Source organism: Diospyros lotus, chromosome 2 (assembly GCF_014633365.1).
Source record: "Diospyros lotus cultivar Yz01 chromosome 2, ASM1463336v1, whole genome shotgun sequence".
NCBI classification, from domain to species: Eukaryota; Viridiplantae; Streptophyta; class Magnoliopsida; order Ericales; family Ebenaceae; genus Diospyros; species Diospyros lotus.
Genome location: NC_068339.1, coordinates 42650775 through 42722863, shown reverse-complemented (window position 1 = coordinate 42722863; position 72089 = coordinate 42650775). Strand labels below are relative to the sequence as shown.

Here is a 72089-nt window from a genome sequence, read left to right as displayed (position 1 = left end):
GAATCCCCCATAACATTGGTAAACTTTAAAATCACATACTTGGAAACTCCGATGAGACAATGAGGCGACTCCAGGGACAAATCGCAAGCGACAAAAGGCATCAGGTGTGCACGCGAGAGTTTAATGGGTTGTGGCTGTGGGTTTGTACATGATGGATGTGTGGGCAAGGATAGTTTTGGAATATAAATGATTGCAAAGAGTAATAAAAGTAGGTGAGAATAGCAATTGTCAAATTTTCATTACATGTGGCTACGAAGAGCAAAAAATATAGCTGCAAATAAAATTTCCTATTAGATAATTGTCTCAAATAAGTTACAATATTTTTTTGTATTTTATGAGATATGTGTGTGTGTGTGTTTTATTTCCTTTGGTTATAAAGCTGATGGTTGACAAGTGGCAATGTAATGTTCATTTGATCTGCATCCACTTTACTTATATATATATATATATGCGCTCAAATATAAGGAGAAGGCAGAACACATACTTGTCCTCTCTCTCTCTCGTCTTCTCTCGCTCTCTATTACATAAATCCTAAATCTGATTTGATCCCTTGATCTTTTTATGTATTATGTGAGAAAGAATGATACTTGTGAGAGTGTTATTGATTCTTGCTGAAATTGTAAGTTTGTACTCCTAGGTTGCATCGTATGTCGTTGTAAGTTGGGTATTTTTCAGTTCATAGAGTTTGGTTGATTGTAATCCTATCTTATATCATCTTGTTATTTCGATCTAGTGAATTAACTAGGGTTTAAAGCCCCTGCCATGAGTAAGATTCAATTTCGAATCCGAACATGTAAACTCCTTCATCTATTTGTGTGCTTGTGTAAGCGTTTCTTTATTGTTCTTGCGCATCTAGTTGTTTCGATCTTGTGGATGTTTTGGTTTCTGATAATCAAACAGGTTTTACATTTCCCATTATTTTTTAGGTCACTTGCCAATAAATCCCTTCTTTTTCTTTTCGTTTTTAAGCTCGTTGCCTCTAAACTCCACGATTCGGAGGTGGTGTTTGCCTTCAAAGGCATTGAAATGCCTTTGAATCCCCCACAACATTGGTAAACTTTAAAATTGCATACTTGGAAACTTCGGTGAGACAACGAGGCGACTCTAGGGACAGACGATGGGTGAGAAAAGGCAAAAGGTGTGTGCTCAAGGGTTTGATGGGTAGTGGCTTTGTGTCTGTTGCATGATGGATGTGTGAGCAAAGGTAGTTTTGAAATATAAATGATTGCAAAGAGTAATAAAAGTGGGTACAAATAATAATTGTCAAATTTTCATTACCTGTGGCTATGAAGAGCAAAAAGTATGACTACAAATAGAATTTCCTGTTGTTTTTTTGGTTACTTGCCCATAAATCCTTTCTTTTTATTTTTCTTTTTTTAAGATGGGAAATCAAATGGTCCCCGATACACAATCAGTCTTTGGTTTAGTTGTCTTATTTTCTCTATAAATCCATAATCCATCAACTTTTCAGTCTAAGTAAACAAACAAATTAGTCACAAGTCGAAACCTTGAGCTTGGCCCTTTAAATAGATAAAATTGATGCACAATTTACCATGATGGCAAAATCAAACCCACAATCTCGTGGTATGCCAAGCTCTCGACCATTTGCAACAAACCAATTGAGCTACCCCAAATGGTTAAATGTATTCTATTTTAAAAATAACTTTAGAGATTTATGTGATTTAATTTTTTTGGTAGATACTTTTTTCATTACTAATACTGTTACTTAAGCCCTACTTTAGTTAATTAAGTTAAATGAACTTAAATTAAATTAGAATAAAATAAAAAAACAAAAAAAATTATCATTAGTTATAGCTAATTTTTAAGCAATGGGTTCTAGTTGGCCACTAGTAACCAATAATGTTTCATAAATAACCCATCTTTAAGGGTTGGTGTAGGGAGAAAAAATATGAAGAAAATTAAGTACTTGTCATTGATAGAAATTGGTGAAAAGGTCTTGTTATATCTGTTAGGGATACAGAGAGTATAGATACGTACGGTATATAGAAATAACTTGCTTGATACCAAAAAAAAAAAAAAAAAAAAAGTTCTAACCGGCTACGGTACAAGAAACATATACTATATACTTGACCACTATTATAACAGCTGATATTCACGGTAACAAGAGCTTATAATTAAATGAACAACAACAGAGGTTACCAGACTAAAACAGCAAATCAGAGAAGATGGTTGAACAGCACTGCTCCTAGTTGGAACGACAAGGAATCAAGAACAAACTTCTGGATCGTGGAAGAGGCAGGAACAGAAGTAGGTCGAGTCGCGCTTTGCGCTGTCCTGAAGACAGTTAGCGCCCTGCACTGGCGACAAGCAGACTACGGCGACTGTCTCAGCAGGATGAAACGACCTCTCCGGTGAACGGCAGCCACGAATGACCGGAGCTAGCAGAACTCAAGACGGGCTTGCTTTCAGTGATGAAAAACTCAAGAAAAATAAGCTCTTCCAATGCTCAAAGAAGAAAAACTCTATATGAGAGACAATACTTGAGAAAAGAGAACAATCTTGAAAGCTTGTGTAGAAATGGAGAACTTCACACCAATATATATAGGCACCCACCAAACTTGGAAACCAAGCCAATCAAGAAGTGCTTGGAGACCAAGTATTTCTAGAAGAACTTGGGGGCCAAGTTGTTCTAGAACATCTTGGGGACCAAGCAAGAAAGAAAATAAAATTAAAAATAAAAACCACACACACACACATCCAACAATCCCCCACATGAGTGTGTGTGCACTAAAATCAGACAAAACGACATGGATTCACTGAGAGCAAATAGACAAGTTATGCATCAACAAGGTGTCTTCTGGACTTGAACCTTCCTTAGTGAATGTCTATCGAATTTGCCGAAGAAATAGTGAGACTAGCTCTTGAACTATCCTTTTGAAGGTAAATCGAGACAATAGACATCACACACAACATGTCTTAACCCATTGAGTTCTATACGATTGTGTCCATTTTGGTTCTGGACAGCATCCTGGATTTCATGAGAACTCTAGAGAACCCAAGCCATTGAACAGTTCTCATAGAAGCGACCCCACTTCTACTCTCATATAGGGAAGCATTGACTAAGAGTACCCTGTCACTACTCCTCTTATATCAAGATATCAACATTCCCTTTAACATCGACAGGACACACTCTTCAATTTCTGAGACATGGGGAGAAACTAAAAGTTTAATAGTGTGTCAACTATGACTTATTCCAGCCAATTGGCCAATTTAACCTAGATCTTGGGATCTCCAGTCAACTAGGTTTGGTTACCACCGGAAAAGTCATTTAAAAGGCTTTAACTCCATTCCCTTCGATGTAAATTTGACTTGCTCACAAGTCACTCCTTTCGTCAAAGGATCAGCTAGATTTTCTTTCGATTTTACATAATCAATGGAAATTATTCTATTTGTGAGCAACTCTCTAACAGTGTTATGCCTGCGCCTAATGTGTCTTGACTTTCCATTGTAGACACTGTTCTTAGCCCTCATTGAGGCAGCTAAGTTGTCACAATATATGCAAATGGCGTTAACAGGCTTTGGCCATAATGGAACGTCTTCGAGGAAATGGCAAAGCCACTCAGCTTCTTCGCCTGCTTTGTCCAGAGCTATAAACTCTAACTCCATGGTCGACCGTGCTATACACGTCTGCTTTGAAGACTTCCACGACACAGTAGCACCACCTAGGGTGAACACATACCCACTGGTTGATTTAGTCTCTAAGCTATCGGAGATCCAATTAGCATCACTAAATCCTTCCAGTACATGTGGATATTTTGTATATTGCAATCCATAGTCCAGGGTGTACTTCAAGTACCTAAGTACCCTGACCAATGCACCCCAATGGTCATGCCCAGGATTGCTCGTGTATCTCGCTAGCCTGCCTACGGAGTAGGCGATGTCAGGTCTAGTATAATTCATGATATACATCAGACTCCCAATAATTCTGGCATATTCCAGAGAAGATACACCTTCATCATGATTTTTCTTCAACTTTGAATTTGGGTCAAACGGAGTAACTGCTGGCTTACTCTCGAAGTGACCAAATCTTCTCAACACTTTCTCTATGTAATGTGACTGAGAAAGAGCATACCCTTCGGAATTCCTTATTATTCGAATTCCAAGAATAACATTAACAAGATCGAGGTCTTTCATGTCAAAGTGTGAGTTCAACATTTGCTTTGTGGATTGTATGACACTTCTATTCGTACCCATTATCAACATGTCATCCACATACAGGCACACAATGACACATTCTTGGTTTATGTTTTTCACATAAACACATTTATCACACTCATTTATCTTAAATCCATTTGATAACATTGTGTGATCAAACTTCTCATGCCATTGTTTAGGCACCTGTTTCAACCCATACAAAGACTTTACTAGTTTACAAACTTTCATTTCATGTCCCTTTACGATAAACCCTTCAGGTTGTTCCATGTAGACTTCTTCTTCTAAATCTCCATTCAGGAATGCTGTTTTTACATCCATTTGATGTATCTCCAAATTATATAACGCTGCAATAGTAATCAGCATCCTGATAGACGTGATTCTCGTCACTGGAGAATACGTGTCAAAGAAGTCTTGTCCTTCTTTTTGACGATAGCCTTTAGCTACCAACCGAGCTTTGTACTTATCAATAGTACCATTAGCTTTTAATTTCTTTTCTGAAAATCCATCTGCACCCAACTGGTTTACACCCAAGTGGCAAATTGACCAATACCCAAGTATTGTTTTGCAAGATGGAATCCATTTCACTATTAATAGCCTCTTTCCAATAAGGAGCATCAGGAGATGACATTGCATCACCATATGTTTGCGGCTCATCTTCTAACACAAAGGTTAGGAAATCTGAGCCAAAGGAAGAGGCCTTCCTTGTCCTTTTGCTTCTTCGAGGCTCGATGTCAATTTTCTGCCCATCTTGGCCTTTTGAAGAATTTGCTTCATAAGTTCTCTTGGAACCACTTGCACAGGGTTTATCTCCCTTAAAAGGGAAGATATTCTCAAAGAACTCCACTTCTATAGATTCCAGAACAGTATTAACATTAATGTCAGGAATTTCTGACTTTGTTACCAGGAACTTATAGGCAGCACTATGCGAGGCATAGCCTATAAAGACACAATCAATAGTTTTTGGACCAAGTTTAGTTCTCTTAGGTAAAGGAACCTGCACCTTGGCCAAACACCTCCACACTTTTAGGATTTTGTAGGAGGGTTGTCTATTATTCCACACTTCATAAGGCGACTTGCCAGACTTCTTATGTGGAATTCTATTTAATATAAAGTTTGCAGTAAGCAACACTTCCCCCCACAAATTATGGGGTAAACCTGAACTATTTAACATGCAATTTATCATGTCCTTCAAAGTTCGGTTCTTCCTTTCAGCTACACCATTTTGTTGTGGTGTATAAGGTGCTGTCGTCTGATGGATTATACCATGAGATTCACAAAACTCAGATAGAGCCGATGATTCATACTCACCACCCCTATCTGATCTGAGCACCTTAATTTTCTTTCCCAGTTGATTTTCAACTTCTGCCTTAAATGTTTTAAAAACATCAAAAGTCTCATCTTTACTGCGTAGTAAATATACATAGCAATATTTACTACAGTCGTCAATAAATGTGACAAAATAATTCTTTTCACCTCTAGTGGGAGTACTTTTCATGTCACAAACATCACTGTGAATTAAGTCGAGTAATTCACTATTCCTTTCCACATATGGAAATGGCTTTCTTGTAAATTTTGATTCAACACAAACTTCACATTTATGTCCATTATCAATGTTAAAACTAGGTAATAACCCTAGATTAACCATTCTTTGGAGGGAACGATAATTGACATGTCCTAATCTTGAATGCCAAACATCACACGACTCAACAATATAAGTAGAAGAGTCATTCTTATTAATCTTCTTAGGCACTTGGGCCTGTACATTCAACTTGAACATGCCATCATCTAGATATCCTCGACCCACATACATTCCCCCCTTGGTAAGAGTAAATTTATCAGATTCAAAAACGAGTTTAAACCCATTTTTGTTCAGCAGGGTTCCAGACACCAGATTCTTGCGAATCTCAGGCACATGCCATATATCTGTGAGGGTCAAGATCTTCCCAGATGTCTACTTTAGCAGTACCTTGCCCTTGCCTTCCATAGTCGAGGTTGCGGCATTTCCCATGTACATTTTTTCGGTGCCATCCATTTTCTCATAAGTTGAGAACAAGGATTTATCCTTGCAAATGTGCCTTGAAGCACCTGTATAGATCCACCAGCCTTTGGCGTTATCAACCATGCAAACTTCAGTGATGACTGCAACGAACTCATCATCTTCCACTATATTGGCATAAGAAGGCTTAGACTTGCGCTGGTTGCTACCAGAGCTTTGACCCTTCTTGTGTCTGCAATCCATAGCCCTATGGCCTGTCTTACCGCACACCCAACAGGTGCCTTGAATGCGTTTGTTGGTAGTAGACTTCTTCGGACCCAACGATCCGCTTACTCTCTTACTTTGCTGCTTCTTAGGCTGAGATTTGAGAGCCTCAGCTAAGTGAGCCTTAGCTTCAAATCTGTCTGAGACTTTATCTCCTTTGCGATTGTCTTCTTCAATACGAAGACGAAGAGCCAGATCTTCCATAGACAGCTCTTTGCGCTTGTGCTTGAGATAGTTTTTGAAATCCTTCCATGAAGATGGCAGCTTCTCAATCACAGCAGCAACTTGGAATGGCTCATTGATGACCAATCCCTCGCTATGCAAATCACTAATGATGATTTGCAGTTCCTCCATCTGGTTGACCACCAATTTGGTATCAACCATCTTGTAATCCAGGAACTTACCTACTAGAAATTTCTTGGTGCCAGCATCCTCAAGCTTATATTTCTTCTCCAAGGTCTCCCACAATTGCTTGGAAGTAGCATATGCCGTGCAATACACATTGTACAGCGGGTCGGCCAAGCCACTCAGAATATAATTTTTACAAAGAAAATCTGAGTGCATCTGTAATACCCCGAGAGCCCAGAAAAGTTAGTATATATCGAGGATAGTGTAAGAAAGGAAACAACACCAGCTGGATACCTTTTGGGCTGAATGTTGGCAAAGAACTCCCGAGTTAAGCGTGTTTGAAATGGGGCAATCCAATGATGGGTGACTCCCCTGGGAAGTTCGTGTAGGCCCATCAGGGTAAGTTGTTCCGGTCCTTCCTATCGCTCGATGCGGGATGTTACAGGTGGTATCAGGGCCGACCCTTGGTGAAGGCGGTCCGATGAGGGCGGGGAGTGGCGCCGGGGCTTGAGGGCCTGTACAAGGAGCGGCTTCTGGCAGGCTTCTAGGATGGCAGCCCCCAAGGGGAGAAGGTCTGGGACCAGTTGTAAAGTCATATGACGAGAACGTCAAGTGCTTAAGGGGGGGAGAATGTAATACCCCGAGAGTCCAGAAAAGTTAGTATATATCGAGGATAGTGTAAGAAAGGAAACAACACCAGCTGGATACCTTTTGGGCTGAATGTTGGCAAAGAACTCCCGAGTTAAGCGTGTTTGAAATGGGGCAATCCAAGGATGGGTGACCCCCTTGGGAAGTTCGTGTAGGCCCATCAGGGTAGGTTGTTCCGGTCCTTCCTATCGCTCGATGCGGGATGTTACAGCATCCATGCCTCCCTCGCAGCCACAGTCTCTGTTGTCATATTCTCCTCCGAGACAACGAGGCAATCCTCGTTGAGGATGTGGGCTAGATTCAATATGGTCAGATAGAATAACATCTTCTGTTGCCACCGTTTAAAATCTTCACCATTAAATGGTGGTGCCTTCTCAATATGTGGGGTTGGCTTGGCCACGGCTGAACCGATCCCTTGCATAGAAGCTGTTGCAGAAACAACGGTAATGGGTGGGCGAAGACCCGAGGCAACAACAGGGGGCGGGTTTGAACCCGAGGCAACACCAGCAGCAGCAGCACCGGAACCATCAACAGGAATAGGGGCATCCATATTTTCTAGATTCTCTTACTAACTGTCTTCAGATTGTTAGGGATACAGAGAGTATAGATACGTACGGTATATAGAAATAACTTGCTTGATACAAAAAAAAAAAACTGTTCTAACCGGCTACGGTACAAGAAACATATACTATATACTTGACCACTATTATAACAGCTGATATTCACGGTAACAAGAGCTTATAATTAAATGAACAACAATAGAGGTTACCAGACTAAAACAGCAAATCAGAGAAGATAGTTGAACAGCACTGATCCCAGCTGGAATGACAAGGAATCAGGAACAAACTTCTGGATCGTGGAAGAGGCAGGAACAGAAGTAGGTCGAGTCGCGCTTTGCACTGTCCTGAAGACAGTTAGCGCCCTGCACTGGCGACAAGCAGACTACGGCGACTGTCTCAGCAGGATGAAACGACCGCTCCGGTGAACGGCAGCCACGAACAACCGGAGCTAGCAGAACTCAAGACGGGCTTGCTTTCAGTGATGAAAAACTCAAGAAAAATAAGCTCTTCCAATGCTCAAAGAAGAAAAACTCTATATGAGAGACAATACTTGAGAAAAGAGAACAATCTTGAAAGCTTGTGTAGAAATGGAGAACTTCACACCAATATATATAGGCACCCACCAAACTTGGAGACCAATCCAATCAAAAAGTGCTTGGAGACCAAGTATTTCTAGAAGAACTTGGGGGCCAAGTTGTTCTAAAACATCTTGGGGACCAAGCAAGAAAGAAAATAAAATTAAAAATAAAAACCACACACACATCCAACAATATCACCACTTGATCATCTGTGCTCATCACCACTAAAGGTCGCCTCTATTTATTGATCGGATGCTCAGTTTCTAAAATTCTTCACCAATTTTTCTTTTGTTGTAATCAATTTTTGCCATTTTCTTTATCAATTTATTTTTTTATTAATTTATTTCTTCTCATTTTTCTATGTGTGTATGTTCTGATCACCGATGAAACCACCTACAACAAACTCAAGACAAATATGGCCCATCACCAATAAGTACATTAATGACCACAACCATGACCAGTGGTTCTAACCTATCAATGATTCGTTTTCTTGGTTTGTGTATTTTTTGGGGTTTTTTATTTTTTATTTTTAGTTGAATTAAGATTTATCTAATAATATTAGTAACAGAAAAGATGTTTGGGCAAAAAAATAAACCGCCAAGATTTATCTATAAAGTCATCTTTAAAGCAAATAGGTTTTCCATGCAAATTACCCCAAATCATAAGGATTTAGGTGCAATTTACCTTGATTTGTGTTTTATGGAATTAGTAAATTGACAATTAAATAAATACCTTTGACCAATTATAATTAAGGTAAATCTTACTTTGTCCTTTTGAGATTTAGTTAAAACTCATTGATTACCTTTGTGTTTTTAAAAATAACATGAACCCTAATCATTAAAAAATAAAAATTATTTTCCTTACTTAGCTTTCTTTTACCTCAAATTTTTCTCTCAATCATCTCATCACTTGTGCACACCAAAAAAACATCATTGGGTTCAACCTTAGGTCGACCTAGTAGTGGTTCAAGGCATGAGAAAAAATAATATATTTTGTCATTATTATGGCAAGTGTTATTGTCATTATTTTATTTTATTTACAGATATTTAATTTATAACACCTCATTTTTCAAGGCATTTTATTTTGCTTAAAAAAATTAATTTTTTAAAAAATTACATTTACATCCACAAATTTTCATGAAATCCTCTTTTAGCCATTTAACAATAATTAAGGTGATTAATAATTGAGATAAATATTGAAAATTAAAGCATCAAATTTAAAAAAAAAAAAAAAAACCAAGTCATTACATCTTGTATATGGAGGTTCAAACAAGTAAGGAAACTAAACATTACCATGAAAAAATATTCCAAAAGTACGGAAACATAAATAGAAAAAAAGTTTTCTACCCAATCATCTTATCATTTCTTTTGAAAGTATCTAAATCACATAGCATGTTAGAATATACTTAATAAATCAGTTAGTGGCATTTTCAAAATAATTTTTCATACAAATGATAAGAGACATGTATACATAGGTTCCTTACGTTTGTTATGAAAAATGAAGTAATAATCATTTATTATTATTTATCAATTGAACTCACACTATTTAATTTAAGGTGAAATGTTAATCACCCACTGATAACAATATATCTGTTCGTTTATTTACCGATTAATAAAAGACAATGATATGGCTATATATGCATAAATGACATTAATATAGAGTTTTAATGTAATAATCATATATTTTACATTCATACTTCAAAATGCATAAATGTTAGGACTATGGTACAATTTATCCAAAATTAAACAGTATCGCAAATGTCAAAATGTAAATGCAGGGTACTCGTGTAATTTGAATGAAATCAAAGAACATATACATAATGAAAATAAAATATGGGGTCTAAGTGCCATAATCCAAAAGATTTGGACAAAAGAGTCACCTCCAAGAAATTACAAAATTTAAAATATTATGTGGAACACCCATTTTTCTCTGTTCAGAGTTTGATTGCTGACCAATCTTCCGAGCTAGCACTAGTTTATCTCTCTCACCACTGGGAGCCTTCTGGTCAGTGACTTTATTGTTCCTTAAAAGTTATAATTTTTAGGTTCTAATTTTTAAAAAATGAGAATTTAGTGTTTGTTCGAGCTTGTAAAATTCTGGCTTATAATTTTATTAACTTTTAGAAGTGGTAGAAGTTAGTTTTTTCAAAGTTGGAGTATCCTAACTTTTACAACTTCTAATTAAACAGTCACATTTTAATGACATTTTTGTGACAAATTTATCTTTATTTTTAATAAATAATTATCTTCTTGTCCACGCAATCAAGCGTCTCTCTTCTCCACCGCCATCTTAATTTTCAGATCTCTTCCTCTTTTCACCATTTTCTTCTCTCTCGCAATCAAGTGTCTCTTTTCTCATAATTCATTAGTTATAACATTTGAAACTTATACATATACACTAATTAATTTTTAAATTATTATTTTATAACTACTAAAGATATTATGAGTAATTATATAAAAATAAGCTATTTTACAGCTTATGATATCAAACACCACAATTGCTTAACTACAATTTCTGAGAAGTTGCAACAAATAGGTTCACAACTTATTCTAAGTTTTAGAAGCTATAATCTGAGAAGTTGAAAACTATAATTTCTCTAATTAAGCTGCAATAAACGGGGCATAATTGGCCCTCCCCCAACTTTGTAAAAAATACAGTAACCTTTCAAAGTTTTAAAAAATGCACTAAAAGTCATAATGTTTAATTATTTTTTAAAATTATCCCGCTAAAAAAATGTAGATCAGTTTGAAAATGGTCCCGTATCTTTTATTTTTCTTGAATTAATAATTTTTATGCTATAATCAAACTTATACCTTTGAGATAAATAACTTTTGACTTATTATAATTATAATATTAGATGTGTAAAATGTAAAGCGTATTAATATCTAATTAATTGAGTAATTTCTATTAGTGTGTTATATTTTTAAAAGATTATAGTTAAATCAGCTTTAAAATAAGTTTTCATATATTTTTTTAATTATAGATTAATATTTTAGATTATCATTCAACAATCAAACGAACAAAATAATACACATGAAATTTACTTTAAAAAAAATTGTCCACTTTGTCACTATAACAATTTTAGACAAATTTTAAAAAATTATTAAACATTTTGTACATATTTTTAATTTGATGAAGTTGAGAATTGGTTGGAAGTAAATAATAAATAATTATTTAACTATTTTTTGTACTTAACTTTACGCAGTAAATATTATTTTGTTTCTTAATTTATTTACTTTTAGTACTTAATTAAATATATGATATAATATTACATTACAAAATTGCTCCTAATGGCTTTAGATCCTAGCTCTATCATTGCTCACCATCTTTGTCTATCTTATCTCATCTTTGTCTATCTTATCTTCGACCACCCTTGCCAGTCTTGCACCATTGGAAGCCATGACCCAACTTCAAAACCATCATGGAATAGCCATCACTACAAGTCTAGTTTGTCAAAACTAGTTCATCGACCAATTACTTTTCCAAAATCTCTCCCTTTTTATTGCTTTTCCTATTTCTCTTGTTTTGGTGCGTTTATAATTAAATTAGGGACTTGTTTATATAGGTGGAGCATTTCCAAATTTGTTGGGATTGTTGTAACATGATTGTTTGATTACTTGCCAAAAATCCACTGTATCTTAACCCAGGTAGAGTCAGAAATTTTAGGTAAGATAGGCAAAAATTAACTCTTAAACTCTGAACTCAGTCTAAAACTAAATAATATAATATTAAAAATTATATATATCAATGAATTATACAATGGACTCATTTTCATATTTTAATAACGTCGCATAATAACATCATTATCAATTTTATTAAATATCTATTTTTCAATATACACAATTAAATTACCGTTCAATAATTAATCTCCAATTCAATTGCACAGCTGAGTCATGATAAGATTCAGGACAAACTGTTGTTCAATTATTAATCTCTTTAATTATAACACAGTTAAAGAAATGGTGAAAGGAGGTTAACATACACAAAAGAAAAGTGAGTTAGATTTTCATATATCTTATTTTTAATTTTCGACCAATACTGAAAAAAGCACTGGCAGTTGCCACCAACCACCATGGTCGGTGGTTTTCGACGATCAGAGACAACCACTCGACACCCTTATTCCTATCGACTAACATACCCAAAAATTAGTAAAATCTAATTGTCAAATTTCATAAATCTAAGGTTAAACTTCTGACCAAATCCAACGCGCATAAACGCACTGGCAGTTGCCACCGGCCACAGTGGTTGGTGGTTTTTGACAATCAAAAGCAATCACCCGACACCCTTATCCCCATCGACCAATATATCTAAAATTTAAATTTTTTTAAAAATTCATTATGGACATTTAGAAAAAAATAAAAAATATTAAATTATTATATATAATATTTTTTTTAAAAATCCAAGGTGGACAACTTCCCATGGCTGTACGTGGCCACTGATCTCAACCATTCATGTAGGCAAGGCTATAAATCTTATAGCAACAATTTGGAAAATTATAGAGAATTGGAAAGTTTCTTGAGAGGGGGTGACATTTTTTGATTCAAATTTTTGTTTGTTTTTGCTATTTTTGACCTTTCCTATCTTCGCCATAGATGATCAAAAATTAGTATTGAAAATATCTTCGCCATAGATGATCAAAAATTAGTATTGAAAATGTTGAATTAGTCTTATCCATGTCATACGTAAGACCTATAGCAATCCGTAAATTACGATTTAATTTAATTACTTATTATCAAGTAAATTAATTTATATTAAAATAACTTGTTATTATTAAATAAAAATAAATTATGTGATTTTAAGGAAATAAGAAGTTAGGATAATTAATTATGTTATTTTAAAAAAAAATTGGAATAAGAAAAAAATTGAAATAAATTAAATTGTGGAAATTTTGAGAGTTTTGGGCGTTAGTGTAATTAAAATAGGGGGGTGTGTGATTAATGGAATTTGGAGGGGGGCTGGTGCGATTTCGGAAAAGGGACCAAGGGGACCCTTATATATTAATTCGCGCATTATATGTATGAAGGTCGAGTGTGGCGCGGGTGGATGCGGGCGTGCGTGTGAGGCGGCCGATCGCGGGTTCCAAACGCGGGGGCGCGCGCGCGAGGCCGAGGTTTTGGGTTGATTTTTAATCAGCCAGACGTCCGAAACGACGTCGTTTCAGTTAGAGGTGGTGGCCTCTAGCGCTGGCCCGCGCGCTGCCACGTGGTCGTGCCTCCTCCCCCCATTTTTGCCTCTATTTAAAGCCCGATTCGGGCGTTACTTTTTGCAAATGAAACATCAAACATTTTGGGAGAACAACAGCATGCGCGCGGGAGAAATTTGAGAGATTTTGGAGTTGAAATTTGGATTAAATCAAGTTTAATTCAAGAGTTAATTTTCCAAGTATGTAGCTAAGCTAGTAATTAATATTCTGTACGATCAGAATTTCATTTAGAGCCTAATTTTGTTAATTTTGGCAAATAATTTGGGGTATTGCAGTGTGTATAATTTTTACCGTGTTGAGTTGAAACAAGCCTAAGGATATCTTCATAAAGTCAAGTTCTTTATACCCTCCTCGTCGATTCTTTCGTTGCCAATTTGTTTGACCTCCCTTCGTTTGTTTCGGCTATTAATTAATTATGAAATTTTTAATGGTTTGTTTTAAAATTTGATTTATTAAACTGATCTTGATGATTTTATTCGTTGGTTGCCTACGGGGGTTCGTGCCACCCCAAACCTATGGGAATGATGTCGTACTCTCTCGAGACTAGGTTCTTAGCTGATCAGGTATTAATATGGATTTTGATTATTTATAGGCTAGAGCAGTTGAGCAGTGGAGGCAAGGATCGGCGGTTCGGTGACGGTGTGACTGTTGTACGGTCTATCTTAGGTCGTCGGCTGGTCTCTCTTATCCATTGACCGTTGACAGGTGCCATGCACTGTTGACTGGATTTGCCGTTACGTGATCATAGCATAACTGGTATCATTTATTCCTTGTTGCATGTTTTGATGTGCACATGGGTACGGGCTGCATGTTGGGGTTTTCATGATCTGGTTATGCTTGGTCACAGACATCTTAGCTTGGTTATGATGCATCCAGTACGGGCATATATATCGCGTGTGGTTTACTATATGGGCGGAGCATGGCCTGATGACTGGATGTATGGGCGTCATGTATCACGTTGATGCTCATTACGCCATTGCATTTTATGTGCATTGCATGGCTACTGGTAGTTATTAGTTCTCAGACGGGAGTACCGTTCTGAGGGAGCTTATGGCTCGGGTGTCAGGAGTACCGACATGGATACGGGTGACAGGAGTATCGACCCGGGACAGTACGCACAGGTTTGTTGGAGATCTATGTTACCTTTCAGGGCAGCGGCAGGTTGGTATGGGACTTGGGTGCCAGGTGTCTTATGTGGGCCCCAATGACCGGTATGTGCTTTTATTATACTGCACTATTGTATTGTTGCGTCACATGGCTTGTGTGTACGTGCGGGACTGTGTTGGGGTGATCTCTTCTCTATTTACTGTACAATCTTCATTTTCTTATAACTTGCCGAGTCTTGCGACTCACCTTACTTTTCATCATTCCAGGTAAGGGTAAAGCAAAGGCCAAGGGCAAGGATCGTTCCACCTAGTAGCCAGTCTTGTCGGTAGGGTGTACATTTAGCTTGCCCCCGTTATCTCTGATATTTTGATAGGATTTTTGTTTCTTATTTTGACTGTGCCAGGTTGCTCCTTGTATCTTTTATTTGTTAGTACATGTGTCTGTATATTTTTATATACTCCTTGACTATTGTTCCAGCGGGGTACTTGTGGGCGTGCATGTATATCGTTTTGCTTCCGCTGTTGTATTTTATATGTATGTATGTCAGGGTATTTTTGTCTTGTGTTTATTTCTCTTCCCTTATGTAAGCGCTTTCGTTCGGATAGATCGGGTGGTTGGGATATCCGAGCGGGGGTGCGTACATAACCTGTGAAATGTTTAGGTCCAATTTGAAATTGATTGAATAAAATTTGAATACAAAATGACTAATCTGAATGTTTGTTTGTCATGTTGCATGACCAAAATTTTTATACACTGTTAGGCTCAAATACTTTTTACTTGAGAACCAAAATTGCAAACTAGAAATACCTTCACATTGTCGGTCATGCTCTATTCGACATTCATTTTTCAGGTTTACCTTATCTTAAGCATATTCAAATTCTATTCGAGTTCAAATAAATTTACATGACCAACTAGTTATGTATTACATGCAATTTTGAACTCGAATGGCTTTCAAATCACCTTTTAAGTACTTTCAGCTATGTTGGGTATCATAGATTCATCTTGATATCATCTACAAAACCCAGTATTGGGTTACGCCGAATTTAATTTGATTTGGTTGAATTCCATGCTCAAATTTAGCTCCCTAACCAGGCAAATTTTGCCTATTTGTGCAACATTAACTAATTACACTTAGTCCACCTTCTTTATAAATTCATGTTTTTGTTCTCCTAGACCTAATAATTTGCCAAATTATAACACTAAGTCTGTTTCTTTCCAATTTTAATTAATTTAAAAAAAAATTAATATTCAAATTTGTTTTCTAAAATTTTCAAATACTACATAATTAGTTGACTTCTAATAATGGTTAGAGTTGAAAATTTAGATTTAGAGCTTTACAAAAGAATGAATCATTACTTTGTAACAATTTATTATATGTGATCATCAATTAATCTGTAATATATATATATATATATATAATCCAATTTGCTTACACTTAGATATTTTTTAAGGATAAATTATAATCAAACTCTATCATTTTGGTCATTTGTGCAGAGATTATCTACAGTTTAAAAATGATTTTAGAGGCTTATTTGATTTATTTTTTCTTTATAAAAACTCACTTAATTACTAAAATAATCAGTTAAACCTTAATTAAAAAGCCAATTAAATTAAATAAAGGCCAAATTTAAATAAAATAAAAATATAAAGTAGTCACCTTTCACCAGTTACTCATGTCGTCATTGTCATTCTTAATAACAACAAGAGTTGTCAAAATCGAAAAAAATTAACTGTTATACAAAATCGAATGGAATCGACCGAGCAAACCCAAAAAACCAAAGTTATTGAAAATCTAAAAAATCAAACAAAATTCATAAAAAAATAATAATAACCAAACATATTGAACTAATTTTTGGCCTTACTATTGTCTTCGGCCACCCATCTAGTTGTTGATTCCAATGATTAGAACCAGCAATCGGATTCCCCAACTGCAAAGGTTCATATATCCAAAAATGAGTTTGATCAAACGATTGATTTTTTTTGTAAATTTATAAATTAATTTTATTATCAAAAAATGCAAAACTTGTTTTTAGAAAAATATTGTCAACCACCATCCACGGTAAATTCTGATGATTGGAATTGACCATCAGATTAGCCTCAGCTCAGTGACCCACGTATCCAAAAATAAAAAAGATCTAATGATTGTATTTTAGTAGATATAAATTTTAATATAAAATACACATCCATGAGAAGGTAGCCGAAAAACTTATCGAAGGGGTTAAAGCCCATATGTTGTGTATCATTGAAGGAAACAAAGACGATCGATGGGAACAAAGTTGTTGGGTGAGATAGATGTTGGTAGTAATGGCTGATATGAACAAAGTTGGCTGATGTTAGCGTTGGAGGTAGAGAAGAAAGTCGGTGTCAACGTCGACATCGACATCGAACAGAATAATGGGATCGATCGAAGTCTTAGAGACGATAATGGGAGATAAAAAAGAAGAGAAATGGTCAAGAAAATGGGAGGCATGAATTCCACCATTCTATGAGAATGTGACTTATGTTTGTCCATCTTCTTTTATGCTGGGCCCAAAATGACATCTTTTTATAATTTCGATCGATTCAGTTTGTTCTAACCCAAAAACAAAATCAAAAAATCAAAATTTCTATAAAGAAACAAACAAATTTGATTTTTCATAAAAAATTAAACCAAACTAAGAATTTCGATAAGTTTGGTTCGATTATTCGGTTAGACCAAAGCTTTGCATACCTCTATTGTCAACTAGTGTTGATGATCACCAACAACCACCATTGCTGCCGCCACCTCTCACCAAGCACACACGATCATCACCTTCATCTTAATTCTCACCTCAATTTGTCTTTTTCTTTCTTGATTTTTCTCCCTTGTTTTTCTTTTATTTCTCTAAGCCATGAAGATTCTCTCGTTTGCCACCACGACACTATTGTCAATTGCCATTACCATCACCACTATTATACTTTATTTTACTTTTTTTTTTTTAAGATACAACATAAATGATTAACTTCAAAACATTAAGGGCCTGTTCTCTTTGGCGTTTTCAGCCCATTTTTCATTTTCAGTTTTTCAAAACACTCAAAACAAGTTTACTTATTCATTTTTAAAAACGCATTTTGGAAAACACACACAAAAATTTACACAAGAAACTCAAAACGCGAAAAACACGTTTTTGCTATTTTTAGCCAAAACCAACCCTCAATCCAAAACACGGAAAACAACCATCGTTTTCACCTTTTCTCTTCCACCTATATTCTCTTTCTCTTCTTTTCTCTTCAAACTCGGTTGCCACCACCATCCACACCACCGCTATCATTGTCATCACCGCAACTGCCCCGCCACGACCATCACAGCCACCACCACCGCACGCCATGCCCAAATTCGCTCACCACCGCCCTCGCCTGCCATTGCCCTCCAAGCCCAGATCCGCCACTGCCACCGCCTGCCACTGTTTTCCACGCCAAGATCCGCCCCGCCACCACCATTGCCCTCGCCCGCCACTGTCTTCCAAGCCCAGATCAGCCACAGCCACCGCCTTCCAAGCCAAGATCCGCCATTGCCATCGCTCTCGCCCGCCACTACCTTCCACGCCCAGATCAGCCATTGCCACTGCCTGCCATGCCCAAATCTAACCGCCTGCCACTGCCCTCTGCCATTTCTTCCTTCCGTGCCTCCACGCCCAATGTAATAGTTTTTGTTATTTTATGATTTATAATTTTTTTAAATATTTATGTTGTGAATCGTTGAAAGAAACAAAGACAATCGATGGGAACGAAGTTGTTGGGTGAGATAGATGTTGGTAGTAATGGCTAATATGAACAAAGTTGGTTGATGTTGGCGTCAGAGGTAGAGAAGAAGGTCGGTGTCGACGTCGACATTGACATCGAACAGAATAATGGGATCGATCAAAGTCTTAGAGACGACGATGAGAGATAAAAGGAAAGGGAAATGGTTGAGAAAATGGGAGGCATGAATTCCACCATTCTATGAGAATATGACTTATGTTTGTCCATTTTCTTTTATACTGGGCCCAAAATGACATCTTTTTATAACTTCGGTCGATTCTGTTTGTTCTAACCCAAAAACAAAATCAAAAAATCAAAATTTCTATAAAAAAACAACAAATTTGATTTTTCATAAAAAATTTAACCAAACTAAGAATTTCAATAGGTTCGGTTCGATTATTCAGTTAGATCGAAGCTTTGCACACCTTTATTGTCAACTGGTGTTGATGATCACCAGCAACCACCATTGCTGCCACCACCTCTCACCAAGCACAGACGGTCATCACCTTTATCTTAATTCTCACCTCAATCTGTCTTTTTCTTTCTTGATTTTTCTCATTTGTTTTTCTTTTATTTCTCTAAGCCATGAAGACTCTCTCGTTTGCCACCACAACACTATCATCAATTGCCATTACCATCACCACTATTATATTCTATTTTACTTTATTTTTTTAAGATACAACATAAATGATTAACTTCAAAACATTAAGAGCCTGTTCTCTTTAGCATTTTCAGCCTGTTTTTCATTTTCAATTTTTCAAAACACTCAAAACACGTTTACTTACTCATTTTCAAAAACGCAATTTGCAAAACACACAAAAAATTTACACAAGAAACTCAAAACGCCAAAAACACGTTTTGGTTATTTTCAGGCAAAACCAGCCTCCATCCAAAACATGGAAAACAACCACTGTTTTCACCTATTCTCTTCCACCTCTATTCTCTTTCTCTTCTTTTCTCTTCAAGCTTAGTCGCCACCACCATCCACGCCACTGGTCATCACTGCAACCGCCCGCCATGATCATCACCACTGCTGCCACCGCACGCCATGCCCAAATCCACTCGCCACCGCCATCACCCTCGGCTGCCATTACCCTCAAAGCCCAAATCCGCCACCGCCTACCACTGCCTTCCACGCTAAGGTCCGCCGCGCCACCGCCATTGCTCTCACCCGCCACTGCCCTCCAAGCCTAGATCCTCCACAACCACCACCTGCCACTACCTTCCACACCAAGATCCGCCACCGCCATTGCCATCGCTCTTGCTAGCCATTGCCCTCCACGCTCAGATCAACCATCGCCATCGCCTGCCACGCCCAAATCTAGTCGTTCGCCACCGCCTTCTGCCATTTTTTCTCTGCCATTTTTTCCTTCTGCACCTCCAGGCCCAATGTAATATAGTTTTTGTTATTTTATGATTTATAATTTTTTTAAATATTTATGTTGTGGATAATTTAAATCTCAAAAATAATATCAGATTTTAATTTATAGGTAAAAATAAATTTATTATGAAATTAATAGTTGAGTGAAATTAAAAATGACTTAGAATGTAATTTGTAATTTTAATATATTATATATGATTAAATTATATAACTTGTATTATATTTGAAATTCTTTAAATTAAATTTATAATTTATTAATAAATATTTATAATTTATTTTGAATCAAATTTCTTACATAAATTATCATAAAATAATATTTTATAAAATTTCAAAATAAACGAGTTTTCCAGTTTTCTGTTTTGAGAAACAATTTTTCAGAATAACAAAAAGAACGCATTTTTAAAAATCTTAAAATAGACACTCAAAACACAAAACTCAAAATGAATTCAAAACTAAAAATTGAAACACAAAAAGAACACCACCTAATAAGTTCTTATTCTTATCCCTATTCCTCGCTTCTCTCCTGCTTCCTTAATCTCTTTCTCTTTCTCATTTCTTGTTATAGAATTCATTTACCTTTGTCTGATAAGAGTTTCAATCGTCAAAACCATCCCTAACCGATGAGGTTTAATTGGTTAGCAACTAAAACCTTTATCGGGCATCACTCCATTTGTGAGATAAGGAAGGAACCCTAAACCCACTAATTGGTGGGGTTCTACCAATTTTAATTTATATTTGTTCTATTCTAAGTTTGTCATTAGTTAATTTCAATTTTGTTAATTAATTTAATTTAACTTAATTAGAGTTTAAGTGATAGTATTAATAATGAGTGGGGTGTTTACTTAAAAAAGTTAAACCACAAAGACTTCAAAAACATTTCTAAGCCGTAAGAGTTTTATGTGCAAATGATTGGAACTACATGACAAATACCCAAACTTAGTCAAGTAAAAAAAAATCAAAATTCAACAATTTTAACCTTAAAAAATAAAAATGGTTAAAATATTAGTCAATACAGCACTTTGAATATAACTTATATTAGTTGTTTTCTATTTTCTAAATAAATTAAAAAATAGGTCATGAAATTTTTAATAATTTTTAGTAAGCAAAAATAGTTAGAATTTTCTAATAGAAGTATATCCCCCGAAATTCATTTTTTTATTATTATTATTGCCGTCAAAAAGACTGCAAAGCAATTGATTGCTCTCTGCGATCCATTTCGGCTTCGAATTCGGACCGGGCTGGGCTTTTTCTGCTCAAATCTCAGCCAAATCTCATTCTGTCACAAGAATTAATGGCTCTCCACGTGTCACCCCTACTAACCCCCTCCCCCCCCCCCCCCCGACGCCGCTCTCTAAAACGCGCTACTTGTGCTCACGTTAAGGCGTCGACCTACGCGCCCGTTGAATTTTAATTATTGCGTAAATTTCCCACCACGTCCTTAAAACTTCAGTTAAAAGGTCATCAGTTATTCTTATATTTTTTAGATTAATTATTATGTAATGTATATTTTGTTATTAAAAAATAGTTATTAATTTTTGAAATTACCTAAATTCTCCCCCATCTTTACTCTCTTTCTCGCTCACCAAATTTAAAAAATTTAAAATTTATACAATTCTCGCTGAATTCAGCTTAATTTATTAATAAAACATATGTTATTTGCCAAAAAGACAAGAAAAAAACCGGTTTTTCCAACAAAACTAGAAATGTTACGTGAAATTTACTTTTTTTAACCATTTGATATCACACCATGTCATCGACCAGTCAGCAGAGGCTCCGTTGTCAAAATTTTTGATGGTCATGGGCCCCACAGGTCTTGTTGCCTGGTCTTGCCCGTTGCCCACTCGCACTTCCCACTGCCCAAAAATTAGCGCATCGCATGATCAAATCCCTGGCCGTCCGTCCCGTGCGCATGCATGCATCTTCCATGTGCCGTAGTTACATGATATCATGCTGTTGGACGCTTTGTCCCGTGAGGCAATTGCTTAATTTTGTGTACAAAAGTTATTTTTTCAATCCAATAAAATCAAATAAATTCTTATTAGTGACTGTACCCATAAACTACCTAAGTAACTGAATTATATCATCAACCATATAATAATATATTACATATGAAGCAATGGACCTCGTTGAATTGTTGCATAAAATAATAATAAAAGGCGAGGAATTAGCATCCATAGTCCACTGGACTTTTTGACCATCCAAGCAGGCGTTTTCTTTTGCCCTTTATTTTTAGCAGGAAGTGTAGCAACGTTCGTATCCAGTGGCTATTATAAGAGTAATTTTTTTAGATAAATATATTCATTAATTTTTTTAATTTGATAAAAAAATACAAATGACGGAGATTTTTTAAATTTTATAATTCTAACAATATTTTTATTATTATTATTCTACATACGTTAAACATTTTAATTTTATGAAAATACTTTTATGTTCACTCTCCCATTCATTCTTTTCTCTTTATATACAAAATTAATTATAATTTAATTATTTGTCAATCTCTCTATTTCTGATTCAATTATGGTTTAACTATCGTTCATGGGCATATCCCTTGATTGAAGAGAAAATAAAGAGAAATGAGAAAAACTATAAGATTATTTTTGTTAGATATGTGTTGACTTCATTTATTATGTGGATATAAACTTAATTAAATATCCAATGTCTCTATCTTTTTATCAAATTTCTAAAGTTGTTAGGTGTGTATGCACTATTGGGGAGACTTGTTTGAATTTCAATTTAAATCTACATTAAATTAAGTTCATTCTCAAATATAGAAAAATAAAATATTTGGTAATTTCAATCCAATTTAACTCCAACTCACATTAAATATTTTAAATTATTAAAACTTAACTCGAGTATATGTATGAAACTAGAGATTGATTAAAAAATTTATATAGAGGAAGGTTAATTTTTTTTTTTGGAGATACAAATCACAAATTTTGGGTGAATTGGAATTTTTTTTACTGTAGAATTTATTAATTTTTGAATATTAAAAATTTAATTTTTTAATATTAAAAAATAATTTTTAATATTAAAAAAATATTTTTAATTGTCAGCTGTGGATCCGCCCCTGTACGAAACAATTATAATTAAAAGTAAGGGTTTACTTGAGGTGGGTAATTTATAAAATAATTTGACATAATAAAACTCATCATTGTGTGACCCCACTTAAATTCCAAATGGCAGAGTACGCGAGGAAAAGTTAAAAATAATAAAAACAAGTTTTAAATTATATATAGTAAGCTTGCAAATTCTAGGCTAGCCGTGCCACAGAGCCTAGAGAATAATTGTATTGTACCGCGTATCCTCCAAGCCTATAATAACACTTCGGCAGATTTGCAGCTGAGCGTATCGCCAGTCCGTTTGAGGGACGGCTGGCTGGCAGTGGCAGGCGGTTACGCGCTCTGCAATTGCGCCAATTTTGTAAACCAAAAAAACAGGCATTCGCTTAAGTTGTTACACTTGCCCATTCGAGGAGGTGAATTAATTGGTTAACGAGGAGCCATTGAAGTCGCCCTCACACAAGACATATTTCAACCAAGCTTATCGATTATGTTGGCGGACACATAGTCCAAACGACAAGCCCCGCCTAACCATCCCGCTGCCCCACCCCTCCTACATCGCACCCACCGTCCCTTTTCCCAATATTTTATTCCCTCTTCATTAAACAAGCCCCAAAACTATTATTTTCACATAATCACCTCATCAAACACTCTCATAAACTCACACATCACCTTCATGACCAGACACATATTATATTCTAAGTTCAACTCCTCCCATTTATATAAATTATAAATTACGAATTATAATAGATGATTATTATCTTTTTTTTTTTTTTACAAACAAATCAAATAAAACAGATCAATTACATTTTTAAATTATATACTTTTGATTTAATTATATAATTTGATAAATAATTTAAGAGTATAATTGAAATAATAAAATATTTAAAAGTATAATTAATTTGAAAGTATAGATTTAGGAATATTTATAAAAAAATATAAATATATAAAGAGTTAAAATTGTATATTTTGTCAATGAGACACGAAAGCAAGGGCACGACAGGGCCTCATCCTATTTCTTATGCTATAATAATTGCTTTTGTTTTTTGAATATAAAAAAGGGGGTGAAAATGAGAATATGAAAGGGCGAATAAACAAATGGGGAGCTGGTAATAGAATCGAGACGCATGCGATGGGCTCATGATGCTGTCCTCTATCCCCCACGCAAGCCTCTCCCATGCCCCCCTCTCCTCTCCTCTCCTCCTCTCCCCCTCCTCTACTTTTCTGAAACCCTCTGATTCGCGCATTTTCTTCCCACTTTGCTCCTCTTCTCCCCTCTATTTACGCCTCCTGCCACTCTCCCCTCAATCAGTCCCTTTAATTTCCTTGCCTGTAATCATTATCGTTCCTTTCACCATCTTAATCTGTCTCTTGCTTAATAAAGAAAAAGTCCCCCCACTAATCTCCCCCCCTAAATCCTCTATGCTAATAAATAATAATGTTTCCACCCAGTAAACATTATTATTTCGTATTTTTTATAATAATTTATTTTAGATCAATCAAATGGAATATTAACGTTATTCATTAATTTAATATTTTTTTAAAAATAAATTAGGATGAAACAGTAAAATTGTTTTATTATACGGTAGAGATCTCATATTAAGATCCGTTTGTTGCAGCTTAATTAAATAAATTATAGCTTCTAATTTCTTAGATTATAGTTTCTAAAACTTATAATAAGTCGTGAACTTGTTTGTTACAACTTATCAGAAATTATAGTTAAACAGTTGTGGTGTTTGATACATAAGCTGTAAAATAACTTATTTTTGTATAATTGTCCATAATACTCTTAATAGTTATAGAATGATAATTTAAAAATTAATTAGTGTATATGTATAAGTTTCAAGTGTTATAAAAAAATTAATTAGTGTATAGAGAGAAAGGGAGATGACGAGAGAAAATAAGATATTTGAAAATGGAGATGACGGTAGAGAAGAGAGACCCTTGATTGCGTGAATAGAAGAATAATTATTTATTAAAAATAGGGGCAAAATTATCAAAAAAATGTAACTGTTTAATCAGAAGTTGGGGTACCCCAACTTTAAAAAAGTCAGTTTCTACCCCTTCTAAAAATTAATAGAAGTTATAAGATAGAATTCTAAAAGTTAAAACAAACACTACATATTTACTTTTTTGAAGTTAGAAGATAAAAATTATAACTTTTAAGCTATAACAAACATGTCGTAAGTCAAAGAACAATCACTCACTCTCTTAAATAAAAATAGGACCTTCTATAAGTGACCTCTTTCACAACCTCTTAATATGAGATATTGAATATTTTTTAAGGATTTTTTTAAACAACATTTAATTTAATATATTTATTTATTATTATTATTATTAATTAATAAAAATATTAAAAAATTAAAAATAAAATATAATAAATATGTATTACGCGCAGATTGCGCTTCAACATTATTTGATAATGTTTTTTATTTTTGGATATATATAAGAATGTGGATTGGGGGTGTTAGGAGGGGCATTTTCGTCCGGACGAAGCTGGATTCAAAAAAATATATTCCACTCTCACTTTAGCTCTGTACGCAGTGGAGAGAAGACCGCTGAGCCGAAAGTGACGAACCAATGAAAAACACAGCAACAAACAGCAGACGCGTATGAGGAGAGAAGCCAAAGCCAAAGCTAAAAACCAAAGCCGAAAGAAGGGCAAACGAGTCGAGAGAGAAAAAGCACTCACTTTCCTGTGCTCTCTGAATTAGGGTTCTTCTGTTGCTTTTTTCTTCTGTTTCCGCTCGGATTCAATGCATTTTCCTCGCGATTCGCACAAGCACAGCACGAGATCCACTGCCTCGGATGAGCGACGTGTTTGAGATCTCCGTTTTGAGCTCTCATTTGCGCTGTGTTATGTTCGGCTGTTCATGTGAAGCCGTGGATGATATTTCGGTCACTGCCAAGGGAGTAGCAGAGGAATCTTCGGGACGATGACGATCGGAGTTTGTTTTCTTGTTTCGATTTGGTTTCAGAGTGTGAGATTCAAAGCTCCTCCGATCTTACGGTAAATCTTCCTTCATCGTGCTTTTTCAGACCTTCACGAGTTGGTGGTCTTTGCTCTTGTGAACGCCGTGCGGAAGCTTTCGTGTCTCTGCCGAGGATTCGAATCACCGAATTGTCTGCTTCTCTGAGGGCGAGAAACTCTCGAAAAAACGCCGAGATAGCGAGCAGAATTTGGAGATGAGAATGCTTTTTGTGCATTTGTGATTGTTGTTTTGTGGAACTGTGGTATTTCGAGTGTATTTGGTTAAGTTCGGTTTCCAGTGATATCGGTTGGTTGAAGAAGCCCTAATATCGAAGGATTTATATTTCCTCGTGTTCGGCGCTATTCGTATTGGGAAGAAACGAAGGATAACAACGTTTCAGTCGGGTAATCAGTTGTCCATTGTCGGTTTCTCTGATATTCTTGTATATCGTGAATAGTTTATTATACAATATTAAAGACCTCAAGATACTAACCGGAGGTTCAGGGACATTCTCATCTAATACTTCTGGACACGTATTTCTTTATTCTTCCGGAAAAGGAAAGCAGAAAATTCGTTTAGAGCCCAGTGGTTTGGTTTTAATGGAGACTGTGACGGATTTGTGTAGTTGAGGGTGTGGATTTCTGCCGAGGGAAGAGAAGCTACTCCTGCTACATTTCTGATTTGGGTTTGTGATCAGAAGTGTTTGAACGGTTTGAAGTGATGATGGCAATGTCCTGCAAGGATGGTAAGGGAGCGTCAGTGATGGACAACGGTAAATATGTCCGCTACACACCTGAGCAGGTTGAAGCCCTCGAGAGGCTCTATCACGAGTGCCCCAAACCCAGTTCCATCCGACGGCAACAGCTCATCCGGGAGTGCCCTATTCTCTCCAATATCGAACCCAAGCAAATCAAAGTTTGGTTCCAGAACAGAAGGTATGTGCTCTTTTTCACGGCTGTTTTATTTTTGCTTTCCGACAAAGGTGTTATGCTTTATAACATTTACTTTGCTTTTTCCCGGCGTTATGCTTTTGGGTTACTTGGAAAAGAAAATGATGTAGTTCTTTCTGGGGCCTTCTACGATTCTTCTGCCACCCGAGGAAGGCCAAATAGTTGTATTGTTGTGGATAGTAGAGAATATTTTCTAATGTCCGTGTTTCTACAGATGCAGAGAGAAGCAGAGGAAAGAGGCCTCACGGCTTCAAGCCGTGAACAGGAAGCTGACCGCCATGAACAAACTTCTGATGGAAGAGAATGATAGGTTGCAAAAACAGGTGTCACAACTTGTGTATGAAAATGGCTACTTTCGCCAACATACCCAGAACGTGAGTGTGTCTTTCTGTGAATCATAAACTTTACTTAGTTGAGCTATTTACGTTTAGTAAGAGGGAGTTCTGTTTATTGCAGACGACCCTTGCCACTAAAGACACAAGTTGCGAGTCAGTGGTGACAAGTGGTCAACAGCACTTGACGCCTCAGCATCCCCCAAGGGATGCTAGTCCTGCAGGGTGAGTGGGAATACGGTTGTTGGGTCATTTTCTTTTCATTGTGTTCCGTGACTACCCTGTTGTTTGCGTTTGTGCGTGGCAAATTGAGTTGTATGCTTTCTGGGGGTTTTTCAGGCTTTTGTCCATTGCAGAAGAGACTTTAACAGAGTTTCTTTCAAAGGCCACTGGAACTGCTGTTGAGTGGGTCCAAATGCCTGGAATGAAGGTATTGTTGCAGCTTTAAAGTAATAAATTATACATGTTATATTCGACACGAGCATTCGTTTTTTAACTTTCTACCCTTTTGTCGAATCATGTAATGGAGGGTTGAAAAATAATATAATTGTTTTTCTGGAACGTAGCTAATGACGCAAAACCTATTGGATTGTCCGGTTAAAAATAATAAAATTGGTATTATGCATTGAATGCCCAAAGGGACGGGTTTTGAACTTGGAGGTACTCTATCACATGATATGATACTATTTTCACAGCTTCCAATGTTTACATAGTCAAGAAAACCCGGTCCATCCGTTCTGATTTTGTATGACACCAATAATTTACAACCTTCTTTAACAAATAAGTTAAGAGCTTCCTGACTTGATTTCTTTCTCATACTTGTAGCCTGGTCCGGATTCCATTGGAATCGTTGCTATTTCTCATGGTTGCACAGGTGTGGCAGCACGAGCCTGCGGCCTGGTGGGTTTAGAGCCTACAAGGGTAAGGCAAACTGGCCATTCCTCTGTTCTCTTTCTTGGTGTCTTTTATATGGGATTTTATTGACTGGCTGTGTTTATTCAGGTTGCAGAAATCCTAAAAGATCGGCCTTCGTGGTTTCGCGACTGCCGAGCAGTGGATGTTCTGAATGTGCTGCCTACTGCTAATGGTGGAACCATTGAGCTGCTTTACATGCAGGTAATTTTAGTTGGCCTGTTATTTTTATGTTGTGGAGATTTTATTGTATATTTTCTCAATGTGTTTTGACATTCTTCTTGATATGGTAGCTCTATGCGCCAACCACATTGGCGCCTGCTCGTGACTTCTGGTTGTTACGATATACCTCTGTCTTGGAGGATGGCAGTCTTGTGGTAAGGCTCTTCAAGTTAATTGATTCGATATTTCAAGTGCAGTCGGCATAGTGTTTTAACAGTCTGCTGCTTGTGGCTTTGATGAATTTCTGTTTGTTGTTAATGGTCTCATTGGAATGCTCAGGTATGTGAAAGATCACTTAGTAACACTCAAAATGGTCCAAGCATGCCACCAGTTACTAATTTTGTGAGAGCAGAGATGCTGCCTAGTGGATATTTGATTCGACCTTGTGAAGGGGGTGGCTCAATTATCCACATTGTTGATCATATCAATCTGGAGGTAAAGAAGTCACCATTTTTTTATATCCATTTACTTCATTCTTTAATTCTTTGAAATTGTCTATTATGTCTTCTACGAACTACTTATATTGTCATGTGAATTCTTACCAGGCATGGAGTGTTCCCGAAGTCTTGCGCCCACTCTATGAGTCTTCAACTGTGCTTGCTCAGAAAACTACAATGGCAGTAAGACTCTTATTCTACTTACACATACATAATTAATAATTTTAGTGGGGATTTTAATACTTGGGAACCTTGATGAGACTGCTCTTTTCGATTCAGGCTCTACGCCACCTGAGGCAGATAGCTCAGGAGATTTCTCAGTCTAATGTCACCAACTGGGGTAGAAGACCCGCAGCTCTACGTGCACTTAGCCAGAGGTTGAGCAGGTTCAGATATTCTACTCCTATAACATTGTATATTCAGTATATGATTGTTCTGTTCTGTTGCCTAGTATCTGATCTATCTTTTCTGGCAGGGGTTTTAATGAGGCTCTCAATGGATTTACTGATGAGGGGTGGTCCATGATGGGAAATGATGGCATGGATGATGTCACCATTCTTGTGAACTCTTCACCCGATAAACTAATGGGTTTAAATCTATCCTTTGCTAATGGATTTCCAGCTGTTAGCAATGCTGTCTTGTGTGCAAAAGCATCAATGCTTTTGCAGGTAAGCATATGCTAAGTAGTTTATTGTCTTAATATTCACAAGAAACAATTAATAGAAAACTGTTTAATAGGCTGAATAGTAATATTGCACATGTATAAAATGTTAAATTAGGTACACAAAGGTGGCCAGTGCTCTCTACTTGTTGAGGAGAGGGTTTGTCATGAGATTCTGTGTTGAATAAGCTGTCTTTTTTATTGATGATGCTTGTCTTTTATGAAGTTCATTATACCTCTTTATCACTTTAGGTTTCAGTCACTAATTTATGTAATCAAAGTAGGACAATGTTCTCTGGAAATAAATGAACATAATACTGGATTAATGAACTTGCTTGGTTAGATGAACTGAAGCTTCTAATTCACCAGTTCTATATGAAATAACCAGACAGCTGTTGCAGCTGGAAAATGGTAATCATTTTTATATATGGGCAAGTGGGCTTGGTCCCATCAAAAACCACAAAGTTTCCTTTTTCTTGCCTTCGACACTTGGATTATACATCTGATTATGCAACTACTTTAGTGTCTGTGAAGAATAGGAATTTAACTTTGTATGTTGCTCCTTGTTACCTAGAAGATGATAATGCTATTTGATGGTGGAATGCTATCAGTCTATCCCTGAGTCTTGGAAGTGCTTAATCTTCAATTCCATTGCCAATGTTCATGTTAGGATCTGTTATGGCTTTCGTCAGATTTGTAGAGTGGTGTGCATTGATTAGTCAAGATTTCCCCCCACTCCCTCATGATGCTAAAGTTATCTTTTCTTAGCCAGTGAAGTAAACTTGATGATTTTCTTTATATGGTTTATTAATGAACGTTACTCAAAAGTCCCTTTTTTCTGGTGTTTTTCAATTGAACTTTTCATTCCAAGCCCAACATGTCTGCTTGCTGTTGCTTTCTTCTCAACTTTCCTGTCTTGCAGAATGTGCCCCCTGCAATACTTCTGAGGTTCTTGCGAGAGCACAGGTCAGAATGGGCAGACAACAGTATTGATGCTTACTCTGCTGCGGCAGTTAAAGTTGGTGCCTGTAGCTTACCAGCCGCACGAGTTGGAAATTTTGGGGGCCAAGTTATACTTCCTCTTGCGCACACCATTGAACATGAAGAGGCAAGTGTTTAGTCTTAAAATCTGTTTCCAAGTTGTACTTTCTCTAATCCTAATTTGCTTTCTTATTTTCAACATTTTAACATAAATATACATTTTCTTTTTGTGCATTTAGTTGTTGGAGGTCATTAAACTGGAAGGTGTTGGCCATTGCCCTGAAGATGCAATAATACCTAGGGACATGTTTCTCTTACAAGTAAGTTTGTTGTCCAAATCTTTTGTCCTTTTTGTAATGTAAGAACAATGATAATCCTATATAAAATGTATAAATTATCTGTTTTCTAGTGATAGCCTGCTTTCAAAAAACATTGCCTTGGCCTTGTGTGGTGCACCAATGAATCAAGTGTGTATTGGTGAATCAGCTTTTATGCTGAGAACTTTTCGATTTCACTGCTTTGGCTGGCCTTTCAAATTGTCATGTTGCTTATACGGTTCACCTACATACTCACTGGGCTTCTATGTGTGAATTCTATATATGAATGTAGGTGTGTACATCCAATTGCCCATTCAAGCAGATAATTCTATACATGGATGTTATTTGATAAACCCGTGTACATTAGTCTCATTTGACTATATTGGTCATCTATCAAATTTTATTGGCAGGGTACATGTTTAATCACTTGTAGGGTCTTGATAGTGCTGTATAGTTTCCAAGTTCATAAAATCTTGCCAAGGGGCTGCCTTTGGTCTGAATCAAGCTTTGTATGCCACTGTAGTATTCTCTTGGCTGTTTTTCTTCTATTTAAGCAATTGGAATGGTGGCAAGGTACTTGGTCTGGAGAATGTAAGGGTAAGTTTGACCTTGTGTTTGTCAACTGGCGGATCAGATGTGTTGATTAGCTGTTTGAATTTATGGTGGAGATGGTCTTTTGGTCAGTATTATTGTCTCTTCTGAGCTGCTCTAGGATAGTTCTGCAAAGTCTTTCCATGCTGGGGAGGGAGAAAATTTTCTTGATTGATGAAATTTTTGATAAATTCTGTAGAGTAAGACACTTCCATTATGGAGGAAAGTTATCCAAACAGAAATGGCTTGTCTCATGACAAAAATCCACTGATGAAAATGCTTTTACTTTTGCGTTAATAATAGTTCATCTCAGTAAATTGATTTGTCTTTATTTTGCCCATTGGTTAATATCTCCAAAGTTCTTGCCTGTTGCCTAATGCCCATGTTTGCACTTCTTTGCAGCTATGCAGTGGAATGGATGAGAATGCTGTTGGTACCTGTGCTGAACTTATATTTGCTCCTATTGATGCATCTTTTGCTGATGATGCACCACTTTTGCCTTCTGGTTTTCGCATCATTCCTCTTGATTCTGGAAAGGTATACTTATTATTGCCAGATTGAGTTTGCATTCTGTTTCCTTTTCTCCCCCCTTGAATCTGCTTTTGCTTTTATTTATAGGATGAACTGTTTTGCAGGAAGCATCGAGTCCAAATCGCACCCTTGATCTTGCTTCTGCTCTTGAGATTGGACCAGGTGGAAATAAAGCATCAACTGACTATACTGTTAATAGTGGCAGTACAAGATCAGTAATGACAATAGCATTTGAATTTGCATTTGAAAGCCACATGCAAGAAAATGTAGCATCAATGGCCCGGCAGTATGTCCGCAGCATTATATCTTCAGTTCAGAGGGTGGCTTTGGCACTTTCTCCATCTCATCTAAGTGCCCATGGTGGGCTTCGGACTCCATTGGGTACTCCTGAAGCAAATACACTTGCCCGGTGGATCTGCCATAGTTACAGGTGTGATGCACGAATCCTTTTCTCTAAATCTGTATTGTCATCACATAAAAGTTTGTTGTTTTTGTCTTGCACTTGTGATGGGCTCCATATCTACTCTGACAGCTAGATATATTCTTAGACCATACAACCAAGCACCCTGAACGCATGTCCTACCACCCTGGTCCTTGTAATCCAGCCGCACATTACCAATTTCTATGCCCCCACTCTCTACTGACTTCAGTGTCTAGTTGCCGACATGTTCCTTCACCTGTATGGGTTCCTAGTCTACTCAATAGTGTATGCATGCGTTTAAATTGTGATGTATATACAATAGTGCATGCATGTACGGAAATTGTGATGTATATATGCATATGTGCAGTCCTTAATTTATGTACTATTAACATATTGATATATTGAGGTAAACACAAAATGTAACATATTGCAACTTTAGAAGCTGAGTTTGTTTTATTTGTTACATTGCTGTGGTATAACGAAATATGTTATTTACTGGCACATCTACTGTTATTTTATGACCTCAATGATGTATAGTTATGACCCAGGTAAAACCCAGTGATATATATATATATTTCATTTAGATAACCGAAACATGTGCACGTGTATATGTGTGTGTGTGTAGAGAGAGATAAGGTTCGGTTTCTGGAGGGTGGTGGGGTTGTGTTGAGACACTGCATTTTTTTTTTTGGGGGTGGGGGTGGGGGGGAGGGAGGGGGTAGGTTGTAGGTTGTGGGGATGAGGTTCACTGTGTTTGTGGAGTGGCAGGAAGTTGTTGAGTTGGATTCTGAGTGTGGGTGCCAGGTGTAGAGGTGGGATTGCAGTGGTGGTGGATTGGTGTTTGCTTGGGGAGAAAGCTGAGTTTGAGATTAGTTGTAGAAGTTAACTCAGTATCTGGTATGAATTCGTACAGAATTTGAGTTACTCAAGACTGAGTTTAATCAAGTTTGGGGAGATTATGTGGTACCTTTACTATTGGTGTCATCAAAAGCTTGATGGATAACTATTTTATGTCCAATGTATGATGATTTTCTGTTTGACAAATTTTACATATTTCATTATTTTAGAGAATAAAAGTGATGGAATTGGAATGAGTGGGTGAAATTGAAATTGAGGACAAATTACAAGGACTATTAATATAATCATCCTTTCCAAAAATTGGAAAAGATCTATAATATTTACTAGTCTGGTTCAATATTGTATTGTTTTCTTGGTTGCAATGCGCAATTAGAAAAAGATTTCTGCATTAATCATGCTGTTCAGTGGCAGGAAAATAATTTTTGAATTCCCTTATCTTGGAAGTGTAGCAGGCAGTCTTGTTTGGTACTTAAAAAGTTTTTGGTCACTGGTGACATATATTTGTTCTATGTTTTCTTACAGGTGCTATTTGGGAGTAGAGCTACTCAAATCTGGCAGTGAAGGAAGTGAATCCACCCTTAAAACACTTTGGCATCATTCAGATGCTATCATGTGCTGCTCTTTAAAGGTATGCTACATGACCCTTTCAGCTCTGTTGCACCTCTTTCTTGGTTCCTGAGTTTTTTTTCCTTTGTTATATTCTTTTAATATGTATTAGCTACAGTTCATGCATTTTTCTGTTGCTAAAGCCTGTGGTTCTTTTGGAAAGCTGAAAGATTGGTAATTTGACATGGTACAATGTGACCAAATTATAGAAAGTTTTAGTTTATTCATGATACGATTAAGTTCTCAAGTTGTCAACATACCATTATAATGCATAACCGTCCTTGAATGAGGCATTTGAAAAGTTTGACCTGTTTTTCTCCGATTTGAGTCTTTGATTTACTGGCCATTTTACTCTTCTGAGGCTTGACTCTTATGATTAATGTATTGTGCTTGGGTTGCTGATGGTCGTGAAAAGTTCGATGAGGTTTCTTCATTTTATATAATTTTGTATGTTCAGGCAATGTTTATGTGTGTTCATCCATTGTGGGAGCTGTCACACACTAATGGCTTGTAAGAAAATAACAGTTCATCATATCAGGGCATAAGAAGTCAATTCAGGTTCTTCTGGCTATTATTTGGTTTATTAAGTGGTTGGGTTGCATGGCTTTGTTAGAGTAGGTTTGTTTCTAGTGCATTACTGTCAACGAGTACCTGCAATAAGAATAATGTTGTGTTGGCCACTTAAAATATAACTTTTGCTTGTTAAATAAGACTTTGAAATATTTTTCTTCCATTAAGAATAATGTTGTGTTGGCCACTTAAAATATAACTTTTGCTTGTTAAATAAGACTTTAAAATATTTTTCTTCCATCCTTGATGTGCCTTTTGCATTTATATGTGTGGCCAACTTGTACTTGTTTTTGTTATCTTCAAAGTCTTCTTTCTTCTGTATTCAATTTCCTTTCCTTTTTTATTATTGTTGTAATTATTATCTTAAATTAGTTGGTGTTGGAGAATTTGTATATTTATTCTGCTGTAAAGTAGAGAAGAATAAATTGGCACACTAGATTGTTATCTCTAACTGGCATGTGAACCTCCAGATAAAGTTTGAATAAAAAGCCTCCTAAATCAGCATTGGGGGGTGGCCCCTGATCTGCAAAAAATGTTAAATATCTCCTTAAATCAGTATAGCTAGCTCAAAATGTTGAGCTCAAGCATTATCTCTTCCAATCAGCATACAGTTGGCTTGGTCTCCACATTATTTTCTTAAAGATAAGTTTAGGGCAGGACCCGAGTCTTCTTCTTACCCCCCCCTTCATGTTTTTTGGGATTTCAAGGGCTCTGTTGCTTGATGCTAGTATTTGAGGTTGTGTGGAGGTGAGGTTTCCCTTTGGATTCCACCTTAGAAAGCCTTGAGAAGAGTCTGGTCACTAGGTAACCGACACCCTTGCCATTTTGAATGTGATATAGTTCCCACACGGACAAAGGGCACTGTCCGATCGGATATTCCTTCAGATTGGTAGCATGGCAGCAGAATTGGCGGCCTATGATTTTTCTTTCCCTTAATCCACCAGACCCCATATGTACACCACAAGGCGTAAGCAAAGAGAAGGGTAAGTACTGAGCGCATGCTGGGTGCTTACATCCATCTCCCTGTTACCTCTGAGCTTCATGCGAAGTCTTTGCTGTATCCCAGATCTTTGTTTGGACACACAACATTTAATTAGTTTATTTCCATTCTATGACTTGACAATTGACAATAGGAAATGTAGATCATTATGACAGCATTAATGATTACCCAGACAACTGTGCACAACTTTTTGTGATGCTACCAACATACCAGTATTTTCTCATTCAAATTCAACTTTGCATGCAGGCATTGCCAGTTTTCACATTTGCTAACCAGGCTGGTCTTGACATGCTTGAGACAACCCTGGTTGCCCTTCAAGACATTACTCTTGAGAAGATATTCGATGATCATGGAAGAAAAACGCTCTGCTCCGAGTTTCCACAAATAATGCAACAGGTTAGCAAATTTTCTCATAAAATGATAAAATAGGAAAAATCCATGACCGAGCAAGGTTGGGTGATTTGCTAGATGAAGTTGAAATTCTGTTAGTATGGCATGAAAATGGAAGGGAAGTAATCTGAAGGAATGTCATCTTATTTTGTCTGGATAGAGGATGAAAAGAGAGTATGGCAGAGTAATAAAAATAAAATAACAATTGTACCTTGGTTTGTGAAATAAGTACAGCTATAAATTTAGTAAGGCACAAAAAGTTATTGATTTAATTAAAATATATTGTGGTTTATTCCAAAGTTATAAAATAATTAACAAAATTTAATTTAATGCTCTGATCACTTAAATATGTTAGAAATTTGAAAGAAAAAATATAGCATGCATGAATATGGTGTGCAAGTTTGATTTTCACATTCCATACATAGATAAGTCTATGAGAGACCATGACACATAGTGTTTGGAAAGCTATTATCCCATATATACAGATGGTTGTTTTATTTGCTGTCCATTGAAACGTAGGGTTACTTTCTTTTTGGGCTGGTATTTCTTCCAGAGCCCATCCTAGTTTGCATGAGTAGCTGGTCTGTTCCTTTTTATTTGTGTTTTCTGGGGACTCTTGCAAGGTGTACTTGTTTGGTTTCCTGGATCTTCATTCTTCTACTGGCTAACGTATTTTCTTATAGATTTCCGTAATTGTAAATGCATAATAATCGCATTGAGCACTGTCTCTCGGACCCGTGCGGTAATTCAATTGAATAATAATATCCTTTCTCTGGTTCATGTATCTTTTGCCGATGCCCATGCCATTATTGTCTTGGTTGATTTGAGAAAACATCGGGGGTTTTATTATGCCGTTGAAGTGGTTTTGGCATATTTTGTATCATTGCAGGGTTTTTCTTGCCTTCAAAGTGGCATATGTTTATCAAGCATGGGGCGGCCAGTTTCTTACGAGAGAGCCGTGGCTTGGAAAGTGTTGAATGAAGAAGAAAACCCACATTGCATCTGCTTCATGTTCATGAACTGGTCATTTGTGTAAGGGGGCCAGTCAGATGAACCCACAGTCGTGCTAGAACTCCTTAAAAAATGCTGCTGTGCTGTATGTTTTATTTTTGAAGTACACTATTGCGGGTGGCAAAACTCTTTTTTAAGTACTGTTAACTGTTGACTGTCTTTGGTATTTGTTGCCTCCAGCTTGCTCTAGAACTTTCCACTTGGCCGAGAACTCAGTACGTACTTTGTGGGCCAAGCTTTCTTCAACTTTCTTAGTGGAAACTAATGTGTTGTAGTGGTACCCACAGTTACACATGGTAGCTAGCTAGCTAGTTTTGCTCTTCCTTCGGTATTAGTTAAGCTACAAGAATTTTCCGACCTCTTCAAATTTTCCAATTAAGTGCTATTTTCACCCGAGGATTCTTGGAGAACAGGACGATGTTATGATTATGATATGCATCCAGATCCTCCATATATTACAATGTGGCTTCATATTTTTAATTTTTTATCATTAATTTCATATATATATATATTTAAAAGTTCTTTCAGTTTTTTAATTTGAATTTCAATATTTATTCAATAATTGGTTTAGAAATTTCACTATTGTGGCGAAGCAATATAGTTTTCAAATTTTTATGAACAGATTTTATAACCAAACTTTGACAGAAATCAATGTTGTGAAAGTTTGTACTTTAATAAATATAGGGGGGTAAGATTTATATACATTTTCTGTGATTAAGTTCTTTTTTAAATTATTTCAAAATTAACTTCGAGAATTCTTGTGATTTTAAATGTGTTTGCTCGCACCCTTGTTTTAACTACTAACATTGTTTGGTTAGGGTTTTGCTTTAAATATATTTAATTAAATTTAACAGGAAATAAAATCAAAAATAATAAAAAGGTAAAGATGAATCCTTCCTCCTCGGTGGAGTTGCATCGCTGGCGAGTGATGCAATATATTCCCACTCTTGCCAGTTTGAAAGGAGAACCCATTGGCAATGCACAATGGCCATCTAAAATGACTGAAGATGGAAGAACCTGGATGGATTCAACCAAACTCTTTGGAATGAACAAAAGATAGATAACGAACCTAAATGGGATCGTTGTAGCTTCTCATTTGATTCATCTTCTTCTCTCTTTTTGCTTCGGTTCCATAGAGAGTTGCTGGAAATAATGGCTCTGGCACTACCGTTTTTGGCAATGGTGAACTTGTTCTTCTCCTTAAGTTTTTATGTTATTTATTTTTTATTTTAGCTATTTTTTTTTTGTAATTTCTTATTATAAAAATTATTTTCTAACTTAAAATTATATATATATATTTATTAACGCACCAAGCGCCTCCAACTGTTCGGCCCAGGATTTTAGCAAGAGAAGTAAATCAGGGAATCTAGCAGGTAAGTTTCGACCCTTAGTACAATCGCAAATGTGAGGGCGGTAAATATTTTTTATTTTTCAGAGTCGCTCTTTACCTGTTGAACTATCTCCTGATCAAGACTCGAACACAGAACTTGAGGGCCTAAAGTGCAATATCCCAGCACATTCTTCTTTACAACCTGAACTTAAAATTATGTTGTTTTGACACAAGGTGACGGATATTAGCCTTAAAGTTGATTGGGGGTATTAGTGAAAAAAAATTGAAACTATAAGATCCTCTAGAGTCAATTTTGAAGAATTGACTTCTGTTGGGTCAAATTATAAAAAAGAGTTAATAGTCTAATTTATCTTAATTTTTTATTTTTAATTTAATTATATTTCAAAAATTATTTTAATTTATATTTAATATTTTAAAATTAATTACAATTGTATTCTAATTTGCTTTAACACCTGCCCTTTAATGTGATGAGATGAGGTGACACACTAATGTGTCAATTTGTTAAAAGCGTCAATGAAATGGCATCGTTTCAAACCTCTTAATTGAGATTTATGGTTTCTACTCAACGGATTGGAAGCGACGGAAGAAGCTGCTGCTTCGGGTCAACGGAAGCGAAGAGAGGCAGCAAGACAAGCTGCATGGCAGCGGAGCACGTAGGGGAAGCTGGAGCAGAAGGCAGGAGTTGCAAGCAGTGGGCCAGGCACGGCTTGGTAGGAAGCAGCAGCAACCGCACGGCGCAAGAAGGGCGAACAGCAGGCCGGCAGAGGCGGGAGCAGATTCGGTTCACCCAGATCTGATTCCAGATCTGGGCAGGAAGATTCTTGTTCTTTATATAAATTTTTATTTTTATTTCATTATGTAGAGAGTTAATTAGGATTTAGATGGATTTTAATATTTAGATTATGTTTTCCGTCGTCACTTGGCTTCTGCCGCAGTGCAGCAGCAGCTTCAGCTTCTTCCATTGCCCAACAGAGAGCAGTTTCTTCTATTGTTTTCAATATGTTGAGGAGAAACCCTAAATCTCGATTGAGTGATTTGAAATGGAGTCGTTTCATTGAAATTTAACACACTAGCATGTCGTATCATTTCGTCACATCAATAGAGATATATGTCGGAGTAAATTGGAATACAATTGTAATTAATTTTAAAATATTAAATATAAATTAAATTAAAAATTGACTAAAAATTAAGGATAAATCAGACTACTAATTCTATAAAAGATGTGTATGAAATTTACTCAAATTTATATAACTTTGACTGCGGTAAGATTGATGACTTGACATTTATTATTTGGTAAAAAGTATTGTATTGGACTAATCTATTGCTTGTAAATGAATTTTGTTAAAAGATTATTCGAAGTAGTCTCTCTTAATCAGATGCGTCTTTTGATATTTAACTTAGTGATCAAAAAAGAGCTAAGGGCATTGGAGAGGTTGACGGCTCACAATGAATAGGATGGATGGAGAGCTAAATCTTTAATTTGCTTTAGTAATAATCAAAATTCTGATTCTTTGCAAGTCCGTACGTCTTGCATGATATTTGTAAGTACTGTTGATACATGGCCTCCTTGTACCATGCATTGTAAGGGGGGCGTCATCATGGTGTTAGGGATGGAATGGTCTGGATCTGTTAGAGACCTCTCTATCATTAATGAACCTAGTTGGTTGGCATGTGTGAACTCGACCCCCCGCCGGGGGGCGAACTGACCAAGAATTCAACTCATGGAGCCAAGGGGAGGCTCATTGTTATGGCCGAAAGTGTACCTCTCTCAAGCAATCGGCAAAATCAATGGCTTTTGAACCTCACTCACGGCTTTTAATTATGTGATGTGGATCTTCTTAATTATAATCACATTATTTCACATTAGCTATATAAATACTTTTACACAAAGGTATACTAAAATTTTTATTTAGTTTTCTAAAGTTAATTGCTTCTATAATTTTATTTTTATTAATTTAATAAAACATTTTTACCTGTACAATTTGCTCAAACAATATGATATCATTGAATTTCACAGTCTATTAATTAAAGTCTAGTCCGTTGGTAAGACCTTTAAAGTTGACTTGAACCTCCACTCGACTGAGAAATTAATAAATTTTATTGTTGACGAGAACAAGAACAATAGCACTTATATATGTATATATAATTACATGTAGATTTAGGAATTTTATTTAGTGTAGGGACATAATGTATAATTTAACGTGCCTTACCAGTTTGGTTAATTGAATTGTTGGGCTTTTTTTTTTTCTTTTTTTTTTTCAGAAAGGTTAATTGCATATTCTACCTCATAATATTAACTTTTTAGGGGTTTTTTTCAAACTAAAGCTCTAGGTTTTTTCATAGAGAAAATTTTTGTAAAAATGATCAATCGTTTTCCTAATCTAAACAATTTTTATAATTGACTTTTTAATACCTAAAACTCTTTTAAGTTAATGATTTCTATTACACTGGTAACTTTGCCAACACTTTTCTCTACTTTTGAAAAATACATTAATTATTTTGCAAAATTTTTCTTCATGAAGATCTAGACTTTAAATAGATCCTTGTTAAATTAAAATTAATTCATTAGGATAAAGTTTATTCATTAACCAACAACGTCAATAGAAAGTACATAGATATTATGCCAAATTTAGGTGTCATGTTTGAGGTTAGTCTTGGTTATATCTTGTGCTGGTCTTGTACTGGTTATTTGTTGTCGTAATTAGCCCATTCTCTTGGCTCTAGCTAGTGAGCTTATCACCCAAGTATTTGGTAATATATATATATATATATATTGTATTTTTAGTGTGTGTATATATATATGTTATATAGTAGTATATATATAAGTTATACATAGTTGTTAATGACGTATATATATAATTAATGAAACTTATCATCTATTATAAAAATTCTCAACAATAATTTTATTATGCATATATCAAGATGATTAATGAATAACACAACGACAACATACTCCCAATAATAAATAAATATTACAAACAATTAAAGACCTTACGGATATATGGGCTTAGGAGAGTACATGTCTAAGAATGTCTAATTGCATGCGGGTACAACACTGATCTGCGCAAGCTTAGCCACCAGTAGTCAGGATTAAGAATACCAACGCCATGCATGTTTTTGAAGACGATTAAGTGCCGTTATAATGAATTCAAAAACCCTAGCCTAGTTATCAATTGGTCTCTGGTTCTGCAAGCCGAGGAATATGGCCCAAAAAAATGGCGACTTGCATATACAACCCAAAAAAACCCTGAAAGGGTGCAAGCTAAAGGTTGCCCAAAAAATCCGAAAAAAGAAAAAGAGAAGAAAAAAAGGGTGCAAGCTAGGGTTTTGAACAGTGAAGCCAAAGAATTAATTATTAGGACTAGCAGCCATGGGTACTGATATAAATCAATTGGACCGCGACTTTTAGGTTGACTTAGTTTGTTGATTGAGTCGTCCCAAAAATCATTTTTCTATTCAGTTTGCTATTGTGAAGTCATTCATCCCCCTAGTAATGGCCGGAATGCAGCTGGAGCTCCGGGCAATGCCACCGGGCTTAAGCCCGGCTTTTTGGTCTCTGGGGCTGACGGATTTAGCCCTGGCGGTGCTCTTCTTGAGGATCTCTCTCATGGCCTGAGCCTGGAAGAGCACCGGATAAGCCCTACCGAACTTGTTGAACCTAACACAGGCGCTCATATGGCTGCTCAGAGCCTCTTCGCGGGATCTCCCGCCGCCGTTCTTCTCCACCTCTTCCTTCACGGCCTCGGAACAGAGGCCGCAGATCCACTTGCCGGAGAACTTGGCCTTCACCCGCTCTATGTACCCCGGCGTACACTCCTCACTCATGCCGCAGCACTCGCACTTGGCCTCCTCCACCTCCGATATCGGAGGCAGCGCCTTCATCTCGGCAGCGGCAGCCGCCTCCTTGCTGAGCTCGAAGGAGAGGTCGGAGACGGCTCGTTGAAGGCCCTCTTTTGAGAGCCGTTGAGGCTGCTTGCTCGTGAAGTTGGGTTTGCTGCTGCCTTTGACTAATCTCGGAGGCTGCTGCATGTTGGGAATGGCTTCTCCGTGAGGCGCCATATGTGATGATGGGATATAATAATAATAGTATTAATAATGAGAAATCTCAATTGGAAGTTGAAGTGAGCTTGACGAAGATTAATCTTTCTTAATTTCGTGGGGGAGAATTGGTGAGAACTGTGGTGTGCTTTATAGTGGATGGTTGTCTCGATCGGCTTTGGAAGCGAAGCCATGGAAATTAAAGTTGTGGACCAAGGAAGATCGCTTGTCACTGTACGTACGATCATCGTGAACTTGCTAGATTTTTCATGAGCATCTGTAAAAGGAAAGCCATCCAATGGATTTAATTTCGAATCTCTTTCAACTTTTAATGGGTTCGTAAAATTAAGCTGCCCTGTCACTATACTATGAATTTTGAACAAAGTTGTCACCATCATTATATATACCTAAACTCACGAACATTATTAGCTTAGTTAGAATTAGTTAGTAGAATTAATGCATGGGAGTGTCTTTTGGCATATCCTAATTAATCTTCTTAATTACTCATTTAGTAATTAATAGATGACGTACAAAAAAATAAATAAAAAGATAAAATTCATGTAACCAATATCATCAAATAGTACTGAAATAATGATATTAGGTTTAGGACTTTAGTGAAATAATAAATCCAAAAATTTCCGTTTAACAATTATTATAATATATGCTGCAGAATTAGGTTTAGGACTTTAGTACGTCGACCAAGTTGCATGCTTTTATTCACAAGTTCTTTTGTTATTTCTTTTAACAATAATAATATTCATGGTAAAGATCGAATATAATATATTAGGTTTAAAACCAAGTTGCATGCCGGCCTGCCTGCCTTCACAGGTAGCTCTACTGTTGCCACATAATTAATCTTTGGCTACCATTTTTTTCTGCGGGGAAGAGGGTACGTAGAGGGATCGAGGAACAATTAAGTGATGAGCAACCACTGCCATCATATCATATCATGTGAACATAATGACAAATATTGTTACTCACATACATAAAAGTAGTGCGTTAATTATATATTTTCTAAAAACATTATTACAATTAAACATATATATATATCATTATTATTATTATTATTATTATTTCTTCTCATTCATTTAAATTTAATATTAATTAATTAATCTTTCTAAAAATACTTTGATCATATTGTTGTGACAAAATCAACTGCCACACCACATAAGGAGATATATAGATCTAAGAAATATTGAAATATTAATTAAATAAATAAAAAAACTAACCCCTCCCTCCAATATTTGTGCTTGTAACAGGTTTTATATCAGTAGTGGAGAGAGATCACGAGCATCCTGAAATAAAAAGGGGAAAGGAGAGGGCTTTAAATGACATTTAACTGCTTTCTTTTTCTTATAATTAATTAACCATCCGATCCGCCCGCTCGATTCTCAGGGTCAGGGATACGGCTACAGATTAGATTAGATTGGATTGGATTCAGTTTCAGTGGCCGTCGTGCCTTGTCACGTGACTTATCATAATGCACATGATATATCTCTACTACAAGTATCTCAATCCCTATACTGATGGGCCGGACCATTTTGGGATGGGCTTGGCGGTGAAGCAGACGGGCCGCGCGGAAACGAACAACCTGCCCAGAAACAACTGGAGGTCGTCGTCTTTATTTTCGCAGCTTTTGACTGCAGTGAAAAAGTAAAAAGTGTATCCTCTTGGGGGTAATTAATTAGTTTTAACTTCCTGGATTTCAGATGAAACTTCAATGTTTGTTGATGGATTTAGTAAAAGATGAAAGGCCTTGACCCTTGATATGTTTTAAAATGTCACCCAGGATTCTAAAGCTATAAATAGGTTTTTTCTATATTTTTTCATAGAATATGATCCATGTTTTATTCGTGTTTGGAGTCCTTCTTGCACGGTTATTAACGACCCTTTATTTGGTGTGTGTTGTTTAATGGTTGAGTTTTATCAAAAATTTTATTACAACATTGGTTTAATGATGGGTTTTGTCACTTCATTATTTATCATATTGTTTCCTCGTGGGTATGTTATTGGTTTTTTTTCTTTCTTTTTTTCATGCTTTGGGTTGAATCTAAACGATCTTTAGTTTATAACTACTTTTTTGCTTGAACATTCTTTTATTTTTATTAAAAAAGACATTTTTATTATATAAAGCTTCATGGACTATATTCTTTTTTAGTCTATGAGGCTAGCTCTATGGACCACATTCTTTTAGAGTCATAAACGACGTCTCAAATGTACAAAATTCCACACTTTACATTAATAGCTAAGAGACGTCATTTTTGTACACAATCTTATTATTATTTTATAAAAAAATATTTTTATTACTCAAACTTATAATATTTTAGCCACAAAGGTTGAGTACGTACGTGCATATTTCGTTTTATTAGAATATTTAATAAAAACATTAGAGTGTGTGTATATATATTTATTTATATACGTTACGACTAACCTATATATAATAGAGATTTTGACCCAAAATAGAAAACCTAGACAGAAAATTCGGAATTAATAACTATAAAATTAAAAAGAATAAAATAGAGTAATTGTGGAGGGACAATTTAGTCTTTTCAGGTGGTATTTTCTTCATGCATGGGATGGGATCATGGGAAGATAATTAAAATTGGGAAGAAAAGTATATGCCTAGCTAGCAATCTTAGCCCTTCACCCTCTGCGCCAAAGAGTTAGAACGAATCGAATCCTAATTAGCTTTGTGAAATTAAGAAGGCATGCACATATGCAAATTCAAATTGAGGTGCAAAGGGTTGAACACAGTCTTAAAACTCCACTTTAGATTCGATTCGATTCGATTATCTAGAGAATCAATTAAGTGTAAGACTCATCTCATCTATGAAATTTAATTAAAATAAAAAGTACCAATTATTCATTATATGTCATTGCATGCATAATCTATAATAATACGTAAAGGCTCGAGCAAGTCTTACTTAAGAATTAAACTTTATGCATAAAATATATCACCCCACCAGGCCAGCCATGAAATATACTTATATATATATATAATTGGTGACTGTTGGTCGGGGGCTGGTTGTGGGCGCCGATGGTTAGTGGAGAGAGAGGTGCGACATCGATCGCAAAGGCAATGGCACTGATGTCGGGGCGGAATGTGAGGCAGTGGCTGGCTGGTGGCCACTCTGCGTGTCGATAACAACGAAGGACAGCGATGTGAGAGATCTTTTCGTTCCTTGCCATCAATCAAACAAATACAATCAAAGGCGAAAGTCAGTGAACAGCAACCCAACAGCGAGAAGACATGACCTCAACCAAATCAATCAAGAGCAAAACCGTTGTTGTTTCTATGAGAAGAATGATGAGTTGCCCCAGCACTGATTGATGAAGAAAGAACCCGTCACCCTCATTGTGTAGCCGACGATGGCTTGGCCACCCATCATCCGGGTGCTGCCCATTTTTCAATATATTTAATTTTATCTATACACAATATTTAGTATATATTGGGTGGCTGGTTGCTCACTTACTTGTTGAGGTAGCACTCACATCAATATTTCTCAGTTTAAAAAAATTAACTATGGTCTAAAAATGAAATAAAAATTAAAATTAAGGTTTTTTTTTAGTAATTTGACTTTTATATAATAGACAACATAACCTAAAATACATTATATAATAATATATAATATTAATCAAATTTAGCTTCAGATGAGTAAATAAAATTATATCTAATATCAAATTCAATTAAATAGATTGGATCGAGTTGAGTTTGAGTTTAGATCTGATATGTTTAATTTACAGGCTTGCATTGAACCGAGCAACAAGGAAAAGTTTTTGTTGGTGTTTGTTCTAAGAATCTATTTGATATTGATTATGTTGTGATTATTGTGTTTTTAGATAAAATAATTGTATTTTGAAATACAACAATATAGGCTACAAGCTCTTAGTAGCAATTCAAATATATATGACGTGTATAATAACTAAAAAATAAAATAAAATAAAAAAAGGAGGAAAATGAAAATAAACAAAGATATAGGCAAAAGGGTAGACAAAGGAACACGAAATAGTCTCTCGAATATTCCCTTGTGTTAGAGAGCGATTTTGTTCACCCCCTTCGACGGGGGTGACCATCACCCTCACTATTCATGTGAGGGTGAAAAGCAACGGAACAGCAATCAAAAACTATTCCAAGCCGTTCCGTTGCTTTTCACCCTCACATGAATAGTGAGGGTGATGGTCACCCCCGAAGGGGGTGAACAAAATCGCACTCCTTGTGTTAGTTCTCCAATAAGCCTCCCAACAAATTCTCTCGGGAGGGTCACAAACATCTCCCTTGATTGAGTCTCTAGCTAGGGAGACTAGTCCCGCCAAAAAAATGTATAATTTATTTCTGATGTTCATTTTAAAAATCTCTCAACAAATAAGATTTATTTGTTAATAGTCCTTATTACACAGTAAAAAAAATCATATCTCTTTTGAGAAACTATTTTTGTAAATAGAGGAAGATTTATATCTTCAAATAAGTTATTCTTATTGATATCAAGTGCTTAGTAAATTTTTTAATAATCTGTCATCTATTAACTTAAGTATTAGAGTGTATGTATGGGGATCGTCTTTTAACCCTCTAACGATATTCTTTCTTACAAAATTTTATATGTTTGAGGATGAATTTCTTATTATTATATTCACACAATTACAAAATACAACACATTACTTATGGAGTACGTATCAATCAAGTAAACGTACATCAATTACACACGTAAACCTAAAAGGTTTATTATTAATTATATAATGGTTAAATATATTAGATGAGTGGAAACGGAAGAGCTGGGAATGGATTGACATATATGGGACGAATGTTTTGCTAAAGTGGGGCTGGCAGCCCCGCTCGTGATAGAAAACCCTACAAATTGGGCTCTCAAAGTCTGCCATATAAGAGAAAGTATGTATGTACATACACGTACAGGACCGCCTTAAGAATATTTATATCCTAAATAAGAGTTAATTTATTCATTTTTTAATAATATAAATAAATATTAAAAAATATTTAATTCTTTCTTTGTTTGCTTTTTGAGATGTAAAATTATTAATTAAAATTTTATATTTAAGTCTAAAAAATATATATTTTTTAATTACCAATATAAACAAGAGAAAAAAAATCTGAATATGTGAAAATTAAATAAACAAAAAATGTGAAGAATTTATCTCTTGCAAATTAAAAATTCATTGATTTATTTTTTTTTTTAATGCCGAGGTCAGTGTAGATTTTTTAGATGAAATTTTCATTGTCCAAAAAATCATTTTATCAAATTGTTCTCCTAAAATAATGTTGCTTCTTGTCTTTTTTTTTTTTCCGTTTTGTTATTAGTTTACATTTTATTATTCATTGTCTAATATTAAAAAATGATCTGTAGATTTAGGATGTTGAGCACTTGCTCGTCAAAATAAAATTTCACTATACATTATCTAATATTGAAAAAATGATTCGTAGGCTTACGAAGTTGTGGTGTCTCATCATTCAAATGAAATAACAAAATAAACAGAATATGAATTTAAAGAAAATCATTGTAAAATGAAATAAATAGTTTTGTATCTTAAAACATAAAAAAAATAAATTTTAATTACTTATTAATTTTAGGGCTTCTTGGGATGATCGCTCTTGCACGGTCCCCGGTGTTCATACTCTTAATTACGTCAAAAGAAGTAAATCATAAATTGAGCCTTTAACCCTTATACATGGTGAGGAGAAACGAACTCATAATTCATCGAATTAATAGTAACATATTAATCATATGATCGTTAAACCTATTAGGGATATTTTTGGGCCTTCTTTATTGGGCCCTACGCATAAGCCGCCGGACATGCACATGTGATAGATATTTGTCACGTGATTTAAAGATTGAATGAATCATTAAAATTATATAAAATATATATATATATCACTGTGACCTCACTCAAAATGCAGTACATAAAAGGGGTTTATATTTAGTTATTTTCATATAATTTTTGTCTTAGTAAATTACATTTAAACTTTTTGTGATTTAGGTCATTTGTAGAGAGATCACTTGTGTTTTAAACATATTTCTAGAAATCTTTGTAGTTTAGTTGTTTTGTTCAAACACCCATTTCATTACTAAAACAGTTAATTAAATTAAATTTGACTAAAAATAAAAAATTTAAAAATAATAAAACAATAAAAGTCATCGTTGATAGGTTGCATTGAAACAGAGAGAAAGAGAAAAAAAAAAAATAGTGAAGAAAAAGAAGAAATGGATGAACAAAATTGGAGCCAAAACTAACTAGAAATTAAAATGAAGAAATCAAAGATAAAATTAATATGTTAGATATTAATATAAATCTTAAAATTTTATTATTGTATAATCAATATTATAAAATATAAAATTCAATTCGGTACCAATAATATTCCTAAACCAACCTCCAACTCCAAGGTTTTGTTTCCACTTTGCAGGGCCTCTTTGGAATTTGAGCGAATAAAATATAAAATTGGCAACTTTTACTTTCCGTTTTTGGAAGCCCAATGAGAATATAACACCAACGGATTTCCTTAACGTCGAAGTCATTTCAAGAGTCGCATGGTGGTTTCGTGCTACATTGACATACACGTGTCGAAAGGTGGGGGTCTGTAACTTTCATGGTCCGGTCCTTGTGCTCGGAAGTGACAGCTGGGAGACAAAGTGGAGTTGGTTGGGCCGACCCTCTCCTTTTTCTACCCTTGACTTGATTAATTCAATTCAAATAAACACGAAAATTTAACATAAAAATTTCACTCTAATATCAAATTTATCCTAATTTCGATACGTAATTACTAAATAAGTGCAATTTAAGTATTGTATTTTCCCTTAAAAGTATCATCTACATAATATTTTATAGAAGAATTTGGTTTATATAATATTAATTGTTCTAATAATTATAAAACAAATTTATTAAAAATTTTAATTATATTTATTACAAAAATTCAAAAGTCAATGTTTTTGGCAACTAAAAGGTCCCATTGGAGGAGTTATCATTATGTCCTCCGTGGTTCAGCTTTAGAAAAAGTAAAGCCAATGGGCTACACATTAAAATAGTTAAATCCTTAATTAATTATATATGTGTCCGATGACATGCTTTCATATTTTTAAGAGGTCTTTTAACACATAGGTTTTACGAAATCAAGCGTTGTATTTTATAATTATTAAAAGAGGGTTGTATATATTAAGCTTTTTAATAATAATATATATAAATGTAGAGAGAGAGAGGTGTCTCATGTATATTAATTAGAAGAAAATGAGGACTTTGTATATGTATTATATATATTAATATTTGATATATAATTTCACACAAAATCAAAAGAGAGTTATCAATGATGATGATAGAATTGCTTGTTTGAATTGATATATGATATATGGGTTAGAGGACTTTGTGTATAATTAAGGATTTTCTGGTAAAATTAAGAAAAGAGCAATATCTCTCTTATAATTTGCTAATTATTAAAATGAAAGGTACGTACAACCAACTCTTAACTCCAAAAATAATAGGAAATGAAATATTAATGAAGCCATTATATAGTAGTGTGAGTGTGATGAAATTTTAATAGAGGACGCCACCTAATTAAACTAAAACTTTTCAAATTAAATATGATTATGTTTTGTAATGAGTGACATATATCATCTTTATGGATATGTGAAGTATATATTATGTCACAAATTAATTAATGTAACTACGTACGTACATTGCAAATCACATAAATGGAAAGGAATTTTCAAAAGGGCGATGAAGTACGTACGTACTCTCTACACTGTCCAGGAAAAATTGAAAAGAGAAGAAAAGCATATACTCCCACCCACACACGCTTTTATCATGTAGTATTCGTATATCTATCTATATATATATATATATAATTAAAACATTGACATGATATTAATGTGATGATTATATGTATTTTCCATTTTCATATTAAGAAGATATAATCAATTTTGGGGAGGGGCAAAGTGGGGATGAGAACTTGGGTTTCGATCGCCTAATCACTACTCCACCCATTAATAAATATTAAATAATACAATAATCAATAAAATCACACGAAATATCCATTCACTTTTCTACAGTTTGATTAAATATATATATTAATTAATATTATAAAGTAGAAAGTACCCTTGGGTTGCTTCGTCCGGTTCGCCATGCCTGCCTTTATATAGAGCTCCTCTCCCTTGCTTGCTTTCCGTTCAACTCAGAATATAATTCCTCTCTCTCTCATTCCTCTCTCTCTCTCTCTCTCTCTCTCTCTCTCCCTCTCTCTCTCATTGTAAAAAACACAGAATTCAATATAGCAGATAAATAAAGATATAGAGAGATCGATGGAGGACGGGAATATACCAGTGTTAGCGAAGAAGGTAAGGCAGATGGTGAAGGTGATATTGCTCATGGTCAGGAAGGGAATTTCCAAGTGGCCCAAGCTCATGCTTGATCTCAACATGATGATGAAGGGCCGAAAGATCGCCGGAAAAGCCATCCTCCACAACCTCATGTTCCACCACCACCCCCACTCCGCCACCCGTTCCCACGACGGTGGCCGCCTCTCCTTCTACGGCGGCCCACAAGAGTACGAGTTCAGCTGCAGCAGCAGCCCCGCCAAGCGCCCACGCCACCACAACTCCCAGCTGTACTTCTTCCCCTGCGCGCAAGCGCCGCCAACCCACGACGATTTAGTCCTCCCCGCCGACGCCAATGCCGTCAGGAGGGAACTGGAGATGCTGGCCCGAAAGGGCGGGGCGTCGCCGGCGATCTCGGCCTTCCTGCAGAGCCCGGCGGTGAGCGAACTGATTTACAGCGAGCTTTCGTCGCCGGCGCTGCCGGGGTTCGGGCGGACGCCACTGGTGCGGCAGCTGAGGGTGACGGACTCGCCGTTTCCGCTGCGCGACGTCGACAAAGGAGATCACCGCGTGGATGAGAAGGCGGCTGACTTCATAATGAAGTTCTATAATGAATTGAGGAAGCAAAACACAAGGGCTCCGCATTGAAGACAAGATTGGATTGTGAGAAGCTTGATTGATAAAGAAGCTAATTTCGTATTCAATATTGAACGGGTGTAGAGTTCTCTATTGGACTGGGCCAGAGGTCCAATGGTCCACTATATTGTTGGGCCAACATAAAGCCTGCCAAACACAATTGTGGGACCATTCATCTCACAGCTTTTGACTATATGTTTGATGGGATAATTGCTTTTTACTTGTGTATTTTAGATGAAAATAGCAAGCTCTCATCACCTCCGTAAAAAAGTTTTCAATAATATGGTCTGTTAAATCAACAATTAACAATAGCAGCAACCTGTAATTTAGAAATGAAACTAAACAAAAATGTTGAATTCATAAAATTAAAAATTAAGTTTAAAATTGAAAAAAAAAAAGAGTTGAAACTTGATATATATATATTTTTTTATAATTTAGTAGACTACTAAAGAAATTTAAAAAAATATTATAAGATTGGAATTAAATACAGGACTCAGTATATCATTTGAACATCAAGGCTAATTCACAAAAATTTAGTATTATTAAAAATGGTAAAAGTTTATTAAAGGAGAGGATATTTTCCAACTTCTGGTGGGGGAATGGGATTGGATTGGAAGTGAAGGGGGCATGGCCCCTGGTTTTGATGTGTGGTAATTTGGAAAGTTGCTAATAATTGAGTCTGCGGTGTCTCTCTCTCTCTCAGAATCACTTTAGTCTTTTACCTTGTTTTCTTTATTATTGCGTCTGCTGTGGGATTTAGAGTGCGATTTTGTTCAACCCTTTAACAGGGTGAACTTAACCATTAATTTTGTAGGACCCAGTCAATTTTCTTTTCCATTCTCTTTCTCCACGGTCTCTCTTTTATCGCGTCTCTTTTTCTATCATCATCTCACCTCTGCGGGATGAGGGAGAATGTAGCGATGGTCATGCACTAGGGATGAGAAGTAAGATAGTGGCGACGAGAAACAATTGTTGGAACGAGGAAAAAGAAGAAAGAGAAAATAGAGTGATGCTAAAGTAAGAAAAAAAGAGAAATTCTATTAGTAGCTCAAAGAATTACTCTTTCTAGTGTGTGTATATATATATTTATATAGGTGTGTGACATATGTGTGTGCTGGGGTCGTGGCCGACTCTCTCTCTCTACGACAATTGCGAGATGGGTCGGCAACCCACCACCATTGTCAAGGTGGGTCAGCAATGGCCGACCCACTAGGAAGACCCCGCATTGCGGGGTTTGGGGGCTTCTCGAACCCCCGCATCGTGAGATTTGGGAATCCCTCGAACCCCTTAATAGCGAGATTCGGGGGTTCAAGAAACCCCTGAACCCCGCGATGCAAGGGTCCCACGATGGGTCAACAAGTGGTGTCAACTCCCCTCGCGGCCATTGCATAGAAAAAGAGAGAGATCGAGAGTGTGTATGTGTGTGTGTGGGGGGGGGGGGGTCGACTAATGGCCGTGGGTCAACAGCCATGGCTGCAGCCCGTGTGTATATATATATATGTGTATGTGTGTATATGGTGTGAGAGAGAAAGAGAGAGGTGAGGTGTTGGTCAAGGGTGGTCGGAGGAAATAGTGGGATATGGGGGTAAAATAGGAATTTTAAAATTGATGAAAAATTTGGCAAAGTGCGGGCTATGAAGAGCAATTTTATGGGATACTGATAGAATTTTTTAGAAAAAAAAGAAGAGAGAAACGGGATGAGTGAATTTCTTGAGGAGAAAGCCCCACCCCCACCTCGTTAGTAAAAATTAATTGGGGTTATATTAGTGAACATAATCTGTCGCACTCTAACATTTATGTTCATAATTTATTTTTCAATATTTTTAGGTAAAATAGTAAAATTATTTTTAGAACTCAAGGTTAGGTTAATTTAAGTCCAACTCTTGTCATGATAGAGATTAAGTTGGGTCGAGACACATTTGAATTATGACATGATGTGCTGCTAACTTACAATGATATAAAATTTGCCTTTTCGCTAATAACTTATCTGACCAAATCAATTACTATTTCAGTATTATAAGTTCAAATTTTATTAATATGATTAATTTTTATTTTTAAATCAACATAAAAGAAGAATATTTTTAAAAATACTTTATTATTAGAATTTCATAATATTCAAAGAGGATGTTCCTTATATAATGTAACGGCCCGTCTCCCGGAGCCCCTACCGCAAATAGATGATCCGTGAGGAGGTCATTATTTGAGTGATATAGAATAATAATACAACTAAGAGCTCAGGCACCACCCTTACTAAAATCATAACTTTTAAATCCCATAACATCTTATAATCATTTTTACATAACTATTCACAACTTGGGCCTACATAACATACCTCCATTTCACAAACATAAAACATTACTCTGATCCAGACACACGACACCCAGGATCTAGATTCGAGAGAGCTCTGCATTTACTATCATGACTCGACTATCTGGACCCAACTTTGCGCGTATACACCTGCGGTCTTAGGATACTCTTACCTGGAATGATGTAAAACAAACATGAGTCGCGAGACTCAGCAAGCTCATGAAAGAAAGGCTGAAGGGTACAGACAAGACTCTTCCCATAACACCCCATACAATTCATGCTAATGCAACGTCATGTCATGCCATGCCCAATACCTGCTTTACTTCTAGATGGATAAACATATAATAAACTTCACATAAACGGTCATTGGGGCCCACATAAAACACGCACTGGCGCCCAAGTCCGAAATACATACATGTTGGCAGCCTTCTATAGGCTACCATTCCATTTCCCTTATACGTCCATTTTCCTGTCACTATCGTCTTATCCTTTCGTTGCCGTGGAACTCTAACCCCCGGTCTTGTTGTTGCCTTGGGACTCTAACCCCCGGTCTTGTTGTTGCCGTGAGACTCTAACCCCTAGTCTTATTGTTGCCGTGGGACTCTAACCCCCACTCTTATTGTTGCCGTGGGACTCTAACCCCTGGTCTTATCGTGAACCACGCCGCCGTGGGTCTCACCCCAAGGTCTTACTGTGACCACGTTCATCACCCATTCTCAACACATAAAACCGCACGTTCTCACCATGCAGTGCAACAAATAGGAAACGCAATGGCTTTTGTAGCATAAACGTGATTGCAAGGCCCCCATAAAACCAAGCATCATGCCATGCTACGCCCACACATAAGAATTCACAGATGCGAAATGCCTCTAAATGCACCGGCTCATCTAGAGAACCCAGGTTAGCTCTTAGATCAACTGGGTCATGTAGATGCTCACACATCCCATCACACACAAAGCATGTCCCTAAGTGAATGCAACCCAAGCCCTATGCAGCACACACATCATGATATGCACAAGCCAATGCGGGAATCTGGTAGTACTAGCTCTTCTGGCCCGTCTAGCGCTCATCGTAACAGTCGATGACTGCCGCCCATACATCCAGCCATCCACTGCCACAACCCACAATCAACAGTCAATGACTTTGTACCCATACTCTTAAGACACACATAGACAACATTAAACCTCGTCACTTAAAACTCATCATTTCGCTCACTTTATCCACAACAACATAGACACCATTATGTCATTCATGTTTTCATCTCTTCTCATATACAGAAAACCATCTCCACATTCATAACAAATTATTAATATAACTCCATTAAACCATAATCTAACTCTTTTAAGAACCTAGCCCCAATAGATTCAGCATCATTCCCAAGGAAAGCGGAGCGATACGAGGTTCCGTGACGGTCGAAATAAATGACACCATAACATCACTGTTTAACTCAATCCATTAACAATAAACTCATTAACAAAATATAAGCCATAAAGTGGTTACTACGCGGATTTATTATTATTTATGCGTAAAACCGAGTCACGGTGAGAGAGGGTTTAAAATATGAAAAATAACGAAGACTCTTACAGAAAATGAAGAACATGAGGAGAGGGTTAGGAGCTTGCCTGAAACCGACTGATTTCAGTCTCTCTTGTGCTCCCGATACAAAGTAAAACGTTTCCTAACAATTAATACAACGGTGACTTAAATAAGTTAATTCTAACCGCGTAAACTGTATAATCTAACCATATAAAATTTATAGTTTATATATATAATATTTATATTAATTTTACCCACTTATCTAAATATTTTAAACACTAAATAACCTCCAAAATCTCATTAATTTATTTTATTTTCCTTTCTTCCTTAACCTGCCGGCCGCGCCTTTCTTTCTCCAATTTCTTCTCCTCCTTCTTCTCTGCTTCACGCGAGTGCTCTGGCCAAAATGGCCTTTAAATTGGCAAGCAAACCTTGGTAGCCAAGTTACTCACACATCCCTAGGCTAGCCATACTTAATTTCAAATGAGTTGGAAATTGAGTTGTACGCGTGGCTGCACCTTGCCCTTATATTAACATGCCAATATCAAGTATTATGCCAAAAATATAGTATATATTAATATTATATATATATATATGTATTTCACTTATTCCTCTTGAGAGCAATTCACGCAGAGCAACTTGTTCCAAATTACAAACACTTCCCTTATTTAATTATTTAATTATTTTATATTATATATAAACATATTAATTGTTATAATATATATATATATTTTCCTTAATCACTTAATAATCTAAATCCTAAGAATTTTATAAATTTTCGATCACTTTCTCATTTAGAAATGCAATAAATTTAATATCCTCTTTTAAATGTTTTTAGTTCACAAATATTCCATAAATCATCAATCACTCTAAAACTTTAGAATTAATAACTATTATTTATCTCTCAAAATTCTGGATATTACATATAATAATAATAATATATATAATTGAAATTAAGTGTACTACTGCAACTTAATTATTCGAACTTACACTACTACAACTGCATTTGATCTCATGATTTTATTTTTAAAGACTCTTTATAAAAAGGCAATTATAGAGGTTTCTTTTGAATTTGGATAAAAAATAAATCACAATTAAACCAATAATCACACAAATAAATACAGAATTTAATGTTAAAATTTAAATTAAAAAAAATTACGCACAAAAAGAACAAAATATCACTATGATAAAATTGGTACAATAATATAGAGGTGACAATACGGGTTGACGGGTCATAATCGTGTCGTGTTAAAACACACGTATAACACGTGTCAGACTAACTCAAACACGACTCATTTAATAATCGTGTTAAATTACTTAAACCCGAACATGACACGTTTAATAAATGTGTAACACGAAATGACCCATTTAACTAAAAGTGTCGTGTCGTATTGTGTCACCTGTTAACCTGTTTAACCAGTTTAATTTAAACTGGTTGTGCTGTGTCATCTGTTAAACATGTTATTTAATTTTAAACGTGTTATTTTGTACATGATGGTGTTGACGTGTTCAGATCAACCCACTAACCTGTTTAATTAAACATGTTATTTCTTAAATAATTGTGTTAACGTTTTCCGGTCAATCCATTAATACGTTTAATTAAACAGGTTAGATGGGTTGACCCCCCTAAAACACAAAAATAATCGTGTGACCTAAACCTTATTAACCCCAATCCTAACCCGCTTAACTCTGTGTCGTGTCATGTAATCAGGTCGTGTCCAAAATTGCATGCCCTACAATAATAGTAATATAATTGTAATTAATTTTAGAGCATTAGATACATATTTACAAACTTAAAATCATCTGTATATGTACACATAAAATTCTATCATAATCAGAAAATGATTTAAGAGAATATTTGAGATAAATCTCAATTAAAATTGAATTTTATAACATTCTAATCACAGTCAAATTCAAAATTTTAATCACGATAATTAGAAAACCCAATCACAAATTGTTGTGGGTATTTTCTAGGCCGCACTACATGGGTTGGGAATGGTCTAGTGGATTAGCTTAATGCTTCGAAATCTATAAGTCTCGGGTTGAGGACATCAGGCAAGGTCGTAGGTTGTTTCAACTGGGTCCAGATCACAGAATGTCTTAAGCTACGAGATACGGTGTTAGAATACTCAGCTCACATTACCAAGAGATAACGAATTTATCGAAAATGGTTAGAAAAAAAGTTAACTTTCCTAATCCAAGACAAATCATATCCTTGCTAATGCGAAATTCGTTTCTAATTATGTGAAAATGATAAGAAAATATCATTTTCATGATATTATCCTTCCATTTTAGATTTTATTCAAATTGTAAACACCTCATATTATAAATAGAGGTCGAAAACTATTATATGGAGAGAGGCAATAATATACTGTTACTCTGTCGAAATGATTAAAGGAACAGTCGTGGACTAGGCACCGTTCAACGCGAACCACCTAAAAATTTCTTTGAGTACTTCATCTCTCTTTTTTTTTCAGTGAAATCGTGTTTATTTTCTATTTGCGAGCAAAAGAATCACGATCGGTTGATTCCCAACGTCGGCACAAACAAATTTAAATTTTGAATAACAATTATAACATCAATCTTAACTTTAATCTGAGTCCTCAATTAAGAGATTCACACTGACAATATCAAAGCAGTATTGGATCTTATAAACTTGTTGTCAATTACTTAGGCACGTAACGTAAATTTGATTGTAACTGTAGACATCATACATTATAACATGAGATCAAAATTATATTAAATATCTGGGACGCTAGCTTTCTCTCAGCTTTGGCAGGCGAAAAGCTAGCTTAGCTAGCTCCCCATTTGGTTACCGACTCTGTCGCAGATTCATGCATTTCTCTCATGTTTAAATCTGGTAAGGATATTATTATTATTATATTCAAAGCCGAAGGCTGTCTTCTCCCAGCGGCGCTACCTCTTCCCTTTTTTACTTACCTCGGCCGCTTGGCTTCATTACACAGCTAGCTGTTCTCCACTCCTAATATATAATTGTGAAGACTGTCCCCTTCAAACTTCAAAACTTCATCGTGGAGTGATCGACAGCTACATATTAAGAGTAAATAATCACCTTTGAATTTTGGCAAATTGCAAGGACTTCCTCCGGAACCTTGAATACCAATTAGCTTTCATCCCGTCAAGGAGTGTTTTGTTAAAATGAGCAAAATAAGAAACATCAAAATAAGATTGAAATGTATTCTGAATCAATATATAGGATGATTAAAATAAGGTTAGAAAGTATTCTAAATTTTTTATTAAACTGTTTGTTAAATTTTTTAAAATGTACTAGAAGACGTAAATGTCTTTTTTCCTTATCTATAAAAATCAAGATATGGTTATCTTGAGGGAAGAGAAATAAGAATATCTTGAAAGATAAAGATAAGGGGTCATTAATGATTTTTTCAAGAATTTTCAGATAAACTTAACAAACATATTGGAAATGATAGAAGTCTGGGATATATCCCATATTTTGATTTTTTCATCCCATATCTTAATTAACAAACACCTCCTAAATATATAAGAATGCTTGGAGTCATAATTAATGGTGGTATTATTAATCATGTGTCTCATTTTTATCAGGCTAAACAAATGAGATAATGACACACACACCGTCATCAGTTATTACTCTTAATTTTATTCATTAAACACATAGTATAGTGATTATTCTATTTTTCAATTCTCTATATGTTCTCTCCAAATTTTTAAAAAATTACAAAATGAAAACAAAAACACCCAGTGGTTGCAACTTCTCGATTACAGCGGTTCAATCACTGAGGTGCCCTTTATTTCCATTGCTGAAAAGAGAGAGAGAGAAATAAGTTAGCTTATAAAAAGAGAAAATTACAACTTAATATTAAATTTCAAAATACTTTTTATTTTTTTTTCAAACGTTAGGGATATCCTGAATTTATCTTAAAGTTCTGAGTGTATTTGTCATTTTTTCCTAATATGGATTAGTTAGATATATAGTATTACTTGTAGCAATATGAACAAATACTAGTTTACTCACAAAGGAAAAAGATAAATAAATAAATAAAAAGAACCCCCAACCATTATATTTATTTTGATAAATTGTCTGAACATTTCAAAATTTGCCAAGATACCCCTAATTAAACTCTATACTCATTTGAGAGGTGCTGTGGGCTAATTTTGAAAAACCTATAAACTAATAGGGCAAATTAACTTTAAAGTTCAAAAATATCTTACACAAAGTACCAAAGTTTAGAGGGTATATTATAATTTTACTTTATTAATTTCCCATGTGCATGGAATAGATGTTATTGCACACATTTAAGAGTTAGCAATTGAGTCACACTAAATTGTTGCGATTTTTTTGAATTCATATTTGATTGATGAAACTTAAAAGTATATTAAAAATAAATTCACACTAAACTGGGACATTTGATCAATTTTTATTTTTTTTATAGATCGATTTAGTCAGATATTTAATTATCAAATGGTGACAATTTATTAATTAGAGTGCAGGAGAGATGATTTATTTTTTTGTAATATTTTCTTTCTTCCTTCGTGGACGTAAATAATTTACGGAATGACTTGTAAACTTCGTGTATATAATTTGATTAAATTTAATTTTATTTCAAGTTTGAATCCACTACTGTTAACGCCGTCCTTTGACCAAAGACACCTCTTCGCATGCAATTTTGAACACCGAAAATATAAAAAAGAAGAAACTTTTACTTTCCGCTTTTGGGTTGGTACCCTTAAGGCACGTTATTAAACGGACTTTTCCTTAGCATCGAAGTCATTTGAGTTTCAATAAGTCGGAAGCATATGAAGTAGCAGTCTACTTCCAAGCAAATTAATTAAAGCGGCCGGGGAGGGGTACGTGAACAATTTTCATGATGCTTCTATATATGTATTGTACTGTCGCAAATGACAGCTGGGACCAAAAAAAAAGTAGAGTTGTTGTTGACCCCCATTTCTCCCATGTCTCAGCTCAATTTCCATTTGGCAACATTGAGAGGCAAAGTAAAAGTAATTCAAAAGAGTTTATGCCCAATTAGCACTGATATCTTATACTAACCAGTAACCAGTAACCAGTAACCAGAGTTGAGTTAATAATTCATGAGTTCATAGAGCTAGCTAGCTAGCCGGGAATTAATTAGTTTCATTAGTTTACTTTTTTAAAGTAATTAAAGCCCCTTGGCTTGCTTTGTCCGGTTCCGCCATTGCCAATTCTATATAAAGAGCCCCTCTCCCTTGCTTGTTTTCGTTCAACTCTGAATATATATAAATCTTTCTCCTCCTCCCTCCCTCTCTCTCTCCCTCCCCCTCTCTCTCATTGTAAAAAACACAGAGTTAAATATAGCAGATAAATTAAGATATAGAGAGATCGATCGATGGAGCAAGGGAATATACCAGTGTTGGCCAAGAAGATGAGACAGGTAGTGAAGGTGATACTGCTCATGGTCAGGAAGAGAATCTCCAAGTGGAAGCTGATGGTTGATCTCAACATGATGGTGAAGGGCCGCAAGATCGCCGGAAAATCCATCCTCCACAAGCTCATGTTCCACCACCACCACTCCCCCACCCACCCCCCCGACGGCCGCCTCTCCTTTAACGGCGGCTGCCCTGACGAGTACGAGTTCAGCTGCAGCAGCAGCCCCGCCAAGCGCCCACGCAACCACAACTCCCAGTTCTTCTTCCCCTGCGCCCACGCGCCGCCCACCCACGACGAATTAGTCCTCCCCGCCGACGCCAATGCCGTCAGGAGGGAGCTGGAGATTCTGGCCAGCAAGGGCCTGGCTTCGCCGGCGATCTCAGCCTTCCTGCAGAGCCCGGCGGTGAGCGAACTGTTTTACAGCCAACCCTCGTCGCCGGCCCCGCCGGGGTTCAGGCGGACGCCGCTGGTGAGGGTGACGGACTCGCCGTTTCCGCTGCACGACGTGGACGAAGGAGATCACCGCGTGGATGAAGCGGCGACGGAGTTTATAATGAAGTTCTACAACGAATTGAGGAAGCAAAACAGTACTAGGGCTTTGCGTGGATGATGCATATACATATACATAATACATATACATAATACATATACATATATATATAAGAGAGAGAGAGAGAGAGAGAGAGAGAGAGAGAGATGAATAATATAAATACAGACTGAAGTTATTAATTAAAGATTTCTCTGTCCCTGATTTGATGTTGAAGAAGACTGAGGAGTTGAGTTGGAGAATATAAATGTAATAAGTCATAAATAAATAAATAAATATATACTTCATCAAGAAGATTTAAGATTTACTTCGTTTTCACAGCTCTTTGACTGCCGTGGGTTTGGACAAATTAAAATAGTCAGTCTTTTAAGGGTAAAAGTAATTTTATAATTACAACTGCATATATGTGTCACAAGGATGCATGGGTCGATGAGAAAGGCTTGTGTATGTGTTATTTTTACTTAAAAAAGGGTATTGTGAGGGTAAAAAGGTAATTGTGTCATCCATTTCATGTAATTGATAAGCTGTGTGTGTGTCCATTTTATGATTGGAAAACGTTTGTTAAATTTATATTTTTGTTTCTATATATTTTTTTGTGATTATTCAAAATTTTTATTATTTTAATTATATTCTTGAACTTAATTTTTGAATCAATTTAATTATTATATATTTATATTTTTTTATAAATTAACTTAAAAATCAAATTCAAATGTATACACAAAATAATAAAAAATTTGAATAATCATGAAAAAAAATTACGTAAATAAAAATATAAATTTGACCACTTTACAAAAGATATCATCTATTAACACAAAAATGTTATCTTACTTGTCTCGAGTAATATAATATTTATCTGATAGGAACAAAATAGGACTTATACACCCATCCCTTACAAGTTCCCATTAAATAACATATTATTACCCAATATGAGTTACATAACATACCTGCTATATATTAACATTACTCCAATATTTAATACAATGCATCACTTAATAATAATTATATATATTCTAAGAGTTGTGAACAACTACTTAACCCCCAAATGAGTAAAATGGGAACATGTAGAGTTGGCTTTCCCAGATTCTGAGAGTTGGCTATAGATAGGGGTGTCTAATCTATCTGAATCGATTTTAAATCGAATTAGATTGAGATTGAAATTTTTTTAATTTAAGAATGGAAGACTAGACCAGTCACTTGGTGGACTCAACTCATTCTGTTCGATTCAATCTAAATTGGTGAAAGAAACTAATTTTGACCATATTTAATATAAGCAAAAATAATAATAATAATTTAACATTTAATTTTTAATTCAATAAATTAAAATAATCCAACTTCAAAAATACTTACACCCAATTTTTGGTTTAGACAAAAAAAAAAAAAAATGTTAGGACTCAGTATCATTAATTATGTAATGTCTTTTTATTAGAGAAGAGTAAGGAGATCATGTATTATTATTTTTTTTATTTAATATTTTCTTCAATAAGAATACGATATATGATTGATAAAATTATTATTAGTTTTGAATCTTAATATTATTTAATTAAAAATTAAAAGAAAATTATGATATTTTAGACTAAAGACAAGATGAGAATGATTTGTTGTGAAAGCGAACAAGTACGTACTTTCAATTTGGTCGGATGAAAACTAAAATTTACACAGGCCAGTGCGACACAGCCTAGCTAGCTACCACTAGAATTAAAGAAAGCCCACTCTCTAATAACTGTACTATGCATGAGAAATGCATGAATCTGAGGGGAAAGTTGAAATTTGGAATATTGAGCTATGATTATACATACATACATACAGAACCTAATTAATTAAGAGATCGATACGATGATTAATTCCGACCAATGAACGGAAATGGCAATAAAAAAAAAGGGTACATATATAATCCACCATGCACGTGCAAAGTATATATCTTCTACAATCCAAATAATAATTTGATTAAAAAAAATACATTCTACAGCTGAAGACACAGAAGAAGCCTGTACTTGAACGGACTTCCTTGGCATGGAAGTAATATCAATGAGTGGTACCACTGGTACGGTGGCTTCATGCTGCATAATAATAACATATGATGTGCAAATGAAACGTGTGGAAATAAATAAATAAATAAATCTATAGTTACTGGCAATTGCAAAGTGGGGGTGCCTAATTTTCATTCATGCTTCTAATTAATTAATTCTGCTCTCAATTCCAAATGACAGCTTTGACCAACAGTCACTGCAACAAAATACACTTGACATTTTTTTAGGGTATTTTTTAAAAAGTGTTCTATAAAATATTATTTTAAAACATAATTTAAAGAAGTGTTTCAATAAAATAATTTTAATGAGACCCAATGATGTAATGTCCTAATAAAAAAAATCTAATAAGGCATAATTTTTGAAGTATTCTAATAAAATAATTATAATAAGACACTTTGATGAAGTGTTCTAACAAAATAATTTTAATAGGACAAAATTTTTGAAATTGTCTCAATAAAATAATTTTAATGAGATATTTTGGTGAAGTGTCCTAATAAAAAAATCTAATAAAATAGAAATTTTGAAGTGTCATAATAAAATAATTTGTATGAGACACTTTAATAAAGTGGTCTAATAGAGTTAATTTATTATAAAATTAATATAGGTGCATGTATTAGTAAGTAGCCTTGCAGATTAGGTGATTAGATGCGCGCACAAGGAAAGAGAGTTCCAGAGATATTTTTCAGTCTGCCATGTAGTTGTTTCATGGGGGTATCATGTGGTCACGGGCGAAGAAAAGGCCTTCTGGAAAGAATCAAACATATGAGAGAGCATCATGTGTTGTGAAAAGAGAGATTGTGTGGAAATGAAGGCTTACGGCTTCAATACAGTTAGAATCACATATGTTTTCAAGACATTTTTAAATATCATTACATACTTAAATTTATAATTATTTTTTAGGTATTTTTAAATATCACTATGTAACACTCGAGAATGATTTTGAGGATAAAAATGATATTTGATAAAGGACATAATTGGAATTTTGAGAAAAATAAGACTATAGGGCACACTAACACAGCTTTGGATGACCGAATTAATCAGAGAAAGTACCTCGGACCCTAGATAGCTAAGGAAAATGGTATAGTATCGACGAGCAATTAAAATTATGATTTTTAGTGATAAAAGAAAGAAGATCGGAAACAGTTTTCGGTACAACAAAAATATAGCTGCCCAATAGGTCGTATTACCGAATTGTTGTAAACAACGTCTAAAAAGTCAACGGAGAGTGTCAATGACTAGTATTCGATGTATAGAACAACCCTTAAGTGGTTACAGATTGAATCGAGTGGATTTAAGGTCAAATAAATCAATCGGGCCTAAGTATAATTTTCTAAAATTGCCCGAGGGAGGTCTAAACGGAAATTTTTCAAAGGTTTCAAGGGAGAAATGAGAAGTACTAATCTTGAGGGTCTTAGTGAGGGTATTAGAAAAGTCAGGGGCTTGAGGTTAGGGGCCAAAATGCAAAGGAAAAATTCCAGGGGGCCAAACTGCAATTTTCAGAAAATTGTTCAGAGATGGCAGTCTGGCCGCGAGTTTTGGCCGGAAAATCCGGCCATTTGGCAGGCAAATCTTGTCAAGGGATGGCCGAGGACAGTCCTGGTGGCATGAAGGGGAAGAAATGGCCGGAAATCGGCCATGTGGGGTCGTTTTTACCTATAAATATTGAAGGTATTCGGCCGAGAAAGAAGCACCAAATCGAGCTCGTTCTTGAACGATTTTTGGAGCTTTGATAGAGGGCTTTTGGTCTCTAGGAGTCAAGGATCATTTTGGGAGTATTTTGAAGCATTTTAGTGAGCATTTGAGGGTGTTTCAAAGGTGGCCGAAAAAGCCCTAGGCGGACCGCCACCGAGACCTGCAACTCGAGTTTTAAAGCACTTTTCGGCGTCCTTTCATCCTGAAACCGGTGGGGCTAGGATCGACTCTTCATGGGCTTTCAGGCGGTACCAGTTTCGCGGTGATCGGAGCAACCACTGGCGGCCGGCTCAAGGTTGAAGAAGGTGGCGCGTGACTGCCACGCGCCAGCCCAAACCAGTCAGCCACGCGCCCGCGCGTGAGGGCGCGTGAGACCTCAGGTAATTTTGAATTTTTTTTATTATTGTAAGAAAAAAAATAAATTATGAATTATGGTGGAAGAAAATTTGGAAAAATGTTGGAGAAAATGGTCATTTTGTAATTTTCAAAGTAAATAAGGCTTATGAAAAATAGGAAGAGGTATTGGAAAATCCTTAGAAAATTTTGAGAGTTAGAAATTATTTATTTATGAATTGTTATGAAGAGAAATCGAGGAAAAATCTTGAGTAGGTATTTATTAGAATTTTTGAGGAGAAATATAAAGAAAATAGGAAGAAATTATGAAAAAATTGGAAAAATAGATATTGATATGATTTTGAATAAACGTGGTGACTAGGGTATCGTTGAAGCTCGAGGTTGAAGTATAAGAGCGTCGAGCACAAGAATCGAGGTCAGGCACGCAAATCGAGGTGACTCGCGCTCTTCAAGAAAGTTGAGTTACAAGGTGAGTGTTCGCCCCCAAACTTCAAGTAACATGTGAATGGTTTTACTGTGAGTGTTTATCCCTTTGGCTTGATTTATTGTCCAAACAGTTATTTTCACGTGCATTAAATTTCGTTCGGTAGTTTGCATACATCGAAAGGTTGTTTTTAAGCTATGCATGTTATGATTTTCGACCATTGGCTTGTTCTGTGTCATCCATGTGGGATGTGGGTTGTTAACCTGTGACGTGGCCCAGAGTGACAGCACTCGGGATGCATACCTAGGATTAATGCTAGGTGACCCACTTAGGACAGGGCTGAGACGGACTTCACCCTACGGGACCCAAGTGGCGGGGCTGAGAGTGGACACCACCCTGGTTGTTGGCTCAAGTGGCGGGGCTGCGAGTGGACACCACCCCAGGATTCTTTGAGCAATAGCATTAATGCCGAGGTGACGTTGATTCCGAGGATAGTGTGGATGTGACACTCTTAGGGCTAGGGTTGCGTTGAATTTTGGAATGCTTTTGAGTGGGAGCGTAAAGCCTAACGATGACAATGGGGTGATTCCCGGGTTCATATGTCGAGGTTGTCCCTTTTAAGCATTATCGGTTTGCCAATGGGTCGATGTGGTCGTGTCGCCTTTAGAGAGATTGTATTTTCCCCGGTTAGGGCTAAATGCGGTGTGGGATTCTCTTAGGCTGGCGCATGTGGGATTTATCGATTTTGGAACATGATTTTGCATACATTCAAGGAAATGTTTTTGAACTCTCACTTAGATGATTCAGCATCTAATTTGGATTATGTCCCTGGAATATTCAAACGTTCCAGGTGAAAGCTGTGGCGCCAAGGGAAAGAATGTCGTCGAGATGTAGCTGTGATCGTAGGGTAGTCTATGATTACGATGTTCAAAAATTTTGTAACATTTTGATATTTTCATGTGAAACATCGATTTGGTTAATATAAATGGAATTATCAGTTGTATATATATCTGAGGTTTCGATATTGCTTCCGCTGATGTGATTGATAATATCTGTCTTAGTCTATTTTGTTATACTGAGAAGGTACGATCGGGATTGTCGGGAAATGAATATCGAGAGATTTATGTTGTGTTTGATTTTGGAAAAAAAAAATAATAATTCTTGAAATCTCGAGTTAACGCACGTTTGAGGAAAAGTGGGGCGTTACACACTACATGTAAAACTAAAATAAATATGTTGATGGATTTACACAGTATTTGTAAGTGTCTTAATAAATTTTTAAGGCATAATTACATGCGACACTTTTATTAGTGGCCTAATAGCTAAAATGGCCTAATAAATTACATTTCGAGATGTTTTTAAATATCTCTTAATCTCAATTGTTAAAGTGATTAGAGACCCTACTAATTAATTATACCATATATATTATTTATTTTGAATAAGAGACCGTGGTTTGCGATTTTTCTTCACAATTTTGTCTTCAAAAAGACTTTCACAACATTTCTTGCTTGCAATTGCAATAAATTTTCATTGCCTAGTAGTCTTTTTACTTGTTTCGTATAATGAAATTATTATAAGTTTCGGTCAAATGTTTACAAATTACAAATTCAGGGATTGAGTTTTGGGACCTAAAATGTGAACATTTAATAAATAAGAGGAAACCCTGCAACAGAAGTAAACTTTAATGAGAGGGAGGGAGGGAGCGGATGAGCATATGAGTGCACCATGCTTTAATTTTTTTGTTACTGCACACACAGCCAACCCAAAAAAAGCTGACAGATTGAACAAGTCCCTACACTGACACTGTTCACAAATAAATAAATTGAAGAGTGAAGAAAAGCATATAATACTAGGCGGCCACACGACACGATTGTATAGGTATCATGCCATATATATATCATTAGATTTATAAAATTGAAAAAGAGGAAATACGGGCCAATCCTGTGGGCCGGCCCGTTTGGCCCAACGTGCTGGTGTACGGCTCAACCCGGAGCCAGCCGACGACAAATCCTAAGGCCTAACTAACCACTACTCCACCCCATTAATAATTCAGCTAATAATAATAAAATAATGATTGAAATCATTGAAAGTTCGATGCAGCCCCTCATTATTCTAGTTCAATTTTTTTATTTTTTTTTTAAAGTACGATCCTTGGGTTGCTTCGTCCTGTTTCGTCATGGCTGCCTTTATATAGATCTCCCTCTCCCTTGCTTGCTCTCCGTTCAATTCAGACTATAATTCCCCTCTCTCTCTCTCTCTCTCTCTCTCCCTCTCCTTGAAAGAAACAGAGAATTAAATATAGCAGATAAATAAAGATACAGAGAGATCGATGGAGGAAGGGAATATACCAGTGTTAGCGGAGAAGATAAAGCAGATGGTGAAGGTGATACTGCTCATGGTCAGGAAGGGAATTTCCAAGTGGCCCAAGCTCATGGTTGACCTCAACATGATGATGAAGGGCCGCAAGATCGCCGGAAAAGCCATCCACAACCTCATGTTCCACCACCACCACCACCACTCCGCCACCCGCTCCCACGACGGCCGCCTCTCCTATTACGGCGGCCCTCGCGAGGTCGAGTTCAGCTGCAGCAACAGCCCCGCCAAACGTCCTCGCCACCACAACTCCCAATACTTCTTCCCCTGCGGCCAAGCGCCTCCCACCGACGACGAGTTCGTCGCCACCGCCAATGCCGTCAGGAGGGAGCTGGATATGCTGGCTCGCAAGGGCGCCGCGTCGCCCGCTCTCTCGGCCTTCCTGCAGAGCCCCGCGGTGAGCGAACTGATTTACAGCGAGCTCTCGTCGCCGGCGCTGCCGGGGTTCGGTCGGACCCCGCTGGTGCGGCAGCTGAGGGTGACGGACTCGCCGTTTCCGTTGCGCGACGTCGACGAAGAAGATCACCGCGTGGATCAAGCGGCGGCGGAGTTCATAATGAAGTTCTACAACGAATTGAGGAAGCAAAACAAAAGTCCCCTGCGTTGATTCATACATCTATATATATATATAAGCGTTGATTCATGGAATTAAGCTTTCAGTACTCGTCTCTCTGTGATGTGATCTTGAAGAAGCTAGCTGAACTGCAAATGGAATGGGATGCATGTAGAGCTGTCCACGTGAGAATTAGTTAATTATAATAGCATATATATAAGTTCGTCATGATCCATATCATATATGTTAGTTTGCTTCTTGAGATCCATCAAATTAATATTCGTATCTAGTTTTCATAATTGTTCAAATCTTTGGAGCGTTAATAATATTTAAACCATGCTGGGTGTCACTCAAGCACAGAATGTTAATTAAGTGTTCCATCTCTAAATAACATTAATTTCCACAATAAGTTCGCCCTTCAGTCTCTCTCTCTCTCTCTCTCTCTCTGTCTCTATAGATAGATAGATAGAGAGGGAGAGAGAGAGAGAGATTATGTGAACCCTTTTCCTCATCTATATATGGTGCATTAATTAATTTCTTCTTCAGCCAATTTGATGATCTATATTTATCATAAAAATGAAGAACAAAACATCCTTCTTTCTTTATTATACATCTTAATTAATAGCAACTTTAGTTTAATATAAATTGCACTCTTTACCCATGATGTTTAGTATAAATATAAGGACAACCCTTCATTTTTTTAAATTATTTTTCATTTTTTTTTAATATTACACTAACCATTCCTAATTAATTTTACAAAAGTTGCATCAAATTTCTTCTTGATGTTATATTTGCATTAAATAAAATACTCCTAAGTTTTATCACGATTAGTTTCAAGGTACGTAGTTATCCGATCAAGGAAAAATAAAATCTATATTTTTAAAATTTAAAAGGTATATGATGTAATTTAATAATGAAAATTTAAGATTGTCAAGCATAATTTAGCTTTTTAATTATTTAATTATCACTCAACCTTGTTCACAATCCAAGGAGCGGATATATAAGTTGAGGGTACAACCTAGCTAGCTACTGTAATTAAGAGCACTTATCATAATCGTACATTTGAATTTATATAATATTCTAATTTTATATATATTAATGTTTATCTAAAATCTATTTGTCGTATATTTCTCCCCATAATTGCTATATATCTAAAAAGGATACCCACAACACAAACAAGATTAATTGTCACGCAATTGAAGACAGATCACCAGTTGGAGTTATTTTTTTTCAGATGGATTCTTATTTTTAGTGCTATTATTTGTTCTCTTTAATTTTGTAAAATCCATATATATATTTGCCACCCGTCGATCATCGGCGATCGACGTTAGGTCCACATGATCACTTAAAATTATAAATTATACCGACTTTTATTGAACAAAATGACCATGCATGGTGTGGTGCCCATTAATTAATTTGCAATATATATGTAACTTGATCTGACATGTTCCCACTGAGTTTAAAAGTGCCCAAACAAAGTGCTTTTCCTTTCACTTTGTTTTCATGTATTTGTTTTAATGATTTTCTCCGAAAGCAAAAGCAACTTCCCATCTTTTTATGTTTGGTGCTTCGACGTGTTTTATATGTATGCGTTACATTTTATTTAATTTTTTATACTAAATATTAATTGTTGCTTAATCATTTTACATCAAAATTTATTAAAATATATCTTCATTCAATGCCAAGATAGAGATTTTAAAATCTCTATATATATTCTATTCGTATAACTCTCTCTCTCTCTCTCTCTCTCTGTGTGTCTCTGTAACTTGATTTTCCTTTAATTTCATATATTTATTTATTTAGGGTCACAACAGTACCCAGTCACCATGCACGGCCTCAACTTTTATTATAAGGTCGTGTTTGGATGTAGGATTTTAGCACTGCGGGAAGGGAAAGATCCTCCTGATCCCATTGAATTACTGGTAATTAAGATCGTTTCCCATGTTTTGTAGCCCGTAACAATGCAAAGCTGGCATGCACTCACGTGACCAATTAAAAGCCAAATGTTTAGGTAACATGTTAGGTTAAAGAGTGTGAAAAGAGAATTAGTTGGAGGGAGCATTTCTACAAAATATTTATTGTAATTACGTATTATACATGTCTTCGCATTAAAGTGGTAGAAAAATTATATAGACAATCTTCCTAACGTAACGGCAAGTTATGAGAGTTATAGTCAAACTTATTTCCGTATATAATATATTTCAAATGGTAGAGAGGCGAATCCAGAAATTTACATAAGAGGGGTTGAAAGTTTTTTAAAATATAGAATTATACATCACAAATTTTGAGGTGAACTGTAATTTTATTTTACTAGGTTATTATTAAAAAATATTTTTTTATATTAAAAATTAATTTTAATTATGAGTTACTCTGGGTTTTTTATGTATCCACCACTCAAATAGTATTACATCACACTCGTTATCTTTCTTATTGTTGTGTCATACACAAAAATCTATTAAAAGACTAAAAACATTCAAAAGTTCAAAAAAAAAAATTTGAACTAAAATGTATAAATTTTTTCATAATTGAGAGAGTTACACATGAATGCACAAACTAAATAACTCCGACATTAAAAAATTCTTTCAAATATTTCAAGCAAAAAAAATAAATAATTATCTATAAGAATTCTAATCTTAATGAGTTCTAAAATGTAAGAATTATAATCTTAACGGGTTTCAAAATGTTAAGATAAATATTATTTATAAGAATCTTAACCTCAAATTACTTAAGATTATTTTATATCCCTCTATAAATAAATAAATATTAATTTATAAAAAATATATTTTTAATATTGATTTGAATACAATTTTTATAATTTTTAGTATTTGACTTAAATATTATAATGTTTATATAGAAAATTTCTTGTGTTCTTTAATTATTTTCTTTTTATAACCTTATATAATTTAATAATAATATTCTTAATCAAATAAATTTATTATTATACACGTGAAAGACATTCATAATAAGTAAACTTCCAACATACATGTAACAAATTTACACGTCTAAGCCCTAATGATGGATGGAATAATTTTAACATCTTTTATTATTACTTAAATTAAAGGAGCCCTTCCTTTTATTTAATCAACATTAAAATTCACGCAGACGAAGGAAGATGTTGAAATCTGACAAGTGTCCGAAGATTGGAACTGGAAGAGCGCAATGAAGGTTGCTTAAAAATGGAGATTTGACAGCGCTCAGTCTCAAATGCAATTAATTTAAGATACGTGGCTGAAACCACTGCCAGATCCAAAGGTTTATCCAAAACAAATTTGCCGACCCGTTAACATCAAGACAGCAAAAGCGGGCGGGATTGATTGATCGATGGATAAACATAACATCTGATTAAATTAATGAATTAATTAGCACGTCTTCTGTTTCATGCTTTGTCTGTGATCGCAAGATTTATTTTATTTTTTTATTTTTTGGGGTTCATTATTATGGAAACATCCGCCACCTTCACGGTACAATAATTGGAACGCTCTTTTGACATTCGCGTCCGTTGAAAGCTCCCGCCGCTTTAACTTGCGGTGCGACCCCACCGATAATATTTCCGAAATATATATGTAAATATTTCTGTAAAAGAAAGTATATTTTTTGGACACACGATTTAAGTATTTTTTTGTTACAGGATAATATTTAATTTGAGTAATACTTATTAATGGGAAGATAAATCTATTACACTAGTTTTATGAAC

General features: G+C 35.7%; 5 protein-coding genes across 5 annotated transcripts; 4 read left to right on the top strand and 1 right to left on the bottom strand.

The window, feature by feature from the left end:
* Positions 1–25612: 25612 nt before the first annotated feature.
* On the top strand, positions 25613–37121 carry LOC127795028 (homeobox-leucine zipper protein ATHB-15). The gene is made up of 18 exons (XM_052326432.1): positions 25613–26986; positions 27216–27375; positions 27458–27558; positions 27673–27763; positions 28159–28254; positions 28336–28449; positions 28539–28622; positions 28747–28902; positions 29013–29087; positions 29184–29290; positions 29380–29572; positions 30488–30673; positions 30786–30866; positions 31857–31991; positions 32090–32415; positions 33787–33892; positions 35687–35836; positions 36720–37121. Exons 1-18 carry the CDS (start codon positions 26772–26774, stop codon positions 36864–36866), a joined length of 2523 nt encoding a protein of 840 aa, XP_052182392.1. The 5' UTR covers positions 25613–26771; the 3' UTR covers positions 36867–37121.
* A 3959-nt stretch (positions 37122–41080) lies between these two features.
* Positions 41081–42333, bottom strand: LOC127795468 (uncharacterized). The gene has a single exon (XM_052327155.1). The coding sequence runs from the start codon at positions 42249–42251 to the stop codon at positions 41649–41651; it is 603 nt and encodes a 200-aa protein (XP_052183115.1). The 5' UTR covers positions 42252–42333; the 3' UTR covers positions 41081–41648.
* Positions 42334–50407: 8074 nt separating this feature from the next.
* Positions 50408–51488, top strand: LOC127795238 (uncharacterized). The gene has a single exon (XM_052326785.1). The coding sequence runs from the start codon at positions 50528–50530 to the stop codon at positions 51188–51190; it is 663 nt and encodes a 220-aa protein (XP_052182745.1). The 5' UTR covers positions 50408–50527; the 3' UTR covers positions 51191–51488.
* An 8896-nt stretch (positions 51489–60384) lies between these two features.
* On the top strand, positions 60385–61035 carry LOC127794832 (uncharacterized). Its single transcript, XM_052326086.1, has one exon. It carries the CDS (start codon positions 60385–60387, stop codon positions 61033–61035), a length of 651 nt encoding a protein of 216 aa, XP_052182046.1.
* Positions 61036–67798: 6763 nt separating this feature from the next.
* On the top strand, positions 67799–68449 carry LOC127794830 (uncharacterized). The gene has a single exon (XM_052326085.1). It carries the CDS (start codon positions 67799–67801, stop codon positions 68447–68449), a length of 651 nt encoding a protein of 216 aa, XP_052182045.1.
* The last annotated feature ends 3640 nt before the right edge of the window (positions 68450–72089 follow it).

Bases quoted from the DNA above. Each gene is read 5' to 3' on its own strand.
- LOC127795028 (XM_052326432.1), top strand. From the start codon at position 26,772: ATGATGGCAATGTCCTGCAAGGATGGTAAGGGAGCGTCAGTGATGGAC. The intron at 27,559-27,672 runs GTGAGTGGGAAT...GGGGTTTTTCAG, and splicing joins AGGGATGCTAGTCCTGCAGG to GCTTTTGTCCATTGCAGAAG. The intron at 30,867-31,856 runs GTAAGTTTGTTG...ACTTCTTTGCAG, and splicing joins GGGACATGTTTCTCTTACAA to CTATGCAGTGGAATGGATGA.
- LOC127795468 (XM_052327155.1), bottom strand. From the start codon at position 42,251: ATGGCGCCTCACGGAGAAGCCATTCCCAACATGCAGCAGCCTCCGAGA.
- LOC127795238 (XM_052326785.1), top strand. From the start codon at position 50,528: ATGGAGGACGGGAATATACCAGTGTTAGCGAAGAAGGTAAGGCAGATG.
- LOC127794832 (XM_052326086.1), top strand. From the start codon at position 60,385: ATGGAGCAAGGGAATATACCAGTGTTGGCCAAGAAGATGAGACAGGTA.
- LOC127794830 (XM_052326085.1), top strand. From the start codon at position 67,799: ATGGAGGAAGGGAATATACCAGTGTTAGCGGAGAAGATAAAGCAGATG.